At 55.2% G+C, this 62,975-nt stretch overlaps 2 protein-coding genes across 3 annotated transcripts; both read left to right on the forward strand.

The window, feature by feature from the left end:
* Positions 1–817: 817 nt before the first annotated feature.
* On the forward strand, positions 818–11,090 carry CTSD (cathepsin D). Its single transcript, XM_082659882.1, has 9 exons — positions 818–975; positions 3,039–3,198; positions 5,315–5,438; positions 5,904–6,022; positions 7,425–7,651; positions 9,292–9,414; positions 9,786–9,930; positions 10,025–10,123; positions 10,203–11,090. Exons 1-9 carry the CDS (start codon positions 905–907, stop codon positions 10,368–10,370), a joined length of 1,236 nt encoding a protein of 411 aa, XP_082516008.1. The 5' UTR covers positions 818–904; the 3' UTR covers positions 10,371–11,090.
* Positions 11,091–16,021: 4,931 nt separating this feature from the next.
* IFITM10 (interferon induced transmembrane protein 10) lies at positions 16,022–28,555 on the forward strand (the record flags this gene model as incomplete). 2 transcript variants are annotated; one of them, XM_082659987.1, is made up of 2 exons in its annotated part: positions 16,022–16,264; positions 28,406–28,555. In XM_082659987.1, the coding sequence occupies 2 exons, from the start codon at positions 16,022–16,024 to the stop codon at positions 28,553–28,555; spliced, it is 393 nt and encodes a 130-aa protein (XP_082516113.1). The 2 variants fall into 2 exon arrangements, with proteins under 2 accessions (XP_082516113.1, XP_082516114.1); XM_082659988.1 differs by having other exon boundaries at positions 16,022–16,174.
* Positions 28,556–62,975: the final 34,420 nt, after the last annotated feature.

Below are 62,975 nucleotides of genomic sequence, written 5' to 3' on the forward strand. Positions count from 1 at the left end.
CCTGTCCAAATTCTTTCCTCCTCTGGCTGGGACTGAGGGTGGAGGGATGGAGCTGGCCCTCTCCTTGGGGAGCAGGCTGGGCAGGAAGGAATGGTTGCTGACCGGGTCACTGTGGCTTCAGTCAGGGCTGAGCACTGGCCAGAGCAAGGGGCTCTCCTACCCCTGAGGCCCGTAAAAACTGATCGGGAGTACCTGCGGCCGAGACCTCCCTCCCTTCCCGCCCCCTCCCCCCGCCACAGCATCCTTTGAGATTTGGGGCCTGGTGGGGACGGTGCGGTGCCGGGTTACACAGGAAGGAGGGCCCAGGGTGACCCGGGCAGGGCCAGGCCAGGTGCTGCTCTGGGGAGGGGTACTGGGGGGTGGGAGGGCTGTGGACACCTGGAGAGGGAGGATGAGGGTGGCTGGAGCTTCCAGAGGGGGTACCTGGGAGATTCCCAGGGTGAAGGAAGAGTGGGAGGGACAGGGGCGCCCCTGGAGGGAGCAGGGGGAGGGGGAGGATGGAGCAGGGCGCCCTGCACAACCGCGCGCCTGGGGCGGGGAAGGAGCCGCGGCTCCGGGGACGTCGCCCGGCTAAGGTGTCCAGGGGGTGGTCCCAGGCCCCGTCCCCTTCTGCCCCGGCCGGGTCTCGGTAATTCTCGGGGGGTCAGGGCAGGGCCCGACTGGGACGGGCGGCGAGCGCACCCCGCCCGCCGTGCGCGGGCCCGAGCCGGAGAGTCTGTTCCGGGCCCGGGGTCGCCCCGCCCCGGCCCCGCCCCGGCCCCGCCCCCGCGCCGCCGCCGGCGGCCCACGTGATCAGCCGGGGTGCAAACAAGCCGGTCAGCTGACCCGTCCCGACTTGCGCCGTCATCCTGGCTATAAGCGCGCGACCTCTCGGACTGTCCGCTCCGACCGGGTCGCCGCCGCCATGCAGACCCCCTGCCTGCTGCTGCTGCTCGCCCTCGGCCTGCTGGCCGCGCCCGCCGCCGCGCTCGTCAGGTGAGCCCCGCAGCTCGCGCGCCCCGGTGACTCCCGGGCACCGCCTGAGCGCCCCGCGCGGCATGCGGCTCTGCCGCCCCCGCGGACTACTGCAGGGTCCACCCTCGGTCGGGGCGGGGGGACCTCTGCAGGTGCGGGGCTCGCCCAGAGCCCCCGTCAGCCCCGCGACCCTTCCTCTCTACCACCATGGGGTCGGCCTTGGGGGGACCGGAGGAAGCAGGAGGGAGGGCGGCTGTGACTGGGAGCCGACCCAGCGTCCCCAGGACAGGTAGGGTGGGAGCCTGTACTCAGGGCCCGCTCTCGGGTGGAAGTCGGGAAACCGAGGGGTAGGCCCAGGAGCCCGCTGAGCCTGGGCAAGTCATTTTCCTGCCTGGGGTCCCCTTTACTAGATGTGAACTGGTTGTGGTCCCACCTGGTGTGTCCCATGAGATCTTACCATAGGTCCTGGGCCGGCTGGGAGACCCTCTGGACACCAGAAGACCCACACGTCCCGGAGTCCAGAGGGAGTCGGCCTAAGGAGTGGGTCTGGGAGAACGGCCCAGCCGGCACCAGGCTGTGGGCGGCTCCCCCCACCCTGGGGCTGGGGCTTTGTCGCAGCAACACCAGCCGCCCCCAGTGAGGACCATGCCCTCCTCAGGCCTGGGGGGCTCCACTGGGCCCAGTGACTCCACGGACTATCAGGCCTGGGCCAGGCTGTGCCGTGCTGTGTCAGCTAGGCGGAGGGTCCCCCACCCTCCCGGCCTCGCAAGGCAGCCTGCTCGCCCAGCAGGGGAGGGGTGCGGTGCGCCCACCCCTTCCTGCCCCCACCCTTGCCCCCCCCACCCCCCGCGGGGCCTTTGTGCTCGGCTGGGGCAGGCATGCTTCCACCTCTGTTGTGGGCCTTTGCCTGTGGGCAGGTGGGTGAGGTCTCAGGGCTGCAGGAGCTGGCTGGGGCCAGAGCAGACCGAGCCTTGCCGAAGGGCTGGCTTGTGTGGGCGCCTGTGTGCGCTGTGGCCTGGGGGCGAGTAGTCCCAGCTGGAGCAGTTGTGGCGGAGCTCCTGCAGGCTTGAGCCTGCTCTGGCCTCAGCCCCAGGCCCTACCCTGGGGGTGGACGGCAGTGGGGAAGGAAGCCTGGGGCCTCTTGGGGCAGCTGAACCCCAGCCCTTCACATCTCGCAATCCTATGGGACCGCAGGCACCTGTTTCCTTAGTTGCTGGAGGGCGTGTCCCTCCCTCCCCCCAGGCAAGAACCTCAGGCTTTTCCAGCCTCTCCGGTCTTAGGCAAGAGGTGAAAGGCCCGTCTTCCTGGAGCACGCCCTTGGCCTGCGAGGAAGAGCCAGCTGTGACCTTGAACTCGAAGGTCCCCAGAGCTGGGAAGACATTTCATCCAGTAGCTCTGTTTGGTCTGGTGGCTGTCCTCTCCCACCTCCTGGGGTGGGTTCAGACCCCTGGGGAGCTGGGGATGGAGAAGGGCCCCTCACTGTGCTCCCTCCTGCTGGGTGGGCCACCCAGGCTGGCGTGTGTGCTGGGAAGGGTGCTCCAGGCGGGGCACTGGGGCTTGCGTGGAGGAAGGCAGGCCTGGAAGCCCCCGCCTCCAGGGTCCAGGCGCCAACCTTGCCCCTCTTCGGCCTGTGTGGGGAGAGAGCCGCTGGGCTCAGTGTGGCCTGGGGTGAGGACTGCAAGGAAACGGGGTCATGTGAGGGGGACTGGGGGGTGGGCAAGGAGGGCTTCTCGGAGGGGGTGACCTGGAAGTCCCATCTGACAGGCAGGAGGTGGCCACCCCATAACTCAGATGGGTAAACTGGGACCATCTCAACGTGGGGTCTGCGTGGAGAGTGGCGGGTTTGGCCAGAGGGCCAGGCAAATGGAACTCCACGGAGGGCTTTGGGCAGACGTGACAGGTGACCACCGACACCCTCATAGCCCGCACTGGTCAGAAGAGACCAGAACGGGCCCAGAGTAGGGACAGTGGGGTGCAGGTGTCTGGGGGGGCGGTTGGGCCTCCAGCTTGGATGTGGGTGTGGGAGCCTCCAGGTGGGGTGGCACCCAGCCAGCCCTGACGAGCCCGGACCCCTGTCTTGACAGGATTCCACTGCACAAGTTCACATCCATCCGCCGGACCATGTCGGAAATGGGGGGCCCCATGGAAGACCTGATCGCCAAGGGCCCCATTTCAAAATACTCCCAGGGGGTGCCCACTGTGACCCAGGGGCCCATTCCTGAGATTCTCAAGAACTACATGGATGTGAGTTTTGGTGGGGGCGGGGGGGGTGCGGCCAGGGGCTGGGGGAGCGGGTTGACTACGGACACAGTGGTAGACAGGGGCTGGCTCTTAAGACAAGTTCTGTGAGCCAGCGCGGATTTGGGTGAAATACTCGTGTTCTCAGCCCCAGTGGTTTTGGGGGCTTCAGCTGCATGGTATGGGGGAGGGGCTTCTGAGCCATGCCCTTCGCCATGGCCGTTGCCCGCAACCCCCTCCAGACTGAGGGCTCTGACCTCCCGCATCCTCCCCAGCTCCCCTGCCCGCCCTGGTCCTCGTCCCGGGGGGCTGAGAGGGTTGACTTGCGCGGCCCTGGCACCTCCCTGGCGTCTCCCCCACGTACCGCCCCCGTCAGCTCAGAGCTGGGCCGGCGTCTTCATCCTGGCGGTCAGCCTGGGGGGAGCTGTGTCAGCCCCTACGGATGAGGGCGCTGGGCACGGCACGGAGGAGCCCAGGATCGGGCCCAGGCCTGCCTGAGAGTCTGTGGGTGGGGGCCTGGGGGTCCCTGAGCTTGGATCGCCTGTGTGCCCAGGCGGCACTGACTGCCCTGGAGCTTCTGTGCTCTTGCCCATTCTGCTGGAAGGCCTGGGGCAACCTGTGGCCCAGTCCCTGGGCCCTACCTTCCTCTTCGGTCAGCGGCCAGCCCTTATGCCCACTGCCCGTTGAGGGGGAAACAGGCTCAGACGTGGAACATTCTGGAAGCCAAACAGCAAGCTGGGGCCAGGTCCTGGGCCCCAGCCTGGTACCTCTGGGGCTGCCCAGGTGACATCCTCTTTGCACCCCCCGCCCCCGGGGTCTTGGGGAGCCAGCTCCTTGCTGCCATCCATCCTCTGGTCCACTTAGGGTTGGGACGGGTGGCCTTGCCCTCTGTCCTGCCTGGTTGGAGCCCCAGCCGTGCCAGGAAGCTGTGGCCTCACAGGCATGTGATCAGGCTGGTCAGAGGGGCTGTCTGCCTGGGGCCTGACGGACCAGTTCCTGGTTCCTGTCCCCCCAGCGCGCATGCACGCGCACATGCACACACACATACTCACATTCACACACATACATACACGCGTGCACACACATACAGACACGCACACACGCATACATACACACATATACGCATACATTCACATACACATGCACATATACACACGCGCACACATGCATACACATACACACATACACACACTCATATTCTCACACACACACACACACACACACACACACACACACACACACACACGACGGAGATTTGCTGAGTCATTCTCTGACCCCCGTCCCCCCCCTCCCCCAAGTCTGGCCACTTCTGTCGGGTCATGAGTCAGCGGCTGCCGAAGTGGCCGGCAAGAGGTGACTGGAGGGGTTGGAGCCAGAATCCTGCAGCAACTGGTGGCCCAGCCTCCCTCCTCCCTGGGGAAGGGAGTGCCGGGGAGGCAAGGCCCAGATGACTCCAGACAAAAACGCCCACGTCCTCTGACCTGCGAGAGGGCCAAAGACGGGGTTTCCCTGGGAGGCTCCAAGGGCCACGTGCCCCCTTCATGCTCACCTGAGCCCTTGGTCAGCACCTGGGCCTCCCCCGGGGCAGCCTCTGCTGCCCTGTGTGCAGGTGGGAACGCTGAGGCCCAGAGCAGTGAAGGCAGCATGGCTGGCAGTGAGGGATTCAGCCTGCGCCCTCGGCCACCTAGATCCCTCTGCCTGGGGGCCCTCCAGGCTTGGCCCCGTGGAACCTGAGGCCCCAGAGTCAGGCCCTGACTTGACCCCCACGCTGGGAGGAGGTCTTCCCTCCTGGGGCCCTGGACCCGTGAATCACAGAGGATCTTCAGGCAGGCGTTTCAACCCTCTCGCGACACTGACTCCACTGCTGGCTTTGGGGCTTTCACATGGGGTGGTCGTCCCCCAGCTCACATGCAGGCAGGGGCGGGGTGGTCCCCAGGGGCCCTGGAACCCGAAGTGCCCATGGGTACCAGGACCGAGGGCTCGGGAGGGGCAGGTGGGGGTGGGCAGCCGAGGCAGCAGATCTGACCCTGGGGCCCTCCCCTGGCCCGGGCCTTCTCTGGGCCCCGTGGGGAGGTGAGGGTGCCCCTTGCCCTAGCCCTGACAGACCCTACCTCCCACCCAGGCCCAGTACTATGGGGAGATCGGCATCGGGACGCCCCCGCAGTGCTTCACGGTGGTCTTCGACACCGGCTCTTCCAATCTGTGGGTCCCGTCTATCCACTGCAAACTGCTGGACATCGCCTGCTGTAAGTCAGCCTGTCCCACGCCTCTCCCTGGTGGCCAGAGGGAGACCGAGGGCCGGGCCCAGCCCCTGCCTGCCATGGACGCAGGAGGGTAGCGGCCCTGGGGAGGGGCATGCAGCCCTCCATCCCTCTCCCGCATGCGCTTTCCCCGCGGGCGCTAGGGCTCAGCTGTCCAGCCTCAGCCCACCTCCTCCAGTCCTGGGGCGTAACGGTGGGCAGGCACAGACCTCTGGTGGCCCTGTCCTGGCACCTTGTGGGCAGCTTGCAGCTCCCACCTCTCGGCCACACCAGACAGGCTTCCCTCCCTGGGGTCTCCACCCTTGCTCGCATCTGGGCTGGGACCGTGGGAGCCAAGGATGGAGCGAGTTGGGAGGGTGGTTGGTGGACGGGCTGCAGCAGGCGGCGGGGGTGCCCAGCGGGTCTGGTCGTGGCCCGGCGGGCAGCCTGACGGGCTCCCGGCCGGTGCAGGGACCCACCACAAGTACAACAGTGGCAAGTCCAGCACGTACGTGAAGAACGGCACATCCTTCGACATCCACTACGGCTCAGGCAGCCTGTCCGGGTACCTGAGCCAGGACACCGTGTCGGTGAGTCCGTCTCTGGGCCACTCCCCATGGAGGGGGTTTGCCCTCTGAACCCCAGGGCAGGGGTCTGTGCCAGCTCCCCAGAGGGGCTCTTTAGTTCGGGAGGCGAGCAGTGGTCAGCTGAGCGAGGGGCCTGGGGGTTCAGCTTGAGCAAAGACCCAGAGGTGGGGAGCTCAGTGTGCTTGGTGGCGAGGAAGTGGTAGTGGGACGGGGACAGGGACGGGGTGGACGACAGCTGGGAGATCGGAAGGGGAAGTGGGCAGAGAGCCATTGAGGCACAGGTGTAAGAGTGCCGGGCAGGGCTCTGGGACCAGGACCCCCGTGGGTGGTTAGTGGTGAGGCCCCTGGCCACAGAGCCGGGTGGAAGAGCCAGTGGGAAGATGGGGTCCCGTGCTGACGTGTTGGCTTTGAGATGCCGTTGGGTGATGGGGTCAGGCATGGCCGGGGTTCCTGCAGCTGGAGCTGCTGGCAGAGGGGCACCTGCAGAGGATGCTGGGCGGGAGTGGGCAGCAGCCGGGGTGGCTGGGGGGCAGGGGGCGCCTGCAGGATGTGCCCACCTGCCCCGGGGAGGGCTGAGGGGCCCTTGTGGGCTCTGCCCGTGCCCCTGCGCCTCTCACGAGCTCTGGGGTGGAGCTGCTGGGGCCAGGCCGCAGGAGGGGCCCGGGTTGGGACTTGTAGAGGAAGAGGAGCAAAGCAGAAGATGGTCCCCTCGCAGCCCCCAGCCCCGGGAAGGCCGCGTACTGCAGTACTTGGATGGGGGAATGGCAGAGGCGTGGGGGGAGGGGCAGGGGCACTGTGGTTCCCTGTGGGCCACCCCTCCCCCTCCTTATCTGCCTGCCCAGGTTTATCTGCAGGGGCCGCTCCGCCACGTTCTCTCTGGGCCTGAGATGGGATGTCACCCAGCACGTTCCCCTCCTAGGTTCAGCCCCAAACAGCCATTTCTTCCCACATCCTGTGCTGTCTTTATCTGCAGCTCCTGGTGGCGGGAGGGGGGGGGCGGGGGGGGCGGGGGGGCTGTGTGGCCTTGAGTCCTGGGTCGGGTCATGGGTTCCCCAAGGGCAGGAACAGTCCAGAAGGGAGAGCTGTGGGTGGGAAAGCCTGAGCTCACAACCCCACTCTCCCTCCTCCCTCCATTTGCATCTATCCTTGAAATATTCCTGGCAGGGTGTGGGCCCCGCACCCCTGTTGTCCCCACCTGTGTCCGGCCGGGGTTGCCAGCCCTTTTTTCTGGGTCCTCTGCCCTTCTTGAGTCTCCTGTGTGCTACGTGACAGGCACCGACTGAGCTGGGCTTTGTAGCCGTGGCTGCCCTCGCAGGGACGGGAGGTGATGGGCTGCCCAGGGTCCAGCGTTGGGCTTGGCGGGCCACGTGGCCCACTGACTCCTCCCCGCCGCCGTGGCCCTCAGGTGCCCTGCAAATCAGGGCTGTCGAGCCTGGGCAGCATCAAGGTGGAGAGGCAGACCTTCGGGGAGGCCACCAAGCAGCCGGGCATCACCTTCATCGCAGCCAAGTTTGACGGCATCCTGGGCATGGCCTACCCCCGCATCTCCGTGAACAGCGTGGTGCCTGTCTTTGACAACCTGATGCAGCAGAAGCTGGTGGACAAGAACATCTTCTCCTTCTACCTGAACAGGTGGGTTAGGGCGAGCCCCTGTCATGCTGGCCCTTCCCGTGGCCCCCGGCCAGGCGCTGGGTCACAGCTCCTGACCTCCCACTGCAGGATGGGTTGGCGCCCTCTCACAGACGGACAGGCAGCCCCTCCAGAAGGCTGTGTCTCACCGGGGTCTGGGATCTTGGAGAGCCAGAGCTGGGCCGGGGTCTTGGCAGGGTTCCCCCCCACGTCAGTCTGCCCACCATTCCCGGGCCTGGTGATGGGCAGATGTGGTCTTAGCCCCCGGGTCATTTTCGGCCCACAGGGGACCAGGCCACGAGCCTCAATCTGTGACAGGAGTTCTGGAGGCAAGAGGGCCAGGGTTTTCCTGCGGGGGTGGCCTCGGGGAGGGCTTGGGGCGATGTTATGTGGGAGGCCTCCCCGGGGGTGCTGCTGGGGAGGGGGTCCTTGGGGAGAGGTCTCACTCTTCTAGTTCCCGGCCTCTTCCCAGGACGACAGTGCTGCGGGCCTCGAGAGGGAGCCCAGACGGGAGGGGGATGCAGCTGTGCTGAGGGTGAGGCTGCGGCAGGGCGTGGGCCGGGTGGCCGCTGCCCTGAGCTCTGCTCATGGTCACCGAGCCCTACGTGCCCCCCCCGGGGTCTGACCCCGGGCATTACTGGCGGAATTGCAGCCCAGAGCCCTCGGCCTGGCCTCTGTGGGAACTGCCTTCTGTCCTTTGCTAGGTCAGTGGCAAATACTCAGCAGCTACTTGGGGCCAGGCCACCTGCTAGATGCTGGGGTGCAGGTGAACAGTAGGGCCGTTCCCCCTGAGTTCTTGGGTCCAGGGGAGGCAGACGAGGTGCAGTGGACCCGGGAGATTGGCCAGGCCTGGGACTGGGGACGGGTGGCCCAGCGCTATGACTCCCCGGGTGATGGGCTGAGGCAGGAAGTAGGCTTGCAAGGGCAGGGCTGAGGGTGCGGAGGGGCACTGGAGGTGAGATCTGCTTTCCACACAATGGGTTTTGGAGGTGACAGAGGTGGAGGCCACAGTGGTGGCGGAAGGACAAGCTCAGCAAGGCGTTTCTGAGTGCTGGGGACAGCCGGGCAGACGTGCTGAGCTCAGAGTATTAATATAAGCGTAAATGAGAGGTGGGGAGAGTCAAAAGCTGAGATCTGAAGGGGGAGCGAGTCATGGAAGGATCTGGATGGAGGTCATCCTCGGGAGCAGCAGGTGCAAAGGGCCTGGGGCAGGAACAGCTGGCTCAGCTTCTCTCAGGGTTGCCGGCACCTACTGGAAGCCCTTGGTTTTTCTTCCAGGCAGGTAAGGTCCCTGCTCCTGGAGCTGTTAGCATTCATGTTCTCGTCTGCCTGCTGGCCTGACCCTGGCCGTCCTCAGCTGGCAGACCAGGAGCCCAGAGGCCCAAGCAGGATCTCTTCTGCTCAGGATGGGGCTTGGCCTGCGGTCCACACTGGTTGTAGGATCAGAGCCCCTCCCCCCTTCTGGATACTTCCACCCCTGCCCGCCCAGGGAGAGTCCTGCTCTGGGGCACCTGCTGAGATCGCTCCTCCCATTCCTGATTTCTGACCTGGTCCCAGCCTGTGCCTGTCCACCCAGTCCTCGGGCTGGACGCCTGGTGCAGGGGTGGGCAGGGCAGCAGACTCCCTCCCTCCTTCCCCCCCAGGGACCCAAATGCACAGCCCGGGGGTGAGCTGATGCTGGGCGGCACCGACCCCAAGTACTACAAGGGCTCGCTGATCTACCACAACGTCACACGCATGGCCTACTGGCAGGTCCACATGGACCAGTGAGTACTAGGTCGGGCCCCTCCCTTGGCTCCCCAGGGGGCGTGGTTTGTGGGGACCCCGCCCCCGGCCTCGCACTCAGCAGGGCCTTGTTGCGGTGGAGGGGGGCCGGGCAGGGTGGGCCTGGACCCTGTGTCTCGCCAGCCCTAGGTGCTCTGGCCACCTTCTGGTGCCCAGCCGAGCTCTCGTACCCGGGCTCCAGCCAGTGTCCCCTCGTCCACAGGCTGCCTAGGGGACTGTTAACCCTGCTCTTGGCTTCTCCAGCCGCCTCCCCTCCCCTCCCCTCCCACCCAACTCTGCTTGGGCTGAGTCCTGCAGTGGGGGCGGGGTCTCCAGGTGGCCCTGGGAGGGGACTCACACCACCTCGCTGCAGGGTAGACGTGGGCAGCAGCCTGACCTTGTGTAAGGGGGGCTGTGAGGCCATCGTGGACACGGGCACCTCCCTCATCGTGGGCCCCGTGGAGGAGGTGCGGGAGCTGCAGAAAGCCATCGGGGCCGTGCCGCTGATCCAGGGCGAGGTGAGCAGGCGGCGGGGCCGGGTGGGGAGGACGGGCACCCCGGGCCGCCGTGCCCCTCCCCCTGCACATGCAGCGTCTCCTCGTCCCCCCTTAGTACATGATCCCCTGCGAGAAGGTGTCCAGCCTGCCCAAGGTCACCGTGAAGCTGGGGGCTAAAGACTACACGCTGTCCCCAGAGGACTACACGCTCAAGGTGAGCTGGGGGCTGGGGGCGTGGGGCGGAGCACACCCAAGGGCGCGGCCTGGGTGCTGACCTCCATTGGCCGTCACAGGTGTCGCAGGCTGGGAGGACCATGTGCCTAAGCGGCTTCATGGGCATGGACATCCCCCCGCCCGGCGGGCCGCTCTGGATCCTGGGCGACGTGTTCATCGGCCGCTACTATGCCGTGTTCGACCGCGACCAGAACCGGGTGGGCCTGGCCGAGGCTGCCAGGCCATAGCTGGCTCCCCGCCCGCTGGCAGAGTCCGGAGGAGGGTCGAGGAGGAGAAGGCCTCACCCCTGCCCTCCCGGCCACCCCACCCCGCCACACACTCACACTCACACTCGCACTCACAGCACAGCTCTCTGGAGGCTGCCCGGGTTCCCTTCTGTGGTTTCCCCCTCCCTGGTTTCGGAAAAGCTGCCTGCTTGTCTGTCTGTCTGCTGGAGGGGCGGGTGGGGGGCGGAGCCAGTGGGTGGCTGTGGTGCACAGGCTCCGTTCTCTAACCTGGAAGACCCAGCTCACTGGGCGCTGTGCATCCTAGGACCCCCAGCCCCGGGGTAGTTCCCTCCCCAGCCTGCACCTCGGGGGCCTGGCCACCCGGTACCGCCCAGCGCCAGGCTGCACTCTCAGTCGCCCCTCCGTGCAGCTGGGGCCCGGCGCCCTGCACTGCGGCCCCCACCCGTCTGCCCTAGACCCGGCAAGGAAGGGGCCAGCTGAGGCCTGAGGATGAGCTGGAAGGAGCTGGCAGGGGTGGCAGGGGACAAAAGCTAGTCCTGTGAGGCCTCAGTGGGGTCATCCTGGGGCTTGACTCCGTTGTGGAGGACATTGAGGGTGTTCTCTGGCCTGGGGATGGGGTAGGAGGGGAGGGGGCTGGTGCCGGCCTTCCCTGCGGCTGCCCCCTTCTTGAGTTGCCGGGAGCAAAGTTGGCATGAAAATAAAATCCGTCTAGGCCTCTTACTGTGTGTCGGCGTGTTTTGTGCTTGGTGGGGAGGGTGGTGGGGAAGGAGCTGGTGTGGCAGATGCCCTGCTGTCACTTCAGAGGGAGGGCTGACCCAGCTACCCTGGGGTGCACCTCTGGGGTTGCCCCGGGCCTGGCTCACAGACCCAGACCCCAAGACTTTCGCCTCCTGCCCAGCCTCGTGGCCAAGACGCCACTGGTGGGGGACTGGCTCGTATGGGGGCCTGGAGCAGTGATCAGCAGGGTAGGGCACAGCACAGGGCTTCTTATGTGAGTACCTTCATGGAGGCATGGTTTTCAGGTCCAGGTGAGTGTCCTCCATGTTTCCTTGGAAAATGTTCCACCAGCAGTGGGGCCCGGCAGTGTTCCCTGATCCCCCTGCACACATGATTCCGGCCTAGGAAAGAGGCCTGATGAGGCTGGTGCCACCTGGGCAGCCCACCTCTCATCTGGGCCTCCTCACCAGCCCCTGGAAGCCGTATCTGTGTGTGAGCCATGCCGATGCTGGAGCAGGCCAGCCTGGAGTCCTGGGGTTGCAGGGATTGAAGTTCGGAATCCCCTCAGGCCACAGTGACTTCCTGGCTGGTCCGGCCTGTTTGGTGGGGGTAGGCGGGAGTGGTCAGAAGCAGCTGCACAGCCAGGGGGGTTTGAGGGATGAATAGGAGTTTGTGAACACTTGGTGGTGGGCAGATTCTTCAGGAATGGGTAACTCTGGACGACTCCTTGGAACCCACCCCCTGCAGGTGTAGGGGTCTGGCTGATGTGACATTTGTCGCTATCCTGGTGCCTTCTCAGCCAGCAGGGCTGTGGCTGTCACTGACCTGGCCCCAGGGGGCCCGGGGGCCGCACCCCAGAGCTGAGCCCTTAGCAAGCGCCTTCCAGAATTACGAGAGTCGTGAACACGTGCCCGGTGTTCTCTGCACCTGAAACTCGAGCTGGGAGCTGGCAGAGCTCTGCAGGGCTGTAGGACAGGGCTGCCAGGGAGGACGCACCCCTCCCCTCACCCCCTGCCCGTTGACCATCCCGGGCCTGCTCTCCACTCTGTCCCCCTCAGCCTCCCACCACCCGAGGCCAGCAGGGGCTCACCGACTCACGGGCCCCTGCTCCACCCGCCCTGCTCACCGCGACCCTCGGCTGGAGGGTCCTCCCTTCTGGAACACGGGGACGAGCGTGGCGGGACGCCCCAGACCCCTGGACACTGTGTGGGTTAGTGCAGGCCGAGCCCCCAGCCCCTAGCCCAGACCATCAGGGCGTTTATGTCCTGCCCAGAGTCGGGCCAGTGCAGCCGCCCTGCGCTGCCCCCCGGAGGACCCATTCAGCCGGCCGGGATTCTCCGGACCCTGCAGTTTGACTCTGGGCTCAGACCCAGCTTCTGTGACCCGATCCTGAGCCTGGAGTCTCTGTCTAGGGAAGGAGGGTGACAACAGGGACCTCTTCGCGCTGGGCCTGATGGACACGATGAGGACCCCAGCACAGGGCCTGGCGTTCGGACGCTCCAAACACTGGCTCTCGTCCGGTGGGCGCTTCCCGCCTGGAGGACACCCAGCCTCGGGCTGAGCTCTCCGGAGCCCACCTGAGTCCGGCCCCTTCCCAGCGGCCTGCAGCAGGCTCCTGTGGGCCAGGCGCCCTCTCCTGCTGCCTGAGGGCCAGCTGGACGCGGGGGCAGACCAGCCCGTGGGCCGCTTACAGCAGCCTGTACAGCCCTGGGCAGCGCCTGGCCCAGGGGACACCAGGTGGCCTAGTTCACAGGCCACTCACAAGCCTGGGAGGGCCCCTTAGGTCAGACTCAGCCCGACCGAGGTCTGGTGCCCGCAGGCCAGGCCCTTGGGAAAGGGGCAGTGGGGTTTGGATGAGGGAGACTGAGCCCCGGTTCCCCGCAGTCCCCATCTGCCCTGAGAGACCTGTGGGCCCTGGGCCTGGGCCCCGCTGCGGGTGTGGTCAGGGCGGGGCCGGCTTTGCTTGGGAACACCGCCTGCTTGAAGACGGTTTTATCCACATCCTTAAAGCCAGCTCTTGCGCTGCGGGGTTCCTGACCAGCCCCGAAAGAGGCTGTACCAGGGTCAGCCAGGGGGTGGGGGCGGGGCAGGGGAGGGGCCTGGAGCGGGGGTGGGACGTGTCCAGGGACCGGGGTGCAGAGAAGGGCTCAGGCTCAGAGCGCACAGAGACTGGGGAGAGAAGTGTTCAGAGAGGGCCCGGCACAGGCAGGCGAGCACTCCGAGGAGAAGGGGTCCCTGAGAAGGACCCAGGCTGGGAGGAGAGAGGGTCGTGGAGGGAAGGGAGGCCGGTTGAGAGGGTCAGAGCAGAGCCGGGCTTCACGGGAGGAAGGGCTCAGAGCACAGCCTGGGGGGAGGACAGGGGTTCAAGGGAGGAGAGGGAGGGAACAGGCTGCCACACAGAAGGGCAGCTTCAGGGGTGGCGGGGTTGGAGGTTCTGGGCTCCATGGGGGCCGGCAGATGAGCGAAGAGGACCCAACTCAGAGAGGGCCACTGCGCAGTGGAGTGGGGACTCGGGGCGCAGCAGGGGCTGGGGTTTCTACTTCGCAGAGGGTATCCTTGGGACTCTTGCAGGAAGGGGAAGCCACTTGGGGGCGAGTGTCAAAGAGATACTGAAAGCAAGGTGGGGTAGACGGGGGCTAGCAGGCTGAGGCCGGGGGTGGGGGAGGGACTTGGGGGACAGATCCACAGGGTGAGACGGGCCGGGCTTGCAGAGAGGCGTGGGCAGGTGAGTGGCCTGGACTCCAAGGAGACCGGTGTCACAGGGGCTTGGAGAGGGACACCTGGTCCCAGGGGCAAAGGGTTCCAACAGGTGACGGGTCACAGTCTTCAAGACTGGCCTTTGGCGGGCAGTCACGTTATCGAGCGTGGAGCTCAGGGGCTCTGAGCTGGGCGCCCGTGAGTCCGATTTGGGGAAAATATGGGGGCAGGAACTCCAACGGGGGTGGGCTCAGGAAGGACAGGGCTGTGAGGGCGGCCTGGGGGCGGGGCCTCAGCCAGGGATGGGATTGCGCAGAGCTGGGCACTCCGGTGGGGGCCTGGGGAGGTGCACCCTGCTCAGGGAGAGACTGCAGCTGGGGTCTGGGGGCTGGGAGGGGCCAGAGACTCAAGGAGGACAGAGGCCCTGGAGGGGGCTTGGATAGGGTCTAGGGTCGTGCGGGGACAGGAGAGCAGACAGGGGCCGGGCTAGGCATGAGGACCCGCTTGGTGAGGACAGGCTGGAGGCACCTGGGCTCTGTGGGTGGAGGGGCTTGGGGAGGCCCAGACACCCACCGGGCCTGGCACTGCGGAGTGGGTGGAGGGCCAGGACTGAGGTGCGGACAGAGCCGGGGGGAGCAGGAAACTCAACAGGCGGAGAAGGGGCAGCACCCAAGGGGGAAGGGGCTCTGACACGGTCCTGGGAGCTGCGGGGGGAGCGGAGGGGGAGCACAGAAGGAGGAAGGGGCTCTCCCCTGGGGAGACAGATGCGAAGACTCAGCGAGGGGCTGGGGGCTCAGCAAGAGGGAGGGCGCAGGGGGCGGTGTCCAGGAGACGCGGGTGGCGCGGGCACCGGGGTCTGGCGCTGCAGCGGAACCCGTGCCTGGTCGGCTCTGCCACCCCGAGGGTCGCCGCTTCCGGCCGGCGCCCGCTGCCCCCACCCAGCCGGCGGGAGGGGGCAGGGAGGTGGCTGCGCCCGCCGCCGCCGCCGCCAACGTGAGTCAGGCTTGGGCTGCAGCCGGCGGCCGGCCTGGCGCTGCGGAGGCAGCGCCGCCACCCCGCGCCCCTCCCCACCGCCACCCCGCGCGCTTCCCGCGCCGAGGTCGGGCCGCTGGGACGCGGAGCGGCGGGACAGCCAGACACCCGCGGGACGGCGGAAGGACGCGCGGAGCGCGGCGCTGGGTCGGGCCAGGCCGCCGAGGATTCTCCAGTAGGTGAGGGCGCGCCGTCCGGGCGGCTGCGGCAGACCCGGGTCAGGCTGGGGGCCTGCGGGGCCGCGGGGCCTCGGCTGCGGACCCTTGGGGCGGCGCGGGGCGCGGGTGCCTCGTCGGAGAGTGTTCGTTTCGCAGAGTGTCATTGTGCGTCCGTTCCCGGCACGGGGCGAGTGGCCCGCGGCGAGTGCGCGCCCTTGGGGTCCGGGCGCCGCTCGGGGCCGGGGTGTGAGGGGGCGATGCGCGCGGGTTCGGAGACCCAGCGGCCGCCGTGTTCATCCTCGGGGGATCGTGTCGGGGCCTGTGTCGCGGTGTGTGTGAGTGTCACAGTGCGGGGTTGTTTACCTGGCGGCGTCTCTGAGCGCTCGGCGTGTGCCGGGGTCTGGGGAGCCGGGTGGTGGTGTTGGCGTTTGTGTCCGGTGTGACAGCGGGAGCCAGCGCGCAGGTGCTCCGGGGAGCTCTCCTCCTTCCGCCAAAGAGTGACTGAGGCTGTGTCATTGTGGGTCTGCGTGCCCTGTGTGTGCAGGGCTGTCTGGGGGTGCTGGTTGCTCTGTTTACCGCAAGAGTGTGCCAGTCGGGATGCTGGGGGGAGCGCTGCTGTTGTGTGTCAGTGGGTGACTGTTTGTGCGCAGATGGCGAAGTGACGAAAAGCCCCCGACGTCCCTGCCAAGGCTGCTGTGAGGGCTCCGGCATCTGCGGCGGGTGGGGATTGTCCTGGGGGGCTGTTTATGGGGCCAAAGGGGAGACACCGCAGGGTGCCAGGGTGGGCCCAATAGGGTGGTCCGGACCCGGCTCATCCTTCCTCTCCCCCTCCCTGCAGGCCCAGGGCTCCAGCCAGTGCCCAGCCCCGCTGGGAGCCCCGGCCAGCACCACGGACGGCACCCAGGAAGCCCGAGTTCCCCTGGACGGGCCTTCTGGATCCCGAGGCCCCCGGCGGGTTCGCCCAAGGGCTGCTTCGCCTGCGTGTCCAAGCCCCCCGCCCTGCAGGCTCCAGTGGCCCCCGGGCCTGAGCCCTCAGCCTCACCCCCCATGGCACCCACCCTGTTCCCCATGGAGTCTAAGAGCAGCAGGACAGACAGTGTGCGGGCCACCAGCGCCCCCCAGGCCTGCAAGCACCTCGCAGAGAAGAAGACCATGACGAACCCCACGGCGGTCATCGAGGTCTATCCCGACACCGCGGAGGTGAACGACTACTACCTGTGGTCCATCTTCAACTTCGTCTATCTCAACTTCTGCTGCCTGGGTTTCATCGCCCTGGCCTACTCCCTCAAAGTGAGCGGGGGGCGGGGATGGAGGAGGGGGCAGGGGGAGCAGGAGGCGTGGGTGCCGGCTGCATCGCTCTGCCCCCTCCCTCGCAGAGAAGCCCATGGGTGCAGCAGGTGCAGCGGAGCGGCTGAGGGATGGAAGGATGGTGGGGGGCCCAGCGAGACACGGATGGCAGCCAGCTCGGGGCTGGCAGGGAGAGCCAGCCCATCCGGACCTGAGCTGGGGAACCTTCCAGGGTGTCTTGTCGGGGCTCGGGGTCCTCAGGGCCAGGGTCCGTGCACAGCGAGTTTGGTCTGTGGGGTGGGGACCTGGGACTCGGTGTCCTGTCCCCTGGGCGGGGGACGTGGGAATTAGGCCTGGGTGAAGCTGTCCCTAGGCATAGGGATGGAGCCAGCAGGGAGATGAAGAGGCCTTGGAATCCTTCCCCTGTTGACAGGAGGAGGGTGACGTCACTGCTGGAGACCTTCTTGTCCAAGCCCCTTGCAGGGAACCTGATGCCAGGCAGGCGCTCCGAGGGAGGCCGTGACAGACAGACGGGGGTGCTGACCCCCAGCCACTGCTCTGTCTCCCCTCACACACGGTTTCTAGATGGTCCGTCCCGGGGGAGGCTCTGTGGGAGCCAGGAGCCCGGGGGAGGGAGGTGTGAGGGTGTCCCATACACCCTGACTCCACGCCCTGAGTGTATACAGCTTCCAGAAGCCCCTTGCTGCTGTGAGAGGAGCTGGCTGGGCGCACAGCAGTGTCCCAGGCAGACAGGACCCCATCCCCCCCGGGGTGGGGGCAAAGTGGAGAGAAGTGGACTGAGATGACAGGAGGGGAGCTGTGATTGACTGGCACTTGGGGTCTTGGGGTCGGGAGATCCACGCGGATGTGTAAGGACCCAAGAGCCTGGGGCTGCTGGAGCCCAACCAGGAGGAAGGGAGGGGTAGACTCAGGGCCTCGCTCCCTTCCCGCCACCCCGGAAGGGCCTGGCTCACGTCTCGCCAGATCATCACTTTTCCCGAGCCCTGATCTGAGTGTCCAAGGCCAGGCGCATTTCACTGATTGCAGCTGCCCGGCGGGGCGGGGGCAGAACACGGGGCGGGGCGGGTTGGGGGGGTTGCTGGAGGCCGAGGAGGGGCTGGGCCCGAGAGGCTAGCCTGGGGGAAGGTGCTGGGACTGCTCTGCCTCTGTGCGTCTCTGAGCACGGAGCCCCCTGCCCTGGCCTCACAAGCTCTGGCCACCTGGTCGTCTTGTCCTCCTGACTCATCATTGGCGTCACGGTCACCCACCGCCTTCAAATCCAGGCCTGTGTACCCAGCCCTGGGCTCCACCACATGGACACCGTGTCCGTTGAGTGTGCGTGAGTGTGGGCACATGTGTGAGTGTGCACGAGTGTGTGCCTGCATATAGGTGTGAGCGTGTGTGCGTGTGTGTGTGCATGAGTTGTGTAGGCATGAGAGTGCATTTGTAAGTGTATGAGTGTGTCGGTGTGAGTGTGCACGTGTGTGTAATTATGTGTGTGAGCATGCATGTAGGGGTGTGGGTGTGCCTGTGTATAATTGTGCATATTGTGTGCGCACGCATATAGGTGTCAGCATGCACGTGTGTAATTGTGTGGGAGTGTGAATGCATGGGTGTGCATATGAGTGTGTGGCACGTGTGTGCACGAGTGTGTGCCTGCATATAGGTGTGAGCATTTGTGTGTGTGTGCATGAACTGTGTAGGCATAAGAGTGCACTTGTAACTGTGTGAGTGTGTGTGGGTGAGTGTGCATGTGTGTATAATTGTGTGTGTGGGAGTAGGAATGCATGAGTGTGCATATGTGTGTTGCATGTGTGTGCACGAGCATATGCCTGCATATGGGTGTGAGAATGCATTGTGGATGTGTGTGCATGTGTGTAATTGTGTGTATTGTGTGTGCGTGCAGGGGTCCCTGGGAATTGGGGGTGAAGCCCCCGGGCCAGCCTCAGCTCTGCCTCCCTGGGCCCTCTTGCCTGGCCCCACGAGTAGCCTGTGGACCTGGGGCCGGCTGCGTGTGCTCCTGTGGGCAGCTGGCTGGCACAGGGCAGGCCCATCTGCTGCGGGTTGTAGGTAGGTCACAGATTTCTGAATGGTTCAGGATCCGCTCTGCAGTGCGGGGTGGGAGTTGCTGCTTCTAGAGGCAGAAGGGGATTCACTGCGCCTGCACCCGGCTGCTCCCTCACATCCTTCCTGGGCGTTAGCGAGGGCAGAAAGGCTTGGGGCTTCCCTGGGAGGGGTGAGCAAGGCGAGCTGCCTCTGTCCCGGGCAGAGGGGAGGACAGACCTGGCTGGCACAGGCTCCCACGCCTGGGAATTCGTCCATCTGTCCGTCCAGCTGTCCGTCTCCTGGGCTGCTGCATCCTACATCGTTTGCAGCCGTCCCAGGCACTTCCAAGGGCACCTGATGGCCTTGGGGTCAGGAGGCCTTGGCTAACTCCCGCGTGGCCTCTTAAAAGCAGTGATCTCGCTTCACTGAGCCTATTTCCTCATATGTTCACAAAACACAGCAAAACAAAACAACATTCAAATAAGCACAGAAGCAGGGCGGAGGCTGGCCTTCGGTGGGTGAGAAAGAAGCGCTGTGTCCCTAGCTGTCCCCGTCTGTCCCCGCACGCCCCGCCCCCAGGGGCACCCTCGTGGGCTCGGCCTGGTGTCTGGGGATGGCTCAGACGCAGAAGGCCAGGTCTCCGTCCGTGCAGTCTGTACGAGGTGCTCACCATGGCCCCCGGCTCCCCTTTCTCGGCCTGGAGAAGTCCAGCCTCCTCATCTTGGCATTCAAGGCCCGGCATGACCCACTTTTAACCGCTTCCCTAAGCGAGCTCCCCGGGTGCGCCTGGCTGCCCCCGGCCTGGGGCCTTTGTGAGGCCCGGGTTGCCCCCACCCCCAAAGGCTCTGCTGCCTCCCTCTGGCCGAACCTTCCTCCCCATCAGAGAGCCCCACACTGACCACAGCTGCCCACCCCTGACCCAAGGCAGGGCTGACCAAGTTGGGGGGCAAAGGATGCTGGAGGGATGGGTGGATGGACAGAGGGTGCGTGGGAAGATGCATACGCACCAAACGGTTCAGGAGAAGAACACTTCACTCCCAGCTTGGGCGTGAGGTTGGGGTCAGCCCCGGACACTTCTGGGGGAGGCAGCATTTACCCGGGCCTTGAAGCGTGGGTGAGGGGACAGGAGTTCATAAACTAAGACACGAGGGTTGGGCAGTCGGGAGCAGCAGGGCCCCATCCTCTGTGGGGAGCAGAAGGTGGTCCAGGAAAGGCAGACTGAGGCTGTGCAGTGAAAGACTTGGAGTTCCATGGGAAGGGTATGGGGGACACGGAAGGGAAAGGTGATCAGAGCTGTGAACTCTGCAGCCAGGGTGGAGGGAGGGGATGAGACAAGCCCAGAGGCAGGGAGGAGTGAGGGTCCGGTGTGGTGGTCCAGGCGAGAGGGCACATGGCTTGAACCAGGGCGGGGATGGTGGCGGAGAGGAGCAGCAGATTGCAATGAGGACACAGGCTGTGAGACTTCTCGGTGACAGGGCAGTCAGAAAGAATAGATTAGGGGGAAGGATACTGTGTTTCTGTTTATACATACTTGCCCACTCCCTCCTTTCTGAATATCACCCATCCATCCATCCATACATATGTACCTACGTCCATCCATCCATCCATCCATCCATCCATCCATCCATCCACCCACCCACCCATCCACTCATCCTCACATCCATCCATCCACCCATCCTTTCATCTATCTGTGCTCACTATATCCGTTGATTTCATTCATCCATCCACCTACGTGCTAACACACCCATTTCCTCACCATGAATCTATTCATACTTTCACCTATCTTTCCATTCATTTATTCACTTAACTTTTCTCCCACCCTCACTCCTGATCCCCTTTACTTTCTCAGTTCATCCCAGAATACTGTCCATCAACACACCAAGTCATTCATCCATACCGAACACATCCACCTACCCATTCGTCTTTCCACCCTCCCACGGGTCTTTTTATATATATCTTCTTCCTCCCTTCTTCCCTTCTCCCCTCTTCTTCCAATTATTTCCTCTCCAATGGTTCATCCATCTAACTGCCCACCTGCTCTGTTTATCCATTCTTCTATCTTCTCTCCCTCCTACCCACCTCTTCCACCTTCTGTGTGTACCGCATAGCCATACGCCCAGTGTTCATGGTGGCTCTGGTGTACAGCATAGGTTTGAGTCCTGGGACCTTAAGTTGGTATTACATCTATCCGCGCCTTATTTTCCTCCTCGTAAAAATGGGGTTGTACCTACCTCAGAATGTTGTTGAGAGGATTAACTGAGTTAATGCCGTGTAACGCTGTTAGCATAGCGCCGTACCCATAGTCGTTTCTTTTATTATTTTTATTGTTCTTTCCTACATCCATCCTCCATGTCCATCCTTACCTCCCATTACTTCTACGCATCCACCTGCCCTGTGTATGACTTTACCCAGTCATCTGTCCATCAATACACATATCCACCAACTTTATTTAAACATCCATCCTTTTCCCGTTGTACATCTCTCTAACCATGTTCCCACCTTCTATTTCCTGTTCCGTCCTTTCTTCCCTTACTCACTTTAATTACCCATCCATCAATTAATCTAGTGATTCATGAAGATAATTCATCTCCTCTCTCTTCTTCTCAACTTTCTCATTCTTTTTCTCATTTACCCAACTGTCTATCTCCTACTCCATGTACCCCATATACCCTGTTTCCTCCTTGTATCCACTCATTCCTTCTTCCATCACTTTTACCCGTCAATGTCCATTACTAATTAGTTCATCCAAGCTTCCATCCATTCATCCATACAGACACATCCTCACCTTTCCTTTTCCCTTTTTTCTTTTCTTCTACCCATTTGCTCACCCCACACATACTTCTAGCCTCCTATCAATTCCTCTATCCACACTGTAACCCAATTCCTTCAGCTATCCCCTCCCACACACCTATTCACTGAATCCATCCATCCATCTCTTTCTATCTAGTGTACGCACACACCTCTGTGGACTTGTTTAATCTCCTCTTTTCTTCCCTCCTGTCTTTCCTCCCCTACATCCATCCATCAGTTATCATGCCTGTCGCCTCTTCCTCCCCTTCCCTCCCTTCCTTGTATGTGACCATCATCTCTATTCATTAAACTCTCTAGTCAGTGACCTAGTCTTCAGTTCATTCAAACTTCCCAGCATCCTTCCACTCTTCACGCATTTGTCTCACGCAATTCTAATGCCTAGTCAGTGACAAGGAACACACGGCCCCTGCCCATGAGGTGCTTACATTCTGGTGGGGTGTCAGACAATAATAAAAGTAACACTTATGCATGTCAGATGGTGACGTCAGCTCTGAAGAGCACATGAAGCATGGTGAGGGAGATGTGCGCTGCTCTTTTATGTAGAGGCAAGGAAGCCCTCTTTGTTGAGATGCTATTTGAGTGTAAACCTGGATTAATTCACGCAGTAGCCATAAGTGCATCTTTTTGAGAAAGCATATTCCAGGAAAAGATCAGATATTGCAAAAGCCCTGCGGCAAAGTCAGGTTCAGGGACCAATGGGGCTAGAATGGGGGTGAGCATAGGAGATGGGTCCAGAGAGGTGGGGGAGGGGCCAGACCACGTACATCTTGTCTGCCACAGTTAGGATTTTGTTCTGCTTTAAGTGAAAACTTTGAGGAATGTTAAACGAAGAGTCAATATTATGTGACTCACTTTTTTTCTTCTTTTTTTTTGGCCATGCCATGTGGCATGCGGGATCTTAGTCCCCCGACCAGGGGTTGAACCCACGCCCGCTGCAGTGGAAGCATGGAGTCCTAACCACTGGACCTCCAGGGAAGTTCCCATGTGACTTACGTTTTAAAAGATTGCTCTTGCTACTAGTGAAGAATCGGCTATAAAGATGCAAGGGGTTGGGGAGTTGGGAGCCAAACCGAAAGCGGTTCACTGAGTCGAGTCTTGGGTCAGAGGGTGGGAGTGGAGAGCTAAAACTGGTCCTAGATTTTGAAAGAAAAGTCAACAGAGTATCCTGCTGGATTGGACATAAGGTGAGGGAAAATAGAGAAGATCCAAAGATTACTCCAGGGATACTCATCTGCGCAGTTGAAAGAAGGGAGGTGGCATTTATAGGTGAGGAAGGAGGCTGCAGGAGGGGCGGGTTTGTGAGGAAAAGACCCTCACTCGCGTTGTCCACCCACCAGTGCATGCACTCATGGTTCCACCCTTTCAGCTACCCGCCCATCCACTTTGTCTCCAAAAATTCATCTGTTCATCTTCTTTCTTCCGGAATTTCACTTCCTTACTGTCAGCCGTCCCTTTATTCACTCTTTCACTTATTTACTAAATTCATGTTTCTACTCGTTTCATCATCTGTCTTTTTTCTTTCTTTCTTTTGCGGTACGCGGGCCTCTCACTGTTGTGGCCTCTCCCGTTGCGGCGCAGGCTCAGCGGCCATGGCTCATGGGCCCAGCCGCTCCGCGGCATGTGGGATCCTCCCAGACCAGGGCACGAACCCGTGTCCCCTGCATCGGCAGGCGGACTCTCAACCACTGCGCCACCAGGGAAGCCCCTATCTGTCTTTTTTTTTCTTCCTCTCCTTCCACGGTTTATCCAACAACCTCATCCATTACTCTGTTCATCTATCCATCCACCCAGCTCTCCATCTAGTCTTTTTTTCTCCCTGGATTCATCTGTTTCCCCCCTTTTACTCATTCATAGTAATAGCAATAGTAACAAGCCAGCAAATAACAATAAAACAACAATTATTGAGCTCTTAATTAATTATTGAGTGTATTCTAGGCACCTTTCTAAGAACTTCTAATTATTTAATTAGATGTAGCATTTTATTTAATGATAACAAAACCCTATGAATAGGTGCAATTAATATCCTGGTTTTACAGATGAGGAAACGGAGGCACTGTGACACAAAGTAAGTGCCTTGAGGTCACCATCAGGTTCCTTCCTCGGACCCTTTTTGAATCACTGCACTCTTCTTCCTGTGGTCATCACCCTCTGTCCATTCATCCTCTCACCTCTTCCTCTCTCTGTCCATTTTCCTGCACTTTCTGTCCATCTCGGTTTATTCATTCATCCACCCAACCATACAGGCTTCCTTTGCACTATTCTCCATTCTTCTGCCAACTCCTATCCATATAGCTAATCAATCATTAAAACTTCCCTTCATCAGCCCTTCTCTCTTGCCTTTCTCCTTCTCACAACCATGTATCCACCCATCCACCATCCAGCCAGTCATCCGTCAACCATCAATACATTTCCGTCTCTCCATCTTTTCCTTTCATTTATTCCTGCTTCCCCTTCATTCACCTCTAAATTAAGTTGCCCATTCATCCATGTATATATTATCCCTCCCTTTCTTCCCTCTACCCCGTTCTTCCAATTATTTATTATATCCATTCGTGTAATCAGGTGTTGAGCTGGTATCCATTCATCTATACACCCATCGACCCATCCTCCCTCCCTTTCCTTCACACACTATCAATCTATCATCCCATGAAGATACACCTTCATAAAAGAACTGTCCATCCATTGATCCGTCTGCACATCCTCCCATTTTTCTTCCTTTCCTTTCTTTGACTGACTCACCCAACTATCCAACCATCAGTCTGTTCACTCACCTGTCTTCCTCCTTTTCCTTTCTTTCCACCCAACATCACCCATCCACCTCTTCACCCACCTGCCCTGCATCCATTTATCCATTCCATTCCTCCCTGTTTACTCCTCCTCCTTTCATGTCATTTCACCCCCACCCACCATCCTTTCCTTCCCTTTGCCTTCCTTCTGCTTTTCAGACTGCCCTTCTCAGCCTCCTTTCCTGGATACCTCTTGCTTCCCAGATCTTTCAACGTTGGGATGCTCTGGGGCTCAGTCCCTGGTCCTCTTCATCTCTTGCCTACACTCTCTCCCTTGGTGCTCTCACCCAGCCTCATGGCTCCAAGTAGCGTCTTTATGCTCATATGCTCATCCAATTTGTATCTCTGCCCTAGACCTCATCCCTGAACTCTAGACTCGCAGAAAACCTACCTGCTCAAAATGTCCAGCTCTACGTCTAGAAGACATTTCTAGCTAAACATGTCAGAAACCCAACTACTGAACCATGCACAAACTTACTCCCCCTGGAGTCTCCTACAGCTCCCTGATTTCAGTAGATCAAATCAAAAAGCCTTGAAGTCATCTCAAATTCCTTTCTTTTTTTCTCACACTCCACATCTGATCCCAGTAAATACTGTCAGCTGTATCTTCAAAATAGATCCAGAAAAGGTCAGTTCCTACCACCTTCACGCCCACTGCCCTGATGCAACCCACCCTGACCACTCACCTGGACTGCCAGCCTCTTCTCTGCTTTGTCCAGCCTCTGCCCCTTCCACCTATTCTCTACACAGCATCCAGAATTACCAGGTTAAAACACGCCGGAGCCTCTGCCCTTGTATTTTCTGCTAAAAAGCGCCTACAAAGTCCCACGCAACCTGCTTCTTGCCTATTTCCTCTCTGACCGTAAGTCGCACTCCCCTTCCCCTCTGGGTTCTGCTCTCCCCACACTGGCCTCTGGTTATTCCTCAGAACACAGGTTCATCCCCACCTCAGAGCTGCGTGCTCTGAGACGTGCTTTCCCTGCAGATAAACACATGACCGAGTCTGTCACACTCTTCCGGGCTTTACTCAAATGTCCGTGTGCTCCATGTGTTCCTTCCTGAGCACCCAGCTAGAGCCATACCTCCCACCATGCTCTCCGCTCTCTGTCCTCCTCAGCTTTCTTTTTAGCACATTTAACACCCTATACATTTTACTTATGTATTGCGTTTACTTTCCATGTCCTCTCCCTTAAACGTGTCCTTAAATGTAAGCTCCATGAGGACAGGGGACTTTGTTTTTTTCCCTGCTGTATACTTGGGACCTAGAAGAGCAACTACACAGAGCAGGCACTGATATTGCTTGACTGAGTTAATGAACCTATTCACCTGCCCTGCATTGGTCTATACTATAATCTACCCAACAACCCTCCCTCCTCCCCAGCTATCTACCCATCCCATTCACCCAGCACACATTCGTATATCCATCTATCCTCCATTCCATCCATTTGACACACTTTTATACGTCCCTACACGCACCTTTCCCACCGCCTCAGTGCACATTCACGCGTCCATCTTACCCGCCTATCCCAACAATTCAGCATTTATTTCTAAACCCATCGAGCCACCTGTCCTACCCATCCAACACATACTCATGTATCCATCTAGCCACCTGTCCAGGTTATCCAGCGCACATTCATAAATTCAGCTACCAGCCTGTCCCGCCCATCCAGTATACCTTCCTGTGACCACCTAGGTACCTGTTCCCATCATGCAATGTAATTTCGTATATCCATCTGTCTACCTGTCCTGCCCACCTGGCATACCTTTATGTGTCCATCTAGCCTGCTCCATCCACTCAGCACCCGTTCTCAGGTATTGATCTACTTGCCTGGCCTGCCTGTGGAGCACGTTTCACGTATCCATCTGTGTACCAGTCCTTCGCTTCTGGCAAACACCCGTGTATCCATCCAACCATCCCTTCCATCCAGCATCCACTCCTATGTCCGTATCTCTGTGTGTCCCATGCATCCAGCACGGGACGTTCATATCTCCCTCCTTCTCATCACCCACCTGCCTTCCCATCATCAAATCACCTGTCCAGTTCTCCTCTTCCCTGATCTCCTTTACAACTGAATGGATGGGTTACTCAGCCATCCACTTCCAACATCCATCTCTATCCTTTCTTTCCTCATTCCAATATCCAACAAGGGAGTCATGACCAATTGTTTATTTTTAAATAAATCAGCCTTGTTTCAACATGAGGAAAAAAAATCAATGAATATAATTTACTAGTTAATGAATTAGAGAAAAAATATGTTTATCTCATGGGGATTTTTAAAAATACAGCAACCTACCTCTAATAATACAATGAACATCATTCTCAGTTGTGAGCTTTACAATTTAGACTGAGAGTAGGCTGCCTGTTACATCATCGCTAGTCAGCATCGTTCCGAAGGCTTCGCTTCCATTATATAAGAGCTTGCTTTGGACCAGACACTATGCTAATGCTTTGTGTCCACCAACTCGTTAATTCCTTTCAACAACCCTATGCCGTAGGTGCTATTGTTATCTCCCTGTTACAGATGAGAATACCTGCTAAGGTTATGCAGTGATGGGCAAAACTGGGATTCAAATCCAGGCATCTGTACTCTTAACCACTGTGCTACAGAGGCTAAGAATAAAGACCTGAAGGAAGAACTAGAACTGTTATTTACAGGAGATGTGATTCATTACATAGAAAACTTGGTCTGTTATCATAATTAATACGATAGTTTAGCTGGGTACAAAATCAATCTATAGAAGTTGAACTTTTATACACCAGCAAAAATCAGTTAGCAATGCAATCTGAGACGTCACTTACAATATGACAACCAAAATAAACAGACTAAGTCTAACAAAAGATGCAATAGCTCTTTCTTCTGGAGAGAATTATGAAATTTTATTTTAATGACGACGTCCAATAAGACCTAAATAAGTGGGTGATACATCATGTTCTCACAACGGAAGATAAAACTCAGTGAAGATGTGGGCTCTCTCCAAAATCACTAGAATAAAAGTTCCACAAGGGCATAGACTTTTCTTCTTTTCTCCTTCCCTTCCCTAGTTCCTCAAGGCCAGCTTCTTTTCCTCCCTCTACCTCTCCATTCTGTACAATCTGCCTTAAGTCACCCAATCTTCCACCCCTTCCCCAGTCCCTCCAACTTGTCCCCCAGCTCCACTCCACTCCATCTCCTCCTTCCCTTCCTCAGCCCCTCCATCCACTGCCAGACAGTCACTTCTGTCTTCTTTCTTGTCTCCTCTCCCTCTGTTCCTTCCACCATTCGCCTCATCCATCCATCCACCCAGCCACACTCCCACACCATCTGTGTCCCCACCACGTTAACTACCCATCTATTCTCCCGTCCATCTGCGTAACCCACCCTCCGGGCAGCCAGACATCAGTGTCCTATATCTGCCCAACCCAGCCCCCTGCCTTTTGTCCACACATCCATCCGTACATCCATTTACCCACCAATCTGCTGATGCAGAGACTTTCTCTCCCCGCCTCTTTCATCTCTCGGCTTCCTCTTTCTCCTCCTCCTCCCAGGCTTTGCTCTCTGCTTGCAGCATGCTCAGACCTGCTCTTCTCTGGACTCTGTGGAGGGAGAGGGGACTCCTCAGACCTAGCCTGGGTCAGGGGACATGCTCCCCAGGGACACCTCTTCACAGCCAGAGGATCTTGGAAATGGGTCCACCGCTGTCCACCATCTCCCCAGGACTTACTGGGCTCCAACCGCTCCCTTCACTTTAATATCCCGTTGCAGGGACCCCAGGGCTGCCTCCCGTCCAAGCACAGTGTGTATTCTCAGGGAATCCCAGGCAATTTTACATGAGGTGGGACCAATCAGATTAGGACACACGTGTATTGCCCCATCGTCCAATCACGTAACTCTCTGAGACCGGCTTCCTCTTTTATTTTATTTATTTATTTTCCCAGCGTTATTGAGATATAATCAACCTACAACATTGTATATGCTTAAGGTGTACCAGAAATGATTTCCACAGTGGGGTTAGTTAATACTCATCATCTTATATAGTTATCTTTTTTTTTTTTTTTTTTTGGTGGTAAGAACACCGAAGATGCACTATCTTAGCAACTTTCAAGTACATAATACAGTATTAACGATCCATTTTACTTTATATAGTTTTAGATTTATAGAAAGGTTGCAAAAAAAAAAAAGCTACAAAGAATTCCTATATACCCTTCACCCAGACATCCCCATGTTAACAGTGTGCCATATTCACTCTTCTCTCTCTCTCTAAATACATATTATTTATTTTGTAAACTGTTTGAAAGTACGTTTCCGACCCGATGCCCCATAATCCGGGGCACGTTTCCACCCAGCAGGACATCGTTGTGCAGCAGCCCCGCACGGTTGTCAGGACTCAGGAATCGGCCACTGACACTGGCTTGGGGCTACAGTCTCAGGGCCCCTCTGCCCTCATGCCCTCGCGCCTGGCCCCTGCCTGTGTCCACCCCTCGGCGCCGGCTGCCGGTCTCACCTCCTCCTTCTGGCTTCAGGTTCGGGACAAGAAACTTCTCAACGACCTGAATGGGGCAGTGGAGGACGCCAAGACCGCTCGGCTGTTCAACATCACCAGCTCTGCCCTGGCTGCCTCCTGCATCATCCTCGTCTTCATCTTCCTGCGGTACCCGCTCACCGACTACTGAGGCCCCGACAGGCACCGCCAGCCTGGAGATGAAGCTCTGAGATGGGTTCATTTCGTGGCTGAGGAAAGCCGGATGCCCTGCGGTGGGGGCGGAGCCGGAGCCCCCCTGCAGCTGGGAACCCGGCAGCGAGGCAGGGGGACAGTGAGTTAGGTGCCAGCCCACGCTCTCTGCCTCCCGGCCCTCCTCCTGTTTCAGGGGGGCCCATGGGTTTCTTCCTGTGCTGCTGCACCTTGGCTTCCAGTGGCTGCCCTCCCTGCCTGCCTGTGCCCCCGCCCAGGCTCCTGGGGCCCCTCAGACCTGACACCCAGCAAGAAGGGCTTTTGTGGGAGCTTCCCAGGATCCGGTGGCCGCCAGCATCTGGGGACTGACTCTCTCCTCCCTGATGCCACCTCCTCCAAGCCGTGACCCTGCTCAGAGCTCTTGTATCTGTGAACTTCCAATAAAATAGCTGCCCAGCTCTGGCCCAGCCTCCTGTCCCCCACTTGGGCAGGGCTCGGGGTGGAGGGCGTGCGGGGGGCGGGACTTGGAGGCTTTGGGAAGCCCACTCAATCCCTGCCTGGGGATCCTGGGCCCCGAGTGCTGCATCCAGCTGGCTTTTCCAGGGGAAGTTCGCCCCATAATCCAGGTGGTCTCTTCTGTTCACTGTGCATTACGGGACCGAGGGGGCTTTTGGTGAAGAGTGCCCCTAACACGAGTCCCCACGAGGATCAGGCAGCCTCCTTGGAGAGGAGGGAAGGGGGGCGGGCACCAGGAGGGCGCCCCAGGCGGCTGTGGCAGTGCCCTGGCCAATCCCAGTCTACCTTGGGGACCTGGGACCTGGGCAGCTTCCTCCGTTTCCTCATCCGCGAAGTAGGGGATGTGGCTTTCCCATGTCTCAGAGGCGCCATGAGGTTCACCAGAGGGGAAAACGAGGCATCCGCTGGAGGTTGCTGTTTCAGTATCAAGATGGGTGCAGGCGGCACGTGCGGGGAGCCAGGGCAGCGATGCTCCCACAGAGATGGGCTCTGCTCACAGCCCGGTAGGGTGCGTCAGCCTCTGAGAGCAAGTCTGAAGAGTCCTAGGACAGGAGAAGTGCAGGCCCCGTGGGACCTGACGGAGGAGGCCCGATTCAGCCCAGGAGCTGCAGAGAGGGCAGCAGGTGGAGGAACCCCAGAGCCAGCCGAGGCCTCACCATGAGGGATGCAGCCGGTCTAGGAAGCAGAGGAGGTTGTGTGCAGGCAGACCTCTTCCATCGCTGGGGCGATGGTTGTGGTCGTATGGATGTGGGGGCAGGAGTTGGGGGCTCCCCTCGGACCTCCTGGGAGAGAGGGGCCCTCCCCTGGAGTCCTCTGGGAAGGCAAATCTTCGGGATGGGCCGTGGGTCTCTGGAGAGCTGTGGGCCAGCTGGGTTGGGTGGCTGCCCGTCTAATGGCACGAGTGGTGGGCTCAGTGGCCTTCTCATGTGGCGCCCAGCTGCACAGACTAGAGAGAGGGAGCCCCGTGCAGGGGGCTGGGAGAGGTGTCCAGGAGGGGGGTGTTGGAACAGGACACAGGCTGCTGTTTGGTTGGGGAGGACGGGAGCAGGCTGAGGGGCTCAGGGACTAGAATCCTGGGGGGGGTCCACTGCCGGGAGGGATGGGGACTCAAGGCGGGGGGCGGGTCACAGGAGCAGCGGTTCTGGGTGTTATGACCACTGGGCCTGGAGAAGTGTTTCCCAGGTGAGAATATCAAGAGCCTGGGTGTTGGCTGCACGCCCGTGGATATGGCCCAGGGCTCGGAGTGGAGACTCGAGCTGGGTCAGGAAGCTTCAAGCAAAGCGGGGCAGCCTGGGTGGATGGGGGCAGAGATGGGGTGAGTGAGTGGGACTCACGAACTCCCCCCAGGACGGGGGAGAAAGCAGGGACCCGGTGCTGCTGACCCCTGACCCCGGGCAGCGGTGGATTGGGGTAGAAGGGGCAGTCAGGGGCCCTGCAAGGTCGTAGGGAGTTGAATCGCGGCCACCCCGTGGAAGGGAGCAGCCAGCCTTCCAGGTGGCCTCCATGGAGGGCTGGAGCCGGGAGGGCAGTTGGCGGTTGGGCTGAGCAACTGGACGCCGTGACAGACCACTGCCTCTCAGTCATGGGCGCTCTCAACACTCCCGCAGTCAGGCCCAGGTAGGCGCCCACCACAGCCCGTGGGTCCCTGGAGGAGCCGGGAATGGAGCGAGGAGTGATGGGAGGGGCTGCGGCCGGTCGCGGGAGAGAGTCCCCGCCCCGCACCCCGACGGGCTCCCCAGGCACCTGGGGTTCAGCCTGGGCCACCCTGGCGTCCTAGCGCTTTATGGTGCCTGGCGGGGGTGCTGAAAGTGGAGGGGAAATGTTTCCTTTGCTCATCCTCCCTCCACCTTCGATGCCCGCGGCTGGCTGGCTGCGGGGGACGGCTCCCAGGAGGAAGGGCACCCACACTGTCTGCCTCCGCCAGCTTCTACCTGGCGGTGCCCGTGCAGCGGAGGCGTCGGGCTCCTGTTGGGGAAACGGCACAGTCGCCCTGCAGCCAGCAAAGGCGCCCTCGGCTCACGGATGCTCGTATCCGGTCCTGGGCAGCGTGGGGCACGCGGCCCCCAGCGGTGCCGGCCTCGCACGTCAGGCTCCGGAGAGGGGCGGGCATCCCCGGCACCACGACCGTGGTGGGTCAGGTGGACCCCTCGCCCTCACAGACAACAGGCCGCACGGGCTGTGCCTTGGTCTCTGGCTTCCAGGCCCTTGTCTTTGCCTCTCTGGTCTCTTCCCTGACCTTCCTTCCGGCCCCGTGCCCCCTGCGCTCTCCCCTCCCCATTTTTATTTGATTTTCAGTTTGCAGTAAATAATAAGTACGTATGAATGAATCGTCCTCGCTCACTCTCTTCCCGTCCCTCCTGGACGTGCCCCCTAGTTTTCTGCATCTTTGGGGGCATCAGGTGACATTCCCTGCCCTCCCCTCTCCCTCGTGCTGCCCTGGCTGGTCTGGCCACTGTCCTTGTGACCCCCCCCCCCAGCCCAGAGTCCAATCTAAAAGGATCGGGACCAAGTAGCTGGATGGGGAGCGGGTCTAAAGGGCGAGACTGGCCGTGTGTGCGTGCATCTGAGTGTGCGCATGTGGGCACGTTTGCATGTGTGCGTGTGTGTGTGTGCCTCTGCCTGCAGGCATGTGTGTGCTGGGGTGGGGGGTGTCGCTGTGCAGCCAGCACAGCCCCTTGCCTTGACCACAGCCCCCTCAGAATTCCCCAGGGCCCATCCACTTGCAAAGCCACTGCCCACTCCAGCCTGACTCTGCAGACTTTGGAAACCCACAGAATATTCTTTCTCAGTCGTGCGCTCTCATCTCCCCCGCAGGGGTGCAGAGCTCAGGGTGTCACCCTACTGCTCCCCCTCCCACAGAATAGTGACCACCGGCCCAGATGGGGGCACGAGGGGAGGAGCAGGTCCCTGACTGCCACCAACCCCAAGCCCACGAGACCTGGTCCTCTGCACGTGACCTGTGGGTGGGAGGACAGCGGGACAGATATGGGGGGCTTTTCTGAGTCAGAAGAGGCACAGCATCCCCTCCCCCACGCCCTGCCACCTAACGCCACCTGATGAGGCTGGGACCCCTAAAGGGAGTCTCAAGGCTGATTTCCAGGACAGAAAGATGTGCTCCTGAGAGGGCTGCCAGAGGGGCGTGGAGAAAAGAAGATGGAATCAATTAGGCCACAGATTCAAGACCATTGAAGCCCAAATACTGACAAATCCCCACACATCACAGTAGGGGTAGCAAATCAATAAAATAAGAAATGAAAAAGGAAAAGTTATAACCGACACCACAGAAATACAAAAATCATAAGAGACAGCTAAGAGGAAGTATATGCCAGTCAAATGGACAACCTGGAAGAAATGGACAAATTCTTAGGTACAATCTCCCAAGACTGAACCAGGAAGAAACAGAAAATATGAACAGACCAATCACAAGTACTGAATGGAATCTGTGATTTCAAAATTCCCAACAAACAAAAGTCCAGGACCTGATAGCTTCACAGGCAAATTCTATCAAACATTTAGAGAAGAGTTAACACCTCTCCTTCTGAAACTACTCCAAAAAATCGCAAAGGAAGTAACATTCCCAAACTCATTCTACAAGGCCACCATCACCCTGATACCAAAACCAGACAAAGAGATCACACAAAGAAAGAGAAAATTACAGGCCAATATCACTGATTAACACAGATACAAAAAAAATCCTCAACAAAATATTAGCAAACTGAATTCAACAATAAGTAAAAGGATCATACACAGTAATCAAGTGGGATTTATCCCAGGGATGCAAGGATTTTTCAATATCCTCAAATCAATCAATGTGATACACCACATTAACAGAATGAAGGATAAAAATCATATGATCACCTCAGTAGATGCAGGAAAGGCTTTTGACAAAATTCAACATTCATTTATAATAAAAACTCTCCACAGAGTAGGTATAGAGGGACCATACCTCAACATAATAAAGGTCATATATGACAAGACCATAGCTAACATCATATCCAATGGCGAAAAGCTGAAAGCTTTCCCTCTAAGATCAGGAACAAGACAAGGATGCCCACTCTCACCACTTTTATTCAACATAGTATTGGAAGACTTAGACACAGCAATCAGACAAGAAAAAGAAACTAAAGGAGTCCAAGTTGGAAAGGAAGACGTAAAACTGTCATTGTCTGCAGATGACATGATGCTATACAGAGAAAATCCTAAAGATGCTGCCAGAAAACTGCTAGAGCTTATCAGTGAATTCAGTAGAGTTGCAGGGTACAAAATTAATATACAGAAATCTGTGGCATTTCTATACACTAACAATGAAAGATCAGAAAGAGAAATTAAGGAAATAATTTGCTTTTGTTTCCCTTGCCTAAGGAGACAGATCCAAAAAAAATTGCTATGATTTATGTCAAAGAATGTTCTGCCTTGTAATTTACTATCATGTCAAAAAGAATAAAATACCTAGGAATAAACCTACCTAAGGAGGTAAAAGACCTGTAATCAGAAAACTGTAAGACACTGAAGACAGAAATTGAAGATGACACAAGTAGATGGAAAGATATACCATGCTCATAAATTGTAAGAATTAATACAGTTAAAATGACCATACTACCCAAGGCAGTCTACAGATTCAATACAATGGCATTTTTCACAGAACTAGAACAAATAATTTTAAAATTTGTATGGAAACACAAAAGACTCTGAATAGCCAAAACAATCTTGAGAAAGAACAGAGCTGGAGGAATCACACGCCCTGACTTCAGACTATAGTACAAAGCTATATTCATCAAAACAATGTGGTACTGACACAAAAACAGACACATAAATCAATGGCACAAAATAAAGAGCCCCCCAATAAACCTACACTTGCATAGTCAATTAATCTATGACAAAGGAGGCAAGAATATACAATGGAGAAAAGATAGTCTCTTCAATAAGTGGTGTTGGGAAAACTGGACAGCTTCATGTAAAAGAATGAAATTACAACATTTTCTCACACCATATACAAAAGTACATTTAAAATGGATTAAGGACCTAAATGTAAGACCAGAAACCATAAAACACCTAGAAGAAAACATCGGCAGAACACGCTTTGATAGAAATTGTAGCAATATGTTTTTGGATCTGTCTCCTCAGACAAGGGAAACAAAAGCAAAAATAAACAAATGGAACCTAATTAAACACAAGGGCTTTTGTACAATAAAGGAAACCATTGACAAAACAAAAAGAAAACCTACAGACTGGGAAAAAAATATTCCAGTTGGTCACGAATGATGCTCCGCAATGGGAGAGGCCACAACAGTGAGAGGCCTGCGTACCACAAAAACAAAAACAACAAAAAAAAGATAATGAACACTGCTGTACTTCATATACAAAAGCTAAGAAGTAAATCCTAAGAGTTCTCATCACAAGGAAAAATCTCTTTTTCTATTTCTTTAATGCTGCATCTACATGAGATGATGGATGTTGACTAAACTTTTGTGGTCATCATTTCATGATGTATGTAAGTCAAATTGTTGCAGTGTCCGTCTTAAAATTATAGAGTGCTGTATGCAATTATGTGTCAATAAAACTTGAAAGAAAACCACTGTGATACATTTGACAAGTCAAGGCACACATGGGTGACATCTGCATGCTGAGAAGGTTCTATTGCTTTTTTTTTTTTTTTTTGCGGTACGCGGGCCTCTCACTGCTGTGGCCTCTCCCGTTGCGGAGCACAGGCTCTGGATGCGCAGGCTCAGCGGCCATGGCTCACGGGCCCAGCCGCTCCACGGCATGTGAGATCCTCCCGGACCGGGGCACGAACCCGTGTCCCCCGCATTGGCAGGCGGACTCTCAACCACTGCGCCACCAGGGAAGCCCCTAAGGTTCTATTTCTTGATGCTGGTGGTGGGTACACAAGTATATGCTTTATAAAAGATTGTACAGCTATGCCTTATGAAGTTTTCTGTATGATATATATATTTATTTATAAGTATACATAACTTTTTTCTGTATAAATATTTATACGTATATATGTGTTTATACAAATGTATATTTACAGCAGTATCATTCATAAATGTCATCAGTGGGAAATAAATGTCTATTAACATATATTTTCATATACGTATGAAAATAAAAAGGATGAATGTGCACCGTCTTGTTTGGACTCAAGTAATTCCCCTGGGGAGTTTATCCTTGTATTTATTCATAAATAACTACAATGCATAGACTAGAGCGTCTCTGGAAGGAGAATGATAGTGGGAAGGGAAACAGGTGAGCAGGAGATTGTCCATTTTTACTGTGAATGAAAACACACAGAGAGAAGTAGGAGGGGCACCCAGCTGGGGGGTGTTGGGGAGGAGGGGGGCCAGCTCCAAGGTGGGTGAGGAAGGGACCACGTGGGGGGTTGAGAAGGGCATCTTCATGCGGAGGGACAGTAGTGATGACGGGAGATTGGTGACAGACAAGGGAACTGGTCAGATTAGCAAAGATATCACAGCTGACCGGAGTCAGGTGTTGGTGAGGAGGGTGGGAAATGTGGAAAGGGATAAAATGGGGGTGCACCCGGGGTGCTCGCTGGCATTGGAGGAGGATGTGTGTCCTCTGGCTCTCTCTGCTGACAGGGTCTGCAACATCCCAGTAGCAAAAGCTCGTCCAGTGCCCAGTGACACTTCACCACCTACAACAGGGGTCCCCAGCCCCCGGGCCACAGACCGGTACCAGTCCGTGGCCTGTTAGGAGCCAGGCCGCAGGGCAGGCGAGCGAGCGAAGCTCCACCTGTATTTACGGCCGCTCCCCGTCGCTCGCATTACCGCCTGAGCTCCACCTCCTGTCAGATCAGCGGTGGCGTTAGATTCCCACAGGAGCGCGAGCCCTGCTGTGAACTGCGCACGCGAGGGATCTAGGCTGAGCGCTCCTTGTGAGAACCTAATGCCCGATGATCTGAGGTGGAGCTGAGGCGCTGATGCTGGCGCTGGGGAGCGGCTGCAAATACAGGTTGTCATTAGCAGAGAGGTTTGGCTGCACAGAGACCTAATAAATCAATCGCTTGCAGACTCACATCAAAACCCTACCAGTTGGGCTTCCCTGGTGGCGCAGTGGTTGAGGGTCCGCCTACCGATGCAGGGGACACGGGTTCGTGCCCCGGTCCGGGGGGATCCCACATGCCGCGGAGCGGCTGGGCCCGTGAGCCATGGCCGCTGGGCCTGCGCGTCCGGAGCCTGTGCTCCGCAACGGGAGAGGCCACGGCAGTGAGAGGCCCGTGTACCACAAAAAAAAAAAAAAAAAAAAAAAAAACCCTACCAGTGAGTGGCAGTGAAAACAAGCTCAGGGCCCCCGCTGATTCTGCATTACGGTGAGCAGTATAATTATTTCATTTATATATTACAATGTAACAATAACAGAAATAAAGTGCACAGTAAATGTAATGTGCTTGAAGCATCCCGAAAACACCTCCACCCCCAGCCTGTGGAAAAACTGTCTGCCGCGAAACCAGTCCCTGGTGCCAAAAAGGTTGGGGACCGCTGACCTACAAGACCCAGGGCTCCCTGGGAAACGGCTGATTCCAGGGAACGCCCAGGGCTGACCTGGGCCAGCTTGCACCAGGAAGCAAGAAGGGCTGAAGGTTCGAGGAGGATGTGTCCAAAACGTGCAGGACCCCCTCCCAAATCCAGGACCATCAGAGGATCAAAGTAGACAATATTAGTAACAATTATAATCCTTTGAATAAAATAGGAAACCATGAGTCCATACTGAGATTAGTAAATAAATCAGCTGGGGGTTTAATGGACACTGGGATCTTTGGTTTCAAAGAACCACCCTGAAGAATAATTATAATTACAGAGGGAAAACTGAGTGATGTCACGGGTGGAGAACTGCAGGTCCTACTCGATCTAATGACCCGGTGAACATCATTGGGAAGGGGACATATCAGAATTGTCTACCACCCGAGAGGATGCACTGGGAACAGCCTAACTCAGCCTCACTCGTGTGTATCCCTCCTGCTGTGGCCTGTCTGAGCCTGTGCCTCCCAAACTGAAATGCCCCAACGTGATGAGAGTCAGATGAGGTCCCGAGGGTGGGGCCCCGTGGGGGACTAGGGCCCTTGTGAGAAAAGGAAGAGAGCAGGGCCCCCTCTCCTCCATGTGAGGACACAATGGGACAGGTCTTACCAGGAACCAAACTGGCGGCACCTTGATCCCAGACCACCAGCCTCCAGGACCGTGAGCGTAATTGTCCGCTGTTTAAGCTGCCCGGTCTGCGGTGTTTCTCTACTGCAGCCTGGAAGGAAAACCTGCACTTGTCCTGTGAGTCCCCTTTGCTTCCATACGATTCCCACACTCACAACACTCCTGACATGGGACGTGTGGGCGTTTTTCCCACAGGAAGCAATTGCGCGGCACCGGCTGGGGGTCCGACACTTTAACTCACTTCTGACACTGTCTACACAGAGACAGCACCGATCCCACGGAGGAAGGGCTCAGTCCCGCAAGACTGTCCCACTTCAGACACCTGTGGCAAACTCCAGTTGTCGTCTCTGCCTCTGACCGACTGGCTACAAATCAGAGGTTCCCATGAACCCCCTCCTTGGGTTCGGTTAGTTTGCTAGAGCGGCTCATGTCGTAACCCAAGAAACCAGTTTTCTGCTTACCAGTTTATTATGAAAGGGTGTGATAAAGGATACAGGCGAACCTCCTCATGGAGGGCTGCGCGAGGCAAGGTGTGGGGAAGAGGCGTGGCGCTCCCATGCCCTCTATCCGTGCACCACCCAACGAGCACCTACACCTGTTCACCAACCCAGCAGCTCTCCAAACCTCATCCTTCTGGGATTTTAGGGAGGCTTCACCACATGGCATGATCAATCATTAACTCAGTCCCCAGACTGCTCCCCTCTTAAAACTCCAAGCTTCTAATCACTGCTTGGTCTTTTGGTGACCAGCGCCACCCAGAAGCCCACCCAGAGTCACCTGTTACAACAAAGGACACTCCTGTCGCCCCCAGGAAATCCCAAGGGATTTAGAAGCTTGGTAATGGGGTCAAAACCACATGTTAGAACAAAAGAAGCTCCTGGGCTTGTATCTCTTAGGAAATCACAAGGGTTTCAGAAGCTCTGGGCCAGCCCGAGCTGACTGAAACACCGCCAGAAACACATAACCAAGCACCAGGCAGACCCAGATTGAGGGACATTAAAAATGTAGCTGTCCTGTGACCTTCAGAAGTATCAAGGTCATGGGAGTAACAGAAGACTGAGGAGCCGGGAGAACGAAGGAACAGATACAGATATTCGCACTTTGCAGCTTGCCTTGTCAACCTCTGAACATCATCTTTGATAAACCTAAGTTATTATTTTTCAAGTCCCATTTATAATTTTTTTCTTGGAGGATTAATGTTTTTGTCACTGTGATGAACGTCCTGCCGATTTTTAACTTTTTCTTCACTCCAAAGTCCTGAAGTTTTTCTCTCTGTTTTGCTGTAAGAGCTTCTTGTTCTTCTTTTGCTTGTGGGTCTAGGATCCGTCTTGAATTAATCTCTGTGGACAGTGTGAGGCTGGGGTCATGGGACTCCCTGGAGGTCCTCCTCTGACACCCTTGCATCGGGGGCAAAGGGAGCGTTTCTTCCCATACAGAAAGAATGTCCTTTTTTCTGGCTACATTTAAGGTTCTGGTTTTCAGCAGTTTGACCCTAAGGCTCTGGCTGTCAGAGGTGCTGCCGCTGTGGCTCTAAATTCGTGGTGCCGGGTTCCCTCTTGGGTCTCGACACCGTGGTTTGAGGTCTTTCATCCGTTTTGGAAAAGACCCACAACCTCCTCTCCATCTCGCCTTGCCCCAGTCTCACTCCCCTCTGTTCTGGGACTTCAATCTCGTGCATGTTAAACCTCGGGTTTCTTCCCAATTCTACAGTCTGCTCTTTTCTGACTTTTACATTTTTCTCGCGGTGCCTTGTTTTTCTATATTCTATTCACCTTTTTGGAATGCACGAACTCTGTCTTCCGTTATGTCCAGGCTGGGATTCAAGCACATATGATGCATTTTTTTGGTTTCAGTTATAGTATTTTCAGTTCAAGAAGGTTTATTGGATTTTTTGTAGATTCCAGTTTTCTGGGGAGATTCTTTGTCTTCTCGTCCATTTCGTCATCTCCTCCTCTGTTCTCTCTCACGTGTTTACAGCAGTTGTTTTAACACGTGTCTGCGATCCCACCTAGTTCATTCCCAGTGCCCTGGCTTCAGTGCCTGGCCCATCATCGCTTGATTTTGGGGCGCATTTGCTCTTTTTTTTTTTTTAAATATATTTATTTATATTTGGCTGTGTTGGGTCTTCGTTGCTGCACATGGGCTTTCTTTCTCTAGTTGCAGAGAGCAGGGGCTACTCTTCGTTGCAGTGTGAGGGCTTCTCATTGCGGTGGCTTCTCTTGCTGTGGAGCACAGGCTCCAGGCACGCGAGCTTCAGTAGTTGTGGTACGCAGACTCAGTAGTTGTGGCTCGCGGGCTCTAGAGCACAGGCTCAGTAGCTGTGGCACACGGGCTTAGCTGCTCTGAGGCATGTGGGATCTTCCCGGACCAGGGCTCGAACCTGCGTCCCCTGCATTGGCAGGCAGACTCTTAACCACTGCGCCACCAGGGAAGCCTCCAACTCCACAGTTTTCTGTGTAGAGGTCTTACACAGAATTTGTTAGATTTATTTCCAGATAATTGATTTTTGTTGTATATGTTACAGTTTGAAATCGTTTCTTTTCTAAGTGTTTATTGCTGATGTAAAGAAAGGCCGTTGACTTTTGTTTTTTGTGTTTTTGTTTTTGCAATTAACTTTTAAAGACGGATGGGCATCCTTTTACCATAAGTGTTTTTATTTTCATGATATTTTTGTTAAGTTCTGGATTTTCCACATACACAATCATAGCATGTGATCATTTGAATAATTACAGTTTTAATCCTTCCTTTCTAATCCGCATGCATTTTATTTGTTTTTCTTGACTTAACTACATTTTTCTGGGACTTCAATTACAATGGGAAGTAGAGGCTCTGAGGGCAGGATTTCCTTCTGTAATCCTCGTCTCAAAGATAAATCTTTCCGGCTGTATAATTTTGGATGACATTTGCTCTCAGTATTTGTAGAAATCTTTCATTAGTTTAAGGAGCTTCCCTGTGAGTCATAATATGCTAATATTGACATTTTGGCCATAATGCCGTAAATATGAACAGCTTTGCCCTCTGCAAAAGCATATTTTTTAGAATAATCGAGCCAACAGGAAAGTGGATTCTGGGGGCAGACAACTCAAAACCTACGCGGCCTTGTGACCCGGCAAAGACTGAACAACACGAAGCCCGGTGCCCACCGTCACTGTCACCCAGCACCTCAGCTGCTTATCCGCTGGAAGCCGTCAGCTATGGCCCAGTATACTTAGTTCAACAACTGGGTCCTTAAAGGCATTCAGTCCAGATCTCACCAAATTCTAACACCTGGTCCAAAGCACAGGCATTTTCAGCCTTTTTTCAACACAGGGGAAAGCGTCTTCCCAGATTTTTCATTTGTGCCTTGGCTTCTCCGGACAGTTTAACACTGTGGACGCTGCCCTGGCTCTCGGCAGTCAGCTCCTGTGTTAGGAGAATCTCCTCCAGGGCTGTCAGCTTTTCCTTCAGGCCTTCATATTCCCCAGGACTTCCTCTATGATTGTGAAAATGAGACGAGCTGGGATCTGGGACCATTTACTGCAGTGCTTGCACCTGAACAAATGTCTCCTTGAGCAACAGAATACAAAGAAACTATAAGAGACTAAAAATAACTGCGTGCATGCCCAGCTGGGGCGTATTCTGGACAACAAGACACAAAAAGACCAGAGGCCCCAACTGCCACTTCTGAAGAGCCCGGAGCAAAAGCGGGGTACTGCGCATGCCCCCTGCACACAACACCACCAAAAGACTGGGCGAACCCCCTAAGCCACCCCTCCAGCCCGACCCCAGGACACACCCCTACCCGCCTCCCATATGAGGAGCCAGCTTGCCCGACCTAGGGGAGTGAGCCAGCAAGGGAAGCTGTTACTTGTTTGCTCTCCCCCCTGCTGCAGCAGGGACCCCAATAAAGCCTTGCCTGAATTTCTTGTCCGGCCTCTGATCAATTTCTATGGATTAAGGAGGCCAAGAACCTTGGTCAGTAACAAAAATGCCCACCTCAATCATTTAAAGTCGTTACTATGCTGGGGAAAATGGGTCTAAATAAGCATTCTTCTTTTTTTTTTTAACATCTTTATTGGGGTATAATTGCTTTACAATGGTGTGCTAGTTTCTGCTTTATAACAAAGTGAATCAGCTATACATATACATACGTTCCCATATCTCTTCCCTCTTGCGTCTCCTTCCCTCCCACCCTCCCTACCCCACCCCTCCAGGCGGTCACAAAGCACCGAGCTGACCTCCCTGTGCTATGCGGCTTTTCAATAAGCATTATTCTTGTGCCACGCTGACATTTCTTTATTTACTAATTGCTTTTGAGCTAATTTGCATTTTATGAACCCACATTGTAACAGAAATGGCTCAAATTTATTACATTGATATTGAATGTTATTGAGTAATATTTCTCCTTTGATTTTTTTTGGCTGCGTTGGGTCTTCATTGCTGTGCACGGGTTTTCTCTAGTTGTGGTGAGCGGGGTCTACTCTTCGTTGCAGTGCGTGGGTTTCTCATTGCGGTGGCTTCTCTTGTCGCGGAGCACAGGCTCTAGGAGCGCAGGCTCCAATAGTTGCGGCACGTGGGCTCAATAGTTGCGGCTCGCGGGCTCTAGAGCACAGCCTCAGTAGTTGTGGCGGACGGGCTTAGTTGCTCCGTGGCATGTGGGATCTTCCCGGACCAGGGTTCGAACCCGTGTCCCCTGCATCGGCAGGCGGATTCTTAACCACTGCACCACCAGAGAAGCCCTCTCCTTTGACTTGATTATGTGATTTTCCTCCTTTAATACCTTAATGTTGCAAAAGTAAAGTAAAGTAATGTTGCAAATTACTTTATTTGGTGTTTCCCCCCAATAGTAAAGCAGCCTTGCCTGCCTGGAATAAATAAAATAAATCTAAGATGTCCATTCCGTGTTATTGCTTTAAAACGCTGCTTTGCTTGTGGTGATTTTTTTCTTTGCCTTTATGTTCAGGAGGGTGACAGACTTGCAAGTTCTCCTTCTCCACTATCCTTATTAGGTTTGGGTGGCAAAGCTCTGTTAGTCTTGAATTCTTTCAAGGGTTTTTTTCTTTGTGTCGTCTTTGTGGCATGGCAGCTGGGGAAGCCACATGGCCCTAGAGTTTTTTAAGCAGGAAGGCTTCCTTTCAATTCCTTTAATAGTTACTATTTCATTTGTTGTCTTATGTATTTGTTCCTATCTCCAATATCTCACACTAAATGCTTAACTTGTTAATTTTAGTTTAAAATTTTTTTATTGAAGTATAGTTGATTTGCAATGTTGTGCTAGTTTCAGATGCACAGCAAAGTGATTCACTTACATATATACTTTTTCAAATTCTTTTCCATTATAGGCTATTGTAAGTACTGAATATAGTTCCCTGTGCTGTACAGTAGGTCCTCCTTATCTATTTTACATACAGTAATGTGTATCTGTTAATCTCAAACTCCTAATTAATCCCTCTCCCCCTTTCCCCTTTGGTAACCGTAAGTTTGTTTCTGTGTCTGTGTTAACTTGTTAATTTTGATCTTTCCTCGTTTCTTTTTTTCATTATTATTATTTTATCTTTTCTCGCTTTCAAATACAGATGTAACCACTGTTCAGTTTATGACGCTTTGCCATAAAGGCTGTGGGGAGTTTGTACGGCCTTTAGAACAACCTTTTCTTTTCATTCAGTGTAGTGACCTTCTTCTTCCCCAAATATGTTAAATAAATAAATATAAGAAGTGATATTTCGTCATTACGGTTTCAGATGAAGACACTTCTTGTTTAACTCTCACACACAGTGGTAATCAGAGAATATCACCGTACAGTCTGGAGTGTGCACCACATGTGGGTGAACCCACGATGTTCTGTGTTGGGCACAAATCACCAGGCAGGAGGAGGCACAGGGTAGGGTGCAGGCTCTATACCTCTCGCGTCTATTATATACGTGTTCAAAGATGCTCTCATGTTTAGTTCCTCTTTTGCCCTTCAGCTGTCTTCCTGGGCTATCATTTTATTTATTTATTTATTTTTGCAATACGCTTCCCTCTCGCTGTTGTGGCCTCTCCCGCTGCGGAGCACAGGCTCTGGACGCGCAGGCTCAGCGGCCATGGCTCACGGGCCCAGCCGCTCTGCGGCACGTGGGATCTTCCCGGACCGGGGCACGAACCTGCGTCCCCTGCATCGGCAGGCGGACTCTCAACCACTGTGCCACCACGGAAGCCCCCTCATTTTATTTTTAATAGCAGTTTGAGTGCAGGATAACTGTGACTAATTGGTTGAAACATTGCTGAAGAAAACGGTGCAGAAGAAATACAGGGAAACATGAACCCTCGTCACCTTTCATGCACAAACTGAATTCATTTCCAGTTGCCTGCATTGTTCAGTTAAACCAAGCTTCCTAAAGTGGTTTGGTGTCTCGGGTGATGATGCCACAGCCAAACGCATCATAGTTCTTCACGTTAAAGTTGATGGAAGTATCTTGTCTACTGATTTTGCACGAGTGGCAGAATTTTCAGGAAAAAATGCCTTGGGTCAGGTACCCTTGCATTTAAATCATACTTGTTTTTCTTTCGTTGCTTTACTGATCTCCTTGTCTTGTTTTCATTTTATTTCATTGAACCATTTGAAATTGCTGCTTTCATGGTGAAAACAGCTAAATATTAGCGATTTCCTTTCAGCCTACAAATGGATTAGTAACATTATTAGCTTCAGATAAAAATACTTCCCCTATAACACTGTCTTTTTATCCACCATAGTATATTTACAATACGTTTCTCAATATCCTATCAGTGAATATTCTAATTAAATTTCTTCCATGGAGTTCTAGCATAATTGAACTGTGGGCAGAGAATATTCTGTATATGATTTCAACCTTTGGAAGTGTTTACATACGTACTTTATGGTCAACCTTTTGTTAATGTATCGTATGTCCTTGAAAAAATATTTATTTTACAGTCCGTGTTGGGCTCTTTATATGACTTGTAGGTAAAATTTCTTCATTGGGATGTCAAATCCTGTGTGTACTTGCTGGCTTCGTTTGGGGGGCTGTAATTGATCAAAGGCCCCAGCAGCTGTGCTCTGAAATCCAACACCCCATTTGCCCTGAAGCTACAGGCTGCCTTCGGCCGTGACCGGGATTCCCAGGCAGGCTAGGTCCTGGGAGGCCTCGCTCTCCTCCCACAGAAGAAGGCGGCAGAGGGTTCCCCCAAGGCCTTGCCCAACCTAGTCCAGCTGGGACACATGGGGCCCAAGGCAGGAAAGACACTGAACACCTACAGAATCGCAAGAACTAGCTGGCAGGTCCTGGCAGGAGCCAGGGGAGTGCCCTTGGGATTGGACTTTTTTTTCCCCATTAACAAAAACATGAGGTATAAGTAAGATGCAGTAAAATTCAGTTTTTTGAATTTTGACAAATGTATCGTCATATAACCTCCACCAAGATCAAGATATAGAACAGTTCCACCATCACAATAAAATTCCCCCGTGCGGTTTTGCAGTCAAACTCTCTCTTCACCCCCCGAGCCCTGGCAACCCCTGATCTTTTTTCTGTTCCCATGATATTGCTATTTCCAGAACGCCACATACACGGAATCACATAACATGTATGCTTTCAAGTCTGCCTTCTTTCAGTGGTAATGGTGCATCTGAGATTCAGTACACTGTTCCATGTATGGGAGTTCGCTTCTTTGTATTGTTAAGCAGTGTTCCAATATGGAGATATACCCATTTGCCTATTCCCAAGATGAGGGTCAGTTTAGGCTCTTTCTGGCTTTTCATGATTACAAAAAAACATTTAGGGAGTTCCCTGGTTGCCCAGTGGTTAGCGCTCGGCACTTTCATTGCTGGGGCCCAGGTTCAATCCCTGGTTGGGGAACTAAGATCCCACAAGCCGCGTGGCCAGGTAAACCAAAAAGCAAAAGCATTTACCTACAGGTTTCTGTGTGAACACAGATTTTTTATTTCACTTGAGTAGATGACTTTGAGTAGAATTGCTGAGTCGTATGGTAAGTTCATGCTTCATTTATAAGAAATCACCAGGGACTTCCCTGGTGGCGCAGTGGTTAAGAATCCGCCTGCCAATGCAGGGACACAGGTTCTGAGCCCTGGTCCAGGAAGATCCCACATGCCGTGGAGCAACTAAGCCCGTACGCTGCAACTACTGAGCCTGCGCTCTAGAGCCTGCGAGCCACACTACTGAGCCCACGTGCCACAACTACTGAAGCCCGCACACCTAGAGCCCGTGCTCCACAAAAAGAGAAGCCACGGCAATGAGAAGCCCGCGCACCGCAAGGAAGAGTAGCCCCCGCTTGCCACAACTAGAGAAAGCCCCGTGCGCAGCAACGAAGACCCAACGCAGCCAAAAATAAATAAATTAAATAAATTAAAAAAAAAAAAAGAAATCACCAGACTCACTCCCCAAGGGCCTGCCCCATTGTGCATTGCAACCAGTAGTGCATAAGCTTCCGTTGCGACCATCTTTGTCAGCACCTGAGATGGTCCGTTATTGTTTTTTTTATTCTAGCCACTCTGAAAAGTGCGTAGTGTTATCTCACTGAGGTTTTAATTTGCATTTCCCTGATGACGTGTGATGTGGAGCATCTTTTCATGTGCTTACTTGCTGTCTGTATATATCCTTCGGTGAAGTGTCTGTTTCAATCTTTTGTCCATTTTTGATATTTAATTCTTTTCTCAGCTTTGAGAATTCTTGATACATTCGGGATACTAGTCATTGATCAGACATGTGCATTCAAATATTTTCTTCCTGGGGTTTCCCTGGTGGCGCAGTGGTTGAGAGTCCGCCTGCCGATGCAAGGGACACGGGTTCGTGTCCCGGTCCGGGAAGATCCCACATGCCACGGAGCGGCTGGGCCCGTGAGCCATGGCCGCTGAGCCTGCGCTCCGCAGGCTCCTGTGCTCCGCAACAGGAGAGGCCACAGCAGTGAGAGGCCCGCGTACTTCTTCCCATCCTTGGATTATCTTCTCATTTATTCTCTTAACAATGACTCTCTGAATACAGAATCTCTTAATTTTGAGGCACTCCAACGTATCAATTTTTTTTCTTTTATTGATGTCATATCTAAGACATTTTTGCCCAACCCAAAGTCACAAATATTTTCGCTTATATCTTACATTTAGATCTAAGATTCATTTGGAAGTAACTGCTGTGTATGGAAGTATGAATCAAGTCCCCTGTTTCGGTGAGGGCCTCCGGTCGTTCCACCTGCTGAGAAGGTGTGATTAGCTGTCCACTTGTATGTGGGTCTATTTCTAGACTCTCTACTTCGTTTCCCTGATTTATTTATCAATCTCACGGTTTCTCAGCCTTGACACCATTATCATTTTGGGCCAGACAATTCTATGTCATGGGGGCTTCCTGTGCATTGTAAAGTGTTAGCAGCATCCCTGCTTCAGACCACTGGGTGCCAGAGACCTGTATCCCCACCCACACCCCCGTGTAACAACCAAACACATCTTAAGACATTGCTGTCTTCATTTTCTAGGGCCGGCATAACAAGGCCCACAGACCAGGGGGCTTAAACAGCAGACAGTCACTGTCTCCAGTCCTGGAGGCTGGAATCCAAGACCCAGGTGTGGGCAGGGCTGGTTCCTCCTGAGGCCTCTCTCCTCGGCGTGTAGACGGCCGTCTCCTCCTCCCTGTGTCCTCACAGAGTCGTCCCTCTGTGTGTGTCTGTGTCCTGACCGCCTCTTCTCATAAGAACCCCAGTCCTGTGGGATTAGGACCCACCCTAGTGGCCTCATTTTACCTTCATCTCCTCTTTAAAGGCCCCACCTCCAAACGCAGCCACATTCTGGGGTCCTGGGGGTCAGGACTCTAACACAGGGATTTGGGACACAGTTCAGCCAGATGCAAATGTCCGTCCTGAACACATCGTGCCCAGCAGAGGACCACAGGTTTGTCGTGATTTCTGTAGGTTTATAATAAGCCTTGAAGTCAGGTGGTATAAGTCCTCTTCTTTTCCTAAGTTGTTCTGTTTAATCCAGGTCTTTTTCATTTCTCTGTGTATTTTAGTATTTCCTTCCTCTTCAATTTTCTGGAAGTATTTGTGTAGAATTCGTATTATTTCCTTTTTGTGTGTTTGGTAGAATTCACCCATGAAGCCATCTGGGCCTGGAGTTTTCTTTGTGGGAAGTTTTTTGTTTTGATGCGTTTTGTTTTGTTTTGAAGCCAAAATTTAACTTCTTTAATAAATACAAAGTTATTTAATTCTCTATTTCTTCTTGAGTGAGCTGTGGAAGGTTGTGGAATTCATAGGTTTTGTCCATTTTATCTAAATTATCAAATGTTTTGACATAAAGCTGTTCACATGATTCCCTTCCGGTTCTTTTAACATCTGTGGAATATGTAGTGATTATGGTTTTGTCATGTGTGATCCTGGTAATTTCTGTCTTCTCTCTTTTTCTTGTCAGTCTGGCTAAGTGTTTGTCAATTCTTTTTTTTTTTTTTTTTTTTTTTGCGGTACGCGGGCCTCTCACTGTTGTGGCCTCTCCCGTTGCAGAGCACAGTCTCCGGACGCACAGGCTCAGCGGCCATGGCTCACGGGCCCAGCTGTTCCGCGGCATGTGGGATCCTCCCGGACCGGGGCACGAACCCGCGTCCCCTGCATCGGCAGGCGGACTCTCAACCGCTGCGCCACCAGGGAAGCCCCCAAGTGTTTGTCAATTCTGTTCCTCTTCTCAAAGAACCGTCTTTTGTTCTCACTGATTTTCCCTATTGCTTTTCTATTTTCTCTTTCATTGGTTTCCACTATGACCTTTTACATTTTTCTTCTGTTTTAACTCCTTCTTTCTCTAATTACTTAAGGCGGACGCTGCGGTCCTTCACTGAGAGCTTCTTTTCTAATGTGGACATTACCGTTCTAAACTGTGGAAACACAAATTCAAGAAGTGACATGCTTCACTTTCTTTCTTTGGAAATAGTTTCTAATTTACCTTCCAACTTCCCTTTTGATCTGTGGATTGTTCAGCAGTTTGGTATTTTGTTTCCAAATACACGGGTATTGTAAAGATTTCTTTCTAGTAGTAATATCTAATTTAATTCCATCTGGTCAGATAACATACTCTGTATGACTTGAAACGTTAAAAATTGGTTGACACTTGCGTTCTGGCCCAGAAAGTGGTCTTGGTTAGTCCACGGTCCATGGGTACCTGAAACGAATGTGTATCTGTCACGGGTGCCCTTGGACCCTAAGTCCTCTACATCCTCGCTTAGCTTCTGTCCATGTCCTCTGAGTCACCAAGGGAAGATGCTGAGTGCAGGACTGATTATTCTCCGCTGCTGGGACAGGTGTCTGAGATTTGTTCTGACCCCAGGAAGGTTCCTAACAGCTGCCTCTCTTTCTGGATCTCTTACCCTAGGTCTCTAAAGAATGCATCAGTCTCCTCCCAGTCTCCTCCCACGGGTCCTGAGAGCACCCTTGGGCTTGACTACACTCTGCTGCAGAAGAAGTCAGCTCCTTTGCAGAAGGATTGGGAGCCCTGGGGTCTACAGCCGGCTTCTCCCCCAGGAAAGCTCTCGGAGCCACAGTTCTGATGCTGGGGGCAGGAACCAGGGCTCGCAGCGTCTCACCCCCACTTTAGAAGATGAGTGATTGGTGGGTTGGGGGACAGCAGCTCCGGGTCTCTGCATGGACCACCCCACCTGCCACAAGCCAGAGCAAGGGTAACAGGGAACCAGCATCCTCAGTGTTCCAAGCCCAACGTGCAGCCCGCTCCCACGAGGGGGTCTGAGCCAGAGCAGGGAGCCCCCACCTCTCAGCCACACTCACTCAGGATTCAGCCCCAAACACAGATCTCTGGGCAGTAGGATGAGCGACACTGACACGCTGCCCTCCCGGGAAGATAGCCCGGCAGCCGGATGCCGGGAGCGGGGGTCCCTGTGTGCGTGGCTCCCCAGCCTGGGGTGGGCTTCTGCCCTACTGAGCCAGAGCGGGGAGGGAGGACACACACCTTTGTTCAAAGGCCACGGACGCTCATAGCTCTTACCTAGTTCTGGTAGATTCTACGGAATAAATGTTTCTTCAGTGAAACGGCTCAGGGTCATTTCCAGAGAAGGGCTATTTGCAGTTTTTAAACACCCATTTTCTCCAGCCTCACATTTGAGTGGGTCTGCAGAGCTCCCTTGGCTGTCATGCTGAGAGCAGCATGTCCCTGTGGCTTTATAATGCAGCGAAATTTGAATTAAGATTATCACGAGTCCCCCAAAGGCTAAACACTTGATGAAAAATGGCGCAAGAAAAAAAACGTCCCTTCCAAAGGGATCCTCCACTTGCTTCTCCTCCACCGACCGCCACCCACTGTCAAGCTTTCCCTTCTCCCTTGGCAAGTGTAACAGGATTTTATGACCTCACCCTGCACCGCCAAACTGTAATAAATACATTATTATCTGCCTCTAATGTATACTTGTTTGTATCACTCAAGGTCACAGAGACTTTCTCCTACGCTTTACTCTAAATGTTTTGATTTGTGATTGATCCAGAGTTCATTTTGCCCAAAGTATGAGGATTAGGTGAAGGTTCTTTTTTTTTTTTAACTATGGCCATTCAATTGTTCCAACACCATTTGTTGAAAAAGAAATAAAATATTTTATTTGTGGATGTTTAAATAGTGTCTTTGAATTTTGGTGAGTTTTGAATTTTTGGTGATTTTCAAAGACTGTCCCTTGTCTAGTTAGTTACCTTTGCGCCTTCGCGGAAATCAGTTGGTCTTGTTTGCATTCACCTCTGTCCAGAGGCGCTGCTTTTCCACAGAGCTACATGTCTGCCCTCTGCTGACAACACACTGTCCAGACTTATATTGGAGACTTCCAATAAGTCTTTTTTTTAAAATTTTTTTTTATTGTGGTAAAAGTCACATAATATGCCAATAGGTCTTCAAGTCAGGGAATACCATGCCTCCAACTTTATTTCTCTTTTTCAAATTTGTTTCAGCAATTTTAATGTTTTTACCTTTCTAATTTCACAAACAGACAAAATTTCATTTTGTCTCTGTCTATCAAAAAATCCTGCTAAGATTTTTAATGGAATCCCATTAAATTTGCAACTGAGTTTGGGGAGAGTTGATGTCTTTGCTGTTTTACTCTTCAGTCCATGAGCGCCGTCTCTGTGTTTACTGAGTCTCCCTTGGTTTCATCAACGCTTTGGCACACAAGTTCCGTATGCGTTTTATTCAACTTATTCCTAAACATTTCATTTTCTGAGGCTATTTTTTTTAAATAGCCTTAATTTATTTATTTGTTTTAAAATAGACTTTATTTTTTTTTAATTTATTTATTTATTATTTTTGGCTGTGTTGGGTCTTCGTTTCTGTGCGAGGGCTTTCTTTAGTTGTGGCAAGCGGGGGCCACTCTTCATCGCGGTGTGCGGGCCTCTCACTATCGCGGCCTCTCTTGTTGTGGAGCACAGGCTCCAGACGCGCAGGCTCAGTAGTTGTGGCTCACGGGCCTAGTTGCTCTGTGGCATGTGGGATCTTCTTAGACCAGGGTTCGAACCTGTGCCCCCTGCATTGGCAGGCAGATTCTCAACCACTGCGTCACCAGGGAAGCCCTAAAACAGACTTTATTTTTTAGAGCAGTTTTAGGTTCACAGCAAAACTGGGTGGAAAGTGCAGAGATTCCCCATAGACCCTCTGCCCCCATGTGTACAGGCTCCCACTACTGACACCCTCACCGAACGGTGTGTTTGTTACAGCTGATGGACCTTCATGCACGTGGCATCGTGACCTGAGGTCCGCAGTGTACATTAGGGTTCACTCTTGGTGGTGTATGCTTTGTTTTTGTTTTCTGAAAAAAAAAAAAAAAAAAGTAGCTTTTAATCGTAACTGACAAAACCACATCCAAGAATGTCTCCAAACAACCGACCAAAAGAAACAGGATAAAATTCTCCTGTTGAAGGAACTAGGTTTTCACCAGCCCCGGCACTTCTGAGGGTCGAGCCAGGAGCAGCTCATTCCCAAGGATGGTTCTGTCCCCCATGCCAGCTTCTCATCCCAGGAGGAAGATTGAGGGTGGGCGGGGGCCTGTCCCCTCCTTCCAGCATGCAGGGAGCTCTTAGGAAGTCACTGGTGGGGTGCGCCCCCCCGCCCCCCGCACTCCTGTCCTGAGGGACGTGAGTACCCTCGGGGCACCATCCCCAAAGCCAGGGAACAGAGCGAGGCAGCCCCAGTGCCTCTTGGATTTTCCCCCAAAGCTTCACTCCAGTCTGATTGCTGGTGTTCCCAGTGCCCGGCGTGGGCATGAAACAAAATGTGCATTAGAGAAAAACCTCAAATGCCCCACAATCTCCACAAGGTGAGTCGCATAGCAGAAGGAAAAGTGGAACAGTGGCCCTAAGGAAGAGGGACGGTGGCCGGCCCTCAGTCGCCACCTGGTGGCAGTGGTGGGACTGCGGCTCTGGTTGGTGGGCTGTGGGGTGGACGGGCTGCCCTGGTGCGGGGGCACCGGGAGGCGGATGCGGGTGGCCGGCGGGAGGTAGATGACTGACAGGTAGATAGACAGATGTAGCTGGAGGACGGACCGACAGATAGATACGCAGGTACACAGATATAGATGGATGAGAGATATGAAGTGTATGCTTTACACATCAATATATTTATATGTTAGATTTTAAATATTATACATAACATATATTTTATATATCTATTTGAAGGGGATTCCCTGTATTTAATCTTAAAGTATATGTTTTATACATAAATATATTTATATATTTAAAATATTATACATAATATGTATTTTTATATATATGTATGTGTGTGTATATATATATGAAGGGGATTCCCTGTATTTAATCTTTAACTCAGTTTCTCTGAAAATCTCTACTTCCCTCTCTCTGTTCCACCACAAAACACACACACCAACTTACATATATTTATATTTACAATATATATAATTATATATAGTGTCTAAAATTATATAAAGCATATGCTTACATATATATTTATATATATAAAACAGCTGGATTTGATGCACTAATACTTGGTTGAGTTTGAGGTGATGAACACAGGTCTGTGGTTTTCTTCTTGAGATGTGTTTTGGTATCAGTAGAATGCCGGTCCCTCAAAAGAGTTGGGAAGTGCCCTGTCCTCTTATATTTTTGGAAGCTAGTGTATGAAATTTGCACGATTTCTCCCTTAAAGCTTTTGTCTCATTCACCAGTGATGCCATCTGGAGTGGAGCATTTTCGCGTGTGAGGGCAGGTTTTCTTTCACTACGATTTCAATTTCTTTGATAAATGTAAGACTCTTCAGATGATCTATTTCTTCCCCAGTGAGCTTGGTGGGTCACCCATCCAGAAACTGGTCCACTTCATCTTAGCTGTTGAAGGTACGTGTGGGCAGAGAGGCAGCTGTGTTGCCAGGTCTACCTGAAACCCTCAGGGAAGGAAGCGCGCCCCCGGCAGGAAGACCTGTGGGTAAAGCCCCCGTGCGTGAGCTGTTCCAGTGGTGTTTTCTCTTGAGACCTCCCGGGAGCCTCCGTCCGGTGCGTCTGCTGCTTCTCACTTGTGGTGCCTCTTCCTCGCGTGTGTTGTGGGTTTGTGCCGTGGACTGGGGTCACCCGGACTCCGGCAGGAGCCCTGAAGGCCCGGAAGAGGCAGTGTCCTCTCTGAAGTCTCTCTTTGCCTCGCCTGTCTGTTCCCCATCCAAGGCCGCTCCCCATGACTTTCTCAGCCTGTGGTTTTCTGGACCATAAAATTAATGTCAATTTGAGCTTCCGACTCTGTAAGTGGCGGGGGCTGGATTGTCACTTGTCAGGGGAGACATTCTCTTCTTTTTTCTGGCCTCACCTTGTGGCATGTGGAACTTCCCTGACCAGGGATCGAACCGGCACCCTCTGCAGTGGAAGCGCAGAGTCCTAACCACTGGACCGCCAGGGAATTCCAGGGGAGACATTCTAATCACCCACTGCTCGGACTCAGGAAGAATGTTTCCTTGCTCCCTCCTTCAGATGATGGGGGGCTTCCCTGGACCCCCCTCGCTGAGGGGATGCAGCCTTTAGGAGTCTCAGCTCTAACCACCCACCATGCGGCCCCACCTCCTACTTAGCTCGTAGAACCAAAGTCCCAGAATGGACATGGTGGTCCATCCACCCAATGGGATGCGGTGTGGCAGAGCCGTGAGTGGACCCCAGTCACCTGCACAGTGTGGGTGGAACCCACCAACACACTTGGATGGAAAGGACCCTGGAGCAAAAGGACACAAGAGATACATAGTGTGTGAGGGCATTTGTGTGACCCTTGGTAACAGGACTCATTCGGTTGGAGAAATGAGGAGAGCGAGGCCTCAGGGGCGGCGAGGGACAGCAGCTAGAAGCAGGCGTTCCTCAGGTGCCGAACGATCTACGTCTCGATCTGAGGGCTGGTGGTAGCAGGGTGGTCAGCTTGTGCCGTTACTGAGGTCTACGTGCACGTGTGTCCCCTTTCCTGTGGTTTTCTTTCAGTGCGACGTGTCCTGGGAAGGAGAAACAGCTGCTGGGAGTCTGGGGTCAAGAGTGGAGCAGTCCTGACCACTGCCCTTCACAGCCGTCACCTGGGCCCCTCACTAGTCCTGTGACAGCCGGCCTGGTGTTTATGAGTCAGCTGCAGATTGAAAAGGACTTTCTTCTTTACCCACTAATTCCGTTCCTTTTCAGCCAGAGGAATTTTCCGGGTCATGCACCTTCTCGCGTGTCTGGAGCTGGAAGCCCTCCAAGGATGAATTCAAGGTCAGAAACCACACGTCTCATCAGGTGAGAGCCGGCAGGGGCCGCCCCCTCGGACTCCATGGGACTGGCTCCCGGCCAGGTGAGCGCGCGCAGGAGCCAGGATGCTGAAGGCGGGGGGCCCTCTCCCTCTCCCCGCCACCCCGCCCCATCCTGCCCTTCCGTGGCGGGTGGCGGGCAGCGGCTCACGTGGGTTTTCTACTGTTTTATGGCATCCATTACTCCCCCCCCCCCCCCAGGGTGGGCGGCCGGGTCCTCACAGAAGGAAACCAACACATGCGCAGCAACGTGCTTGGCCGGCCCAGACCCCGGCATGGGGCCAGGACGTGTGTGGACTCGCTTGGGTTCAATACTGGAGCCTTTCTGACGGCGAGGTATCTTCCCAGGATGGGGTAACTGAGGTCTTCTCTGAACTGTGGGCTCTGTTGTCCTAAATGGCATCATGCGGAGGAGGCTGGGCAGGGCCTGGAAGTACCAGGTGTGGACGAGCACCTGTGGGCAGCATCCCCGCAGCCGGCGGTCAACGTGCCGGTCAGCTTCTGCAGAGCGACAGAGCCGACAGGATACGCATCTGCAGAAAGACACTTACTTTAAGGCATTTACTCGGGCCATCATGGAGGCTTGGCAGGTCCAGAACCGAAAGGGGGCAGCGGGCGCAGAGACTCAGGACAGGGCTGCAATTTTAGTTTGAGGTCAGTCTTCTGGCAAAGCAGCAGAAGCCAGTGCTGCAGACGGGCTCCAGAGACCATCACACGCTGGCAGAACCTCCTCCTGCTCATGGGGAGGTTGGCCTGCCTTCAACTGATTGGATGCGGCCCACATCATGGGCCGCCGTCTGCTTCATTCAAAATCTACCAAGGTCAATGCAAATCTCATCATAAACACCCTCACAGAAACATCCAGAATAACGTCTGCCCAAATACCCGGGCGCCGTGGCCCAGCCGCGCTGGCAGGGATGTGATGAGCCCTCTACCCTTGCTTCACACAGGACCAGCCCCGCTTTCCCTGAACATGAACTTCAGACTTGCTGCCCGTGTGTGAATTACTTGAGCTTTTAGACTCGGTGGGCACAACCTCCCAGTCAGGGCTGAGAACCGGTCCCTTGAGTCTCACTGAGGCAGCCGCGGGGACTCTCTGCCCCGGAGGGCAGCTCCTATTCTGGGGCCCATCACCCCACATAAGTCTTCCCTCTGCAGAGGACAGGGGTGCTTCTGCAAACTGCTCTGCTCCCTCCCCCAGGCGACAAGGCCCGTGAGGCCCCTCTTTCCCTTTCGGAAAGGAGCCGGGAGCTCAGAGCAAAAGCTGGGCTCTCAGGCTCTCATTTCCCTGGACCTGGACGCCATGATGTCACTGTACTTCTACTCTTTCCTTCCTTTGGGAGGTCGTATTCTTGCCGCACTTTTGCTGTGAAATAATCTGTGCCCTCTGGGTAAGTCAACAGCATCCAAGGGAGCGGGGCAGCATGGGGCCTTGGGAACGAAGGGGCACTGGTTAGACCCTGGTTCTGCATTTACTGGCTCTGTGGCCTGGGGCACATTCCTTTACCTCCTGGTCCCCTGCTTTTCAATTATACATTTAGGATAGAGTATAGAAAACGTTTAACTCGGTTAATGTTTAAGGTGGCACATGAGGGTATATAAAATGTTTAACTCAGTTAACATTTAACGTAGCACATGACACTCAGTAAAAGTTAGCTATTATTATTATTTTTCAATCATGTTTTCATGTTAAGGGAAGCACTAAATTAGATTTATTGCCCTGAATGGGGTGGGCGCCTCCAGCCGACAGGGAGCGTTCCTGGCCGAGGACAGCAGGCCAAAAGATGCCAGGCCCTCCTGGTGACCAAGGCTGGTCCCCGGGGACGTGGAGCCACTGAGCCCTGGGGGTCGGGGGCGGCCTGGGGCCCGTGCGGGCCTGTCCCAGCCTCGCCTGCCCTTCGCTGGGCCTGGGGTCAGAGAGAAGAAGCCGTGACGAGGAGGGGTCTGGGATGACACAGGTCTTTATCCCGGTGATCCCAGGACTGAACGGGGACCCGAGAGCAGAGGGGGGCCCTGGGTAAACACGGGGCGGGCAGTGTGGGTGGATGGGTGGGGATGCGGGGAGACACCCTCACGGTCCTCTGCGCCCTCTGGTACCACCTCCTCGTGGGGTGGCTGAGATTCACAGTGGCTTTGGTAGGCCTGAAGTCCAGCCCGGGGCTCCCCGCAAGCCGCTGGCATCTGGCCTGGTGGGTGGCCAAGGAGCGCAACAGCCCCGGGGATGCCGGCCTTTCCTGTGGCGTGGCCTCCAAGGCCTCAGAAACCTCACTGAGCGGGAAGGGCTGCAAGGGGAGCCTGCCGCCAGCCCGGGAGAGGCGCGGGGGCTCCAGGCCCAAGTCTGATGGTCACCAGGGACCTGACCTTTCCCACACCTGGAGGCCACGGGGGCCCAGGAAGGAAGCCTCCCGGCCGAGCCCAGCCTGTATGCCCTGTGGGCCCAGGAGGGACACGAGCCCCAGGCAGGTGCCCCGTGCCGCCACCTCCCCGCCATCTAGGTCCCCAGATGGAGAGACGTCCAGGGTATGTGTGAGCTGTCACCTCCCCCCACCCCCCAGAGCAGAGGGCATGCATGTCCCCCAGGCCCCTGCCTCTCTTCTGCCCTCCCGGCGCCTTTTATAAACCGAGGCCCTCGGCGCTGGCCGGGTGTCCTATCGTGGTCACAGGCAGGACAGACAGGCAGACAGAGGGGTCACAATCCCACCTGCTCCGCCTGTGCCTGGGGCCTCGCCCAGGTGTGCCCGCTCGGTGCCGCGGGCTCAGACGCCACGGGGCCAAGCTCAAGGGCGGCTGCCGGACTGGAGGAGCCCGCCCCCCAGATGCTGACCCCCAGGCAGGGGTCTTTATCCTCCTTACTGGTGTCCCCGGGGAGAAGCAGGGAGCCCTAGACGCCGTGGGTGCTCAGTGAACGTGAAGACAAAATGGTGCGTGAGCTGCACCTAATGACAAAAACCTCAGCCCAGGAACCAGCGAGGACAAGGCTGGGGCTGGAGAACACATTTATTCAAAGGGATCGAAGGTCCCTCTGGACACAAAGTCTCAGCTGTTGCTCTTTCCCTCCAGTTCTGACCTCAGCTGCAAGGCTGGCTCAGACAGGGAGTGTGGAGGGAAAGGGGCAAGAGGGAGGGTCCCATGAGGGCTGGACCGGGCAGCGGGCTCGTTGGAGATTTCAGGGCTCTGGGAGCTTCGAAGCTGTCGGGTACCCAGGTCAGGGGAGAAGGAGACTCCTCGTGGTGGCGGCAGAGGGGTCACAGGACAGGCCAAGGACGTGACAGGGTCATTCCATTCCTCGGGGCTCGGGAAACACTAACTCCTGGGTCTGGGAGACAGCCCAGAGCTGAGATGCGGCTCTCGCCGCGTCCCGGGGAGAGCAGACTCTCCTGGGGTCTGAGACTCAGCTCTTGCACTGGCCGCAGCAGACGGGCACACAGCAGCTAGAGCCGCAGCAGCCCACGTTCTGGTGGGTGGAGAGAGAGGGCAGGTGCTCAGGTGTGGCGCCTCCTGGGCCAGGAACCTTCATATACCTGCCAGGGCCAGGTGAGATCCGGGCACATGGTCACCTCCTGGTTCCTGTTTGTGCCTTTTCTCTGGGGTAATTGTATTTGTTTGTTCGTTTGTTTAATCTCAAAATAACCTCAATGGTGTCGTGGTTTTGCACTTACGATCTTCTATCACACGCTCCCTGAGAAACAGCAGAGCCCCCGTTTCTGTGTCAGCTGGACATGATGGGCAGGGTCCTTGGCCCGACGCGCTGTCCGTCTTGCTGCCTCTGTTAGCTTTCTGGGGCCACTGGAGCAAATGACTGTAACTGGGATGCTTACTCTCTGCCAGCTCTGGAGGCCAGAGTCCACACCAAGGTGTCGCAGGGCTGTGCCCCGCTGAGGGCTCAGTGGGGGGGGTCCCCATTGCCTCCTCCAGCTTCCGGGGATCTCTGTCTTCACACAGCTTTTCTCCCCTGTGCTGTGTGTCTGCACAGCACGTCTTCACTTCTCTTCTGAGAACACCAGCCATCTGATCAGGGACCAGCCTAATCCAGTGCAACCGCACCTTAGGTAGATTACATCCACCTCCTACCACCCACCCCCCACCCCCAGTGAAGGCGGCCTGAAAGCTCTGCCCCCACAGGCAACGCTGAGCCCCGCGTGCAGGAAAAGGCTGGGGGGTGGCAGGCACTTGGCTGCCAAGTCCAGTCCCCAGGAACCATTGCCTGGGTGCAAGCCCCACCCCTCCTCCCTGCCAGTCCTGTGACCTCAGGCAGTCAGGCAGCCTCCCTGGCCCTCAGTTTACCCATCTGTAAAGTGGGGTCAGCAGTGACTGCTTTAAGGCTGCTCAGTGAGAGTGGATGAAAAGCCACCGGCCCTTCGCAGGTCCCCCAAGGGCACAGAAACCATGTCATGCTTGCTCCCTGTCATCTCCTGGGCCCCAAGCTCTCAGCGCGGCCCCCCTCCCCATGCCCATCTGCAGTCCCCCCCCGCCCCCCCCACCCTACCCCCTCCCGGTCGGTCGTGGCCCTGGGCCTCGGGGTTGAGGGGAGCTGCTGTCTTTGAGGAGCAGAAAGGAGGTGGGCGAGCAGAGGCTGATGCAAAGTCCGTGGGCGCCCCCTGGTGCCGCGAGCTCCACATCTGCGGGCAGTCAGGGAGGGACCCAGGGCTCTGAGCAGGGACAGTCTGGAACTGGCCATCCGGCCAGGCTGGTCCCCTGGGCTGCGAGCTTAGAGCAGCCGGTACCACGGCCCCTTCCTCCCGGGAGCAGACCGCTGGCACTGAGGCGACCCACGTTCTCCTCTGGCCCCTTCCCTCCTGTGTACCTCACTGACCTGTCCCAGAGCTGGGAGAGACTGGGCATGGGAGTGTGACCAGAGCAAGCCCCTCGCCTCGGTCAGGAGGCCTACAGGCTGTTCGCCCTGTGCCCGGCGGTTGGGCGGGTCTGCTCTCCAGACCCCTGCACCTGCCTGTTCCTCCACGGCTCGGGCCGGCCCCCTGGGCACTGGGTCCACCTGGTGCAGGCCCACGAGGACATGGCTCTGCCTTTGCTGGCCTCTGGGTACCCCTGACCCTGTCCCCTCATCCAAGCCCCATCCCCGTCACACAGGGGTTGTCTGTGTCCTGGGTAGAGACTCTGGTCCTCGCTGCCAACTTGCTTCTGCTTCCTGAACCTCCTTCTCTCAGCTCTGAAATTGCACTGGTAGCAGTAGGGACCATCCCCACTAATAAGAAAATCAGGTGGGAAGATGCTCCACGGGGCCTCCTCAGGTGTGGACGGAAGTGAGAGGACGCCACCTGGTGGCAGAAGATGCACATGGCGGGGGACCGGCCAGTGGAAGCAAGGCTGCTGGCCTGGACACCTTCTGTGCAGGGGGAGTGACCAGCTGGCCTCCAGGGTCTGGGGTCTGCAGGATTCTGCTGAGGTCTCAAGGGGCTGTGTCCCCAGCTGGTCAGGAACCCGCATGTCCACGGAAACACCTGGAGGTTCTGATGAGATTACAGCCTGGGCCACCCAGATACAAAAGTGTGGAACCAAACCAAGTCCACGGGACCAGGCCAACAGGTGGCCGTTGTCTGGAGTCGGGAAGGCAGTTATGTTGCTTGTATCATTTATCTAATTTTCATCATAAAGTAACCCTTACATTCAGTCTCTGTCTAATCAACGGAAGAGTTACAGGTACAACCTAAGAGCCCTTGACCTGCCCCCAAATACCAGCACACCATAACGTAATGGGGGAGCGTCCCAGACAGGATTTTGAAAAAGGGCTGTGATCCGAGGTGGACTTGGACGGAGGTGCGCAGAGAGAAGACTGGCCCCCGGGGGGACGCAGAGGTGTGGGAGGAAAGGCCTTCAGAGACAGGCCGGTGCTGGCCCCTGTGAAGCCAGGGACAGGGTTCCTGCAGACGATGGAGGAGGGACAGTCAGGATGAGCAGCCGGGGCCGAAGGCCTGTGACATCTGAACAGCTGCCGGGTGCTGAGAGCAGAGGCAAGACTCACCCAGGACACACTCAGAGCCGCTGCAGAGGGAGGTGGGGGCCCTGCCTTCCTTGAGCCCCGCGGGGTGCGCTGAAAGAGCCCAGATCCCTCACCTGTATCCCCCAAGGGGGCCGTAGTCTCCCCAGAGACAGAGCAGCTGCACCCACCCCTCACCATGGGCACCCACTGGCTGCAGGCATCACCCGGGCAGCTGCCGCCTCCCACGAAGAGGAACTGCCCCAAGCCAGGCTCCATCCACCCTGGGTCACAGACAGAGGCCACATGACTCCTGGCATGGCAGGCAGTGTGGACATCAGCACGCTTGCATTGGTTCCCTGCCACCCTGAGTGCCCAGCAGGGATGGAGGGGCATAATGACCACGGGCCCCGATGACACTTGCACGGCCAGCAATGTCGTAGCCAGTAGCAAACATGGCAGCAAGCGGCAAACCGTGCAGGGAGCCCCCGCCACACACACACACACACACACACACACACACACCCGTGCACGCTTGGCCCCCTCCCCTGGGAGCAGCTGCAGGGTGGTCACGCTGCGGGCGCCTTCACCCGCTTCGCTGCCTGAGCGGCCGGCTATGGGGGGGCCTCAGCGTGGGGTGAGGGTGCGGCTCCGGAGCGCACAGCGGGCCGGGCCGTGGCTGCTCGGGGCCTGGCTCACGTCTCTCCCGCACCAACCAAGGCTGCGGGACCGGAACAGAGACAAGATGAGCAAGAGCCCCCACGCTGGCCTTCGCTGAGCCGCGGGTCGCTGCGCCCCGCTGCCCTGCAGGTGGCAGGCGCGGGCGCTGGGCTGCGGCCTGGCGGCTCCTCCCTGCTCCGGGGCAGGGCTGGGCGGGGCTGCAGGGCAAGGGGGAGGAGCCGGGCCCCGGCAGGGTGGCTGCTTCTCCTATACAATCCAGGGCCACGCGGCCTCCATCCTGCACGTTAGTTTCCTGCCTAAAACCTTCCTCTGGGATAAAGCCCTCTGCCTTGGCACCAAAAGCCGTGATCTGACCAGGAGCCACTGGTAACAGCCCTTCATTCCCTGCCGTCGGAGTTCTATGACCAGCCCTTCTGTGTGAGCCCAAAGGAAGGGCTCCGTGAACAGATTCCTCTTGTGTAAAGATGGAGAGGTTTCTGTGTCAGCCAGGACGGGGCGGGGTGGCGGGATGGTAATTACATGATTAAGTCACTACATGGATATGCAGAACCTTAGCTTTGCATCGCACCAGCGACTAGTGTTTGTCATCCCCCAATCCACACTTCAAGTGAGAAAAGTCACAGAATGTGCCCATCTTATTCTATCCACTGAAGCACTGCTGGTCCTGGTTATTCAGGCCACGTCCCTTTGTCATTAAAAAGCCCACAAACACAGGTATCTTCAGATAACCAAATTAAACTGATAGCCAAACAAATTCAGAGTGCGGTCAAACACTCGCTCAATATAATGACAAAGGTTGTTACCATTAATATCTAGAGGATCTAAAAATTGAAGAATACACAAAACCCACATAAAATGGGCAAGCTAAGATGTTAGCCACATGTATGAAAAATGTTCACCATTTTGTTAAGAAAAAAAACAAAAGGAAGGAAACAAAAGAAAAGAAAAAACTGGGAAAGGAAAGAGAGGCGCCCTTTCTCTCTCCGAGGGCAGCCTGGGAAGATGTTATCAGCCTCAGCTTTTGCTCTGAGGCCAGCTGACTGCTGAGCCCCATGCCTGCGGAGGGAGGGACGAAAGCATTTCTGGAAGCAGCCTGGCAGAATGGACCACAACCTCAAACCCTCCCTGTGCTTGGAAACAGCAATTTCCCTGCTGCAATTTCATCTATGGGAGCGCTAACAGGCTGACGCATGAAAGTGGCGCTGCTTAAAGATTTCTAACATAATAACGGAAGAGGGACAGCCCCACTTCAAATAATATTAGCCATTAAAGTCCTGGACCTAAAAAAGATGAATGTCCGGGGAAGTACACAGGTAGACAGCTCTATTTGCATAATCACACACATTTGCAAGGAAAAAGTCCAGGCAGATGTAGCAAAAACTGGAGCAGTAACCAGAGTGCTAAGTCTGCACGCGTCTGGGTGGTGAGATTTGGTCAACTTCGATTTATGTTTCATTCTTTTCTATAATGAAAAAATTATTGCAATTTGTCTGAAATCTACTGTTATTTTTAAAGACCCAGTGCATTACAGGGAACTCACAGTAACAATGGCCTAAGCAAGATAGGATTCTAAGCCTCAATCACAGTTTTTTGTTTTTTGTTTCTTTGCGGTACGTGGGCCTCTCCCTGTCGTGGCCTCTCCCGTTGCGGAGCACAGGCTCCGGACGCGCCGGCTCAGCGGCCATGGCTCACGGGCCCAGCCGCTCCGCAGCACGTGGGATCATCCCGGACTGGGGCACGAACCCCTGCCCCCTGCATCGGCAGGCGGACTCTCAACCACTGCGCCACCAGGGAAGCCCTCAACCACAGTTTTAAAATCTAGATTCCAATGAGGTTCTTTACGAAGAGGCACCAACAGATACTCAGGTGTTCAAGCGCCTTCCGTCTTTCTGCTCCACACTCCTAGCTGGAGGAATCCATCCTTCATGTTTTAAGATGGCTGCTGGAGCACCCGCCATTGCATCAGCATTCTAAAAAGCAGAAGGGAGCACAGAGGGAAAGACTAAAGAGTGCAGTAGCCAGCAGAGTGTGCTTCTTTGGAGAAAGAGGGTTGAACATAGAATTACCATATGACTCGGCCACCCGCCACCCCCACCGCCTAGGTGTCGACCCAAAGAATTGAAAGCAGAGATTCAAGTAGATATTTGCACAGCCATGTCCACAGCAGCGTTATTCACAATAGCCTAAATGTGGAAACAACCCAATCTCCATCAACAGGTGAGTAGATACACAAAATGTGGTCCATCCACACAGTGGAATACTACTCAACCTTAATTTAAGAAGGAAGGACATTCTGACACAGCCTACAAACATGGATGAACCTTGGGGACATTATGCTCAGTGAAATAAGCCAGACACAAAGGGTAAATCCTGTGTGACTCCACTCCCATGGGGTCTCCAGGGTCAACACATCCATAGAGACAGG

This window comes from Grampus griseus (assembly GCF_964374135.1).
Source record: "Grampus griseus genome assembly, chromosome: 8".
Lineage (NCBI taxonomy): Eukaryota > Metazoa > Chordata > Mammalia > Artiodactyla > Delphinidae > Grampus > Grampus griseus.

Bases quoted from the DNA above. Each gene is read 5' to 3' on its own strand.
- CTSD (XM_082659882.1), top strand. From the start codon at position 905: ATGCAGACCCCCTGCCTGCTGCTGCTGCTCGCCCTCGGCCTGCTGGCC. The intron at 5,439-5,903 runs GTAAGTCAGCCT...CGGCCGGTGCAG, and splicing joins ACTGCTGGACATCGCCTGCT to GGACCCACCACAAGTACAAC. The intron at 6,023-7,424 runs GTGAGTCCGTCT...CGTGGCCCTCAG, and splicing joins TGAGCCAGGACACCGTGTCG to GTGCCCTGCAAATCAGGGCT.